Source organism: Panthera onca, chromosome F2 (assembly GCF_046562875.1).
Source record: "Panthera onca isolate mPanOnc1 chromosome F2, mPanOnc1 haplotype 2, whole genome shotgun sequence".
NCBI classification, from domain to species: Eukaryota; Metazoa; Chordata; class Mammalia; order Carnivora; family Felidae; genus Panthera; species Panthera onca.
In genome coordinates, this window is record NC_138356.1 from 48,231,807 (window position 1) to 48,300,649 (window position 68,843).

Consider the following 68,843-nt stretch of genomic DNA (forward strand, 5'->3'; position numbering starts at 1 on the left):
CAGGGGTGGGGGGATCGTCTAAACTGGTAAGGGGCATTAAGGAATCTACTCCTGAAAATATAGTTGCACCATCTGCTAACTAACTTGGATGTAAATTAAACAATAAATAAATTTAAAAATTAAAAAAAAAGAAAAACAATGCTCTGTCCCAAAGATACTTTTTTCTGCCAAAGATGATAGGATCAGTGTGTTAAGAATGTAGAAGTAAAGAATAAACAGCTTGGTCATGTGTGTTTGGGTTTTATTTTAACCACTATACAAAGGGAGACCAAGAACTGGTGTTTTACATACCAGAAATTAGAACATAGTTTTAAGAGTGTTAGAACAAAAAACTTAGCTTTTGGCAGGAACAGAATTTAAACTCTTGAAGGTTTATTTTAAGTTTAGTTATATCTGAATTGACTAACATACATAGTTTATGAACCATTATTATTCTAGTCATGTTTTGTGACTTCTCATAATTATCTAGAACGTACTTTATGGTTCTTGAGGGGCACAAGCACATGGCAAATTTATATAGTAGGTAAGTAAAAATAGGTTCTTGTAATAAAATAATTTGACATCAAGCTAGTCCTCATCTTGCCACTCTACACTGAATAGCAAAGAACTTCACCACCTAGAACAGTAAAGTTTGAGATGTTTTCATTAATTATTCATTCTATAATTAATTCATATTCACTGAATAAATATTTAGCTCCTGAAGGTGAAAAATATACTGAATCCTCTGACTTTTCTTATTAGCAAATAGAAAAGAAAGAAATTCACAAGCAGTTTTAGAATAAAAGTTTCAAATATTTCCTTCAGAGTTTCACTATTAAAATGAATTTCCTTCTTAAAGGATGCCTCATATTTCTGATTCCTATTTTTCTTTCTCAAAGAGAGAACTCGTGTTACTCTGTTTTCAGAGAAGATAAACATACCAACAGACTGATGGGGGAAAGTAACCAGAATAAGCTGTAGGAATATGACCAAGTGGGTGGGAATAAGAATGCAGATTTCTAGGCAGTAGATCTGTGTGTGACCTGAGATTCTGCATGTCTAACAAGCTCCTGGGTGACATGTACAGTGTGGGCATGAGAACCACACTCAGAGCAAGAAAGGTATAAGTAGTTTGAGGTCAGGATGAGCTGGGTGGGACAGCACATCCCATAGTGATCAGGGGGGTAAGCACGATAAGAAAAAACTAGGAGAACAGTGCAAATGTTAACCTCATAGCCAAGTGAACAATCTCTACTAGAGCAGAGTATCCCTACAAGTGTACCCCAAGACACCGACTCCTCAATCTTCCAGTGACTGGAACCCTGACCTGGTCACCCTCATACCCTTAAGCCCCCGGATCTCGCCAGTTTGCAACAGTACATAACAAAAATATCATTTTTTCAGTGTGCTATGATGGGTGAAAGATTGGGAAACACTGCTTTAGAAGCCTGAAATCTGGTGTGGCTTTCATGAACAGATACCTAAGAAAAAGTCTTCAGAGGCCATGCAGAGGGCAAACTGTGGAAGAAAATGTGAGCTAAAGCTAGCTCAACATGGGAAAGTCCACAGACCAAGAGAAGGCAAGGCCAGATAGCTGCATAAGAATGCAGTGTATCCTTGTGGTAAACCCCTGTGATTCCTTGAGAGGTACTGAGGATATTTAGGAGTTTGAGAAGTAAAGACCAGTATGAAATTCTAGCAAAGAACACAGCCTGGGACCAGAAGTACAGAGTTCAGGAAAAGTGGGCTAGGACCAGATTTGAGATTAGCTGTTCATGGCTAGAAGATTTTACCAAAATCTTGAGAAGGTATTGGAATTTAAGCAAAAACACCTGCAATGTATAGTATATGTACTGTTGACATGCATGTGAATGATCTTTTTTTAAAGCAAACTTTGTATCATTCATCTATAGTCATGTTTTTGTTCTCAGCTCATTCCTTTTGTTTTTTCCAAAGACTGGAGCATTCAAGAATGCCTTCAGATACTGTAAACCAATCCTCAGTCTCGAAGCCTGGGCAAACCCAGCTGAGCACCTTGATCCTGATGTCTTTTGCAAGGTCTCCCCTTAACTAGGTAACCATGTACCCAGTGATCTGTGTCTGGTTGCCAGCAGCAAAGGAACTATGCACTTAAGTTCTCCTTTTAAACTTTTCCCTAAAGTCCTATACAAAACAAGTTATCAGTCCACCAGTTCCCACACTGAAGACGGTAATTTCGTTCCCTAGCAAAACTCAACTTCACTTTCCCAGCAATATCAATCAGTCTCTTCCCAGGGGTTCAACTTTATCTTCCTTCCTTGCCCTCTCTGGAATCCTCCTTGATCACATGTAACTCTTCAATTTAAAGAAGTCCCAGTACATAAAATTAAACCTTTTTTGCTATTTTTTCCAATACAGGCAATTGTTTAGACCTGTAAGGTAAGTCCAGTCAATTCAAAGCACTTGACATTTCAGGATCTCTCTGTTCTTCCTCTTTCATATGCTAAATTGAGTAGTAAACAAAACGAAACTTTATTTTTGTTCCCCAATGACCTTTTAAAATATGTTCAATGAGCATACTATTTCCCTGACCCTGGGTGAAAACTTAGTAAATGCTATGGTTTTTTCAGTTCCTTCTTGGATTATAGACTCTCCTAGGGTCCATAAATTGCAAATACAGATCAGATGAGTAATTTGAATATCCAGTAAAAGATATTAATCAAAATTTCTAACTTGATTATTAAATATACCAAATACATCCCCCTCCTTCAGTTCAAACAGATTTTCTTGCAGTGGAAAAAAGCTCTGTGTTTGGTTTTGTCTCAGGATCATCACAATTATGCAAGTTGGGTGAAGGGAAGAGTGCCACCACTCATATCCACAGACTTTTCTCTGATTTTCACAAAGAAGCTCTTTGGTGAGGGCCCTTTGGTTTTCCTCTCTACCTCTCCCCCTCTCCAGCTTGCCTGTGTCAGAAGAGGAGGAAGGAAGTATGGAAAGGAACAGAAAATTGCCTCCGGCAATTGGTACATCCTGCAGCTAGATTTGCACTTTCTGGTCTGGCAGACGTGTAAAGCTAGCTCTTTCTTTTGTGGGCTCTTCTGAAGATTTGGGGAGGAGTCTCCCATAAGCCACTCCAGTTGCAATCTCATGACGTGGGTGATCCCAACTTTCCTCTCTCTGGCAGCTTTCCATCACCTTTAGCTTCCAGTCTCTTGGAGGACAACCCAAACATACCCTCACTGATATGTACTCTTCCTTCACTCTTGGTTAGGATTGAGACAGATCCAGGCCAACTCTTTCTCTCTGGTCCATGGGAATTCCTGCAAGGCCAGCCTTGCACAACCACCTCAATTCTGCTGCCACAGCACCAGAGTTCTCTCAGCTGTGAGCACAGCACCCCCCACACCTGCCGTGTTTCTCTGCTGCAGGGAACACACATTAAGCTCTCCAAGGGATCCCTCACTAAACCTGAAATGGAAGTAGCCCTCATCCTTTCCTGGAGAGCAGTGAGGCAACTTTGCCAGCCTCTCAGACTACCTGGGTCTAGGAGATTTCATGGAAACAGGTGAGGGAAGGACTGGGATCTGGGAGACTGGACACAGTGGTCTTTATTTGCACCCATGAATGATTCACACAAAGACAGCATTTCTCTCCAAAGAAATCCACCCACATCCTCTCTTTGTTCCACTCCAACCCCTACTTATATCTGGCTAAAGGGCCCAAGCACTGTGGAATTGTTCTGCACCATTTCGTGTGTACATTCTGCATCTGGGGGATTGGTCTTGCATGCATTTTCATATCTAATGGCCATTGTCTTGTGGTCTTTTGAAATTAAGCCCCAGTTACATCCAGTTTAGTCACTCTTCCCCTCCTACTAGTAACAAAAGCATTAAGACTAAGCTTCAGGGAAAATCATAATTCTCTTTTTAGATTTAATACAAAAGACAACAGCAAAGTTCACTGAGTAACAAACATTGCCCAGATCCCTGCAGGACCTGTTAGGCAACCAAGTTGAAGGTCAGATCAGGACTCTCTCAGACACCGGCTCCATGAGAGGCAGGCCACCTTCTGGTCCAGTCTGTGATGATGTGGTTCTTTCCATCAAGTTGGTAATTGCCCCAGGGCTAATGAACCAAGTGTTAATACATCAATTTAAAAAACACCCTGTGAGTGACAGAGAGAAACCCCAAGGCATTTGGCTGTGAGATGAAAGTGAATTTCTTATAATTACATTTTTTACAACTTTATTTAACATTTTGAGAAATCCCACCCAGATTCTCCCTTGCTAACCACAGAACAATCTCCAAAAAGTATCTCTTCTCTGAACATCCAAATTTCAGCATGCAAAGGTCTCCAAAGACGCCCTCTGTGCTCCAAACCCTATGACCAACTGTCTGGGATGAAACTGAGTTTGCAAAGCAAAATTACCCACTGTCCTTAGTTGCAAGAAAGATGTATAGTAAGGAAAGACATCTCTCTAGCTACTGGAATCTTGGCTATAACACTGGACAATGGACTGGAAAACCCAAAGTCAAAGTCTTCGTGCTCCTGCCCCGAAGGACTCTAATAAACTTGGTGTCCTAGCATGTGCTGAACTACCAGAATGTCCTAGTTCAGTCCACACTGGAATCTGAAATCTGGTTCCCTGAAGAACTCATGGGTTGTTCAAGGAGTTTATTTTCATGAGCCGATGGATCTAAAAGACATCTGTATACATACATACGTGTGTGTGTGTGTGTGTGTGTGTGTGTGTGTACAGACCTACCCAATCCCCTGTACTATTCTTTAATCCCTCTGAAGAAAATTTTGAGGCAGACCTTGGAGGAACTGTTTTCACAAGGGAATTGGAGACACTGGGCACACACAGTATTACTCTCACAGGGCACCACTGAAAGTCTTTTGCTGAATGGAAGACATGGCAGAGGGAGTGAGAGGCAGACAGGAGATGTGGAAGACCCCTGTGGTGGTTGTGCCTGAGAGACTGAAATGGGAGCCATATGAGGCAACTTTGCCAGCCTCTCAGACTACCTGGGTCTAGGAGATTTCATGGAAACAGGTGAAGGAAGGACTGGGATCTGGGAGACTGATCACAGTGGTCTGTATTTGCACCCATGAGTAATCTCGTGACACTGAACCAAGAAGGAGCCATTTACAAAATATACCTGGATATAACATGATTCACGTTGCATGGATTAAGGCTTATTCTGGGGAAAATCCTGTACTGAAAACAAGTTCACTACCCATTCAAACCTTGGAGTGCACAAGAAACACTTTCAGATTCTCTTTAGGCATGAAGAAGTCTGGGGCACCTGGGTGGCTCAGTTGGTTAAGCACCTGACATTTAATCTCAGCTCAAGTCTTGATCTTAAGGTCGTGAGTTCAAGCCCTGTGATGGGCTTCACACCGGACATGAAGCCTACTTAAAAAATAAAATAAAACATGCAGAAAGTCAGGCTGAGTGGATCTGGGGCCCAAGAATCTGCTAGCAAGGACCCTCAGGTGCTTCTGAAGCTAGTGAACTGAGGCACATGCTTTGACAAACACTGACTTATAGTAATGTACCACTAGGCTTGTACATAAAGCCACAAGTTGGGGACATTTTAACTTCCATGATGAAATTAAAGGTTGAAAACAAATCAGCACACTATTACTGCCAGGGTTCACTGTCCATGTGCCTCTCCTTACATGAATCACAGGAATAACCTTTGAAGATGGTCATGATGCTTCTAGGCTCAAAGGTGACACAAGTGCCACCTTGCTGCCAGGTGGAGAGCTGGCCTTTTAAAGCAGGAACTTTTCATCCAAAGGCATCTGCCACTCTTCATATAATTGCATTTTGATTAGAATGAGATCAGGAGTGAAAGGGTCCTTGAACAAATGAATTAGGCAGATAAGTGAGGTGCCGTTGTTTTGCTCTGAAAGTTGCGATGAAGAACATGTGTTAAGTTGCCCAATAACAGGGAAGGCACCAGGAACCATCTCCAGTGATGGAGACTTCTGTGCAATTCTTTTCATGAGCTTGTGAGAGATAACTAAATGTTCAAGAAGCTCAGCCTCCAAGATTTCAGAGCCCCAGGACCAAATGTGGGGTGGTATGGAAGGTGATAGATGGAAGGGGGCTATCTAGAAAACAATGTTACCACATTGAGGGGGTTGGTATCTGCTTTGGCTTGGGAAAGAGCCATAGTGCATGAAGAGGTGGGAAGAGAAAGAAGAAGACAGGCTGATGAGAGAGCCAGGCAGAGCCCAGGGAATACTCTGGGGCTGAGCAGGAGACAGGCCAATAGCCTAGCAGGCAGAAATACCAAGCTTAACCAGGGTTGGCATTCTGTGTGAAACATGTCTGATTGTATTGCCTTTAACATTTCCTGCTGTTATTTGGCTAATATTCCAACATCCTCTGACAGGAATAAATTACCAGTTTTACTTCATTCCCCAGTCCAGTGGTCTTCAAACATTTATCTGCATCGTAAATGCAAATAAATGGAGGGCCTATGAAGACACCCATCTATGGACCTCAACCCAGGTCTTCTTACTCCATAAACTTGGGACAGGGCCAGAGAATCTGCATTCTTACAGGTTCCCAGGTGATGCGACTGCTGATGTGGGTATCACTTTAAGAAACTGGTATAATTCATCCTTCCCTCAAACAGGTGAAAAGAGGAGCATAAGAGGAAGTTGGAGAAAGGAGAAAGAAGAGGTCTGACAAGAGGCAATATGTGACATTGCAGGTGGGCCAAGTAATTCTGTGGACAATGTGATTTCAGTGGCCATTGAAAAGTTCAGATTTTTTAAAAAAAAATGTTTATTTATTTTTGAGAGAGAGAATGCAAGTGGGGGAGGCACAGAAAGAGAGGGAGACAGAGGATCCAAAGCAGGCTCTGCACTGACAGCAGTGAGTCCAGTGTGGGGCTCAGATTCACAAATGGTGAGATCATGAGCTGAGCTTAAATCAAGAGTCACATGCTGGGGGGAGGAGCCAAGATGGTGGAACAGCATGGATTTTTTTGTGTGTGTCTCGTGTCCATGAAATATAGCCAGATCAACACTAAACCATCCTGCACACCTAGAAAACTGATTTGAGGATCAACACAACAATCTGTACAACCTGAACCACAGAACTCAGCAGGTGCGCAGTGCAGAGAGGTGAACTAGGGGAGAGATAAGCCGCAAAGGGCAGGGAACTGTTTTTGCTTTCAGAGAGAGGACAGAGACAGTGGGGGGAGATGGAAAAAGCACCCCCCCCCCCCCCGCCAAAGCAGCTGGAGAGAAAGTGGAAAAGTGGAAACAGCCTCAGGGACTGAACTGAAAAGGGAGAAAGGAGAAAGGAGAGGGTTTAAATTCCATTAAGACTCTATAAACAGGGGGAGTGCAGAGTCTGAAACACTGCAGCTAGATACCTGGCGGTGCTCTGGTGGGAACGGTGAATCCACAGGAGCAGAGTGGGGTCTGGGAGGTTCTCAGACCACACAGGGAGAAGCGGTTCCACTGCTGGGAGGAAATCTGGTAGAGGCTGAATGGCCCCCCCACAGGAAAGACCCCAGTGGACCCAGGAGAACAACCACATTTGCTGGTGCCGGAACAAGGTCATTGGGGGAAGCCTGGTGCCAGATGTGTGTTGTGATTTTCCAGAATCTCTGAAACGCTGCTGCTACACAATCATGTAAACTTTTTCTGGGGCAGGCTGGCATCTGGCCTCATTCTCTGGGCATCGGCAGCAGCACGGTCTCACAAGCTTTCCTGGGTGTGGCCGGCACCCAGTTGTCACTCGGTAAGACCCTCCTGCAGAGGGGCAGAACAGGTCAAAGCTGCAGTCCCTCAGAAATAAGGGGTCGGGAAACACAGCTGCATTGGAGATAAAACTCAGAAGGGAGGTGCTCAGAAGGGCTTGGTTACCAACAGTGTAAAAGTGGGGAGTGGACGGATGTTGAAGACAAAGGACAGGTGTGCGATTGCTGATCAGGGAGAACAGAGTTCCGATACTAGAGACGGGTTAGCGGGGTGATGCCATTTTCACCGCTACGGCGCATGTGCATACACACTTACAGGCACCACAACATTCCAGCCCAGTAAGCTAAGCAGCGCCATCTAGTGGAGAATGAAGCCATTACACTAAGCCCCGCCCCACTGGGCCAAACTCGCTCGTAAGGAACATAAATCTCTCTGCTTGCTTAGTCTATGGACTATAAGTGCTTCATATTTGACTTCTAGGGGAAACAAAGTAATTTCAATCATACTTCACTCTGTTCGTTGGTCCATATATTCAATTTTCTTTTTTTTTTCTCTGTTTCGTTTCTTTTCATTTTCTTAAATACAGAAAGAGAAAAAATTTACTTTTATTTTCCATTTATATTAAAAATATTATTCTTTAATTTTTTTCTACTATATTTTTTACTTTTGTGTAAATTTTTTCAAATTCTATTTTACTTCCATCATTTCATTTTATTCTATTTCAGAATAATCATTTCTATTTATTCTATTCTTTAAAATTTTTCAAACTATTTCCTTTTCTTTTCTTTCCCCTTTTTTCTCTAATGCATCAAACACCTTTCAACACCCAAACCAAAACACACCTAGGATATACCATCATTTATTTTATTTGTGTGTGTGTTTGTGTTGTTTTTAATTTTAATTTTTTTTTACCTCATTAATTCCTTTTCTCCCTTCAAAATTACAAAAAAAAAGAATTCACCCCAAAAGAAAGAGCAGGAAGAAACGACAGCCAGGGATTTAACCAACACAGATACAAGCAAGATGTCTCAATGAGAATTTAGAATCACGATAATAAGAATTCTAGCTGGGGGTGAAAATAGATTACAGTCCTTTTCTGTGGAGATAAAAGAAGTAAAAGCTAGTCAGGATGAAATAAAAAATGCTATAACTGAGATGCAATCTCAAATGGATGCCGTGGTGGCAAGGATGGATGAGGTAGAGCAGAGAATCCAGGGTATAGAGGACAAACTTATGGAGAATAATGAAGCAGGAAAACGAGGGAGGGGGGAGACTAAGACAAAAGAGTACAATTTAAGAATTAGAGAACTCGGGGCGCCTGGGTGGCGCAGTCGGTTAAGCGTCCGACTTCAGCCAGGTCACGATCTCGCGGTCCGTGAGTTCGAGCCCCGCGTCAGGCTCTGGGCTGATGGCTCGGAGCCTGGAGCCTGTTTCCGATTCTGTGTCTCCCTCTCTCTCTGCCCCTCCCCCGTTCATGCTCTGTCTCTCTCTGTCCCAAAAAAAAAAAAAAAAAAAAAAAAAAAAACGTTGAAAAAAAAAGAATTAGAGAACTCAGTGACTCATTAAAAAGGAACAACATCAAAATTATAGGGGTCCTAGATGATGAAGAGAGAGAAAAAGGGGTAGGAAATTTAGTCAGCAAAGCATAGCAGAAAACTTTCCTAACCTGGAGAAAGACATAGACATCAAATCCAGGAAGCACAGAGGACTCCCATTAGATTCAGCAAAAACTGACCATCAACAAGGCATATCATAGTCAAATTCACAAAATACTCAGGCAAGGAAAGAATCATGAAAGCATCAAGGGAAAAAAGTCCTTAACCTATAAGGGAAGACAGATCAGGTTCACAAGAGACCTATGCACAGTAACTTAGGCCAGAAAGGAATGGCAGGATATATTCAATGTGCTGAATCAGAAAAATAAGCAGCCAAGAATTCTTTATCCAGCAAGGCTGTCATTCAAAATAGATGGAGAAATTAAAAGTTTCCCATACAAACAAAAATTAAAGGAGTTTGTGACCACTAAACCAGCCCTGCAAGAAATTTTAAGGAGGACTTGCTGAGGGGAGAAAAGATAAAAACAACAACAACAAATGACCAAAAGCAACAAAGATTAGAAATGACCAGAGAACACCACCAGAAACCCCAACTCTACAAGTAACATAATGGCAATAAATTCATATCTTTCTGTACTCACTCTAAACATCAATGGACTAAATGCTCCAATCAAAAGACATAGGGTAACAGAATGGATAAGACACCAAGATCCATCTATATGCTGTGTACAAGAGACCCACTTTAGACCTAAAGACACCTTCAGATTGAAAATAAGGGGATGGAGAACCATCTATCATGCTAATGGTCAACAAAAGAAAGCAGGAGTAGCCATACTTCTATCAGACAATCTAGACTGTAAAATAATGCCTGTAACAAGAGATGAAGAAAGGCATTATTATCATAATTATACTAATTAAGGGGTCTATCCACCAAGAAGACCTAACAATTGTAAACATTTATGCTCCAAACGTGAGAGGACCCAAATATATAAATCAATTAATCACAAACATAAAGAAACTCCTCATTGATAATAATACCATAATAATAGGGGACTTCAACACCCCACTTACAGCAATGGACAGACCATCTAAACAGAAAATCAACAAGGAAACAATGGCTTTGAATGACACACTGGACCCGATGGACTTACAGATATATTCAGAACATTTCATCCTAAAGCAGCAGGATACACATTCTTCTCGAGTACACATGGAACATTCTCCAGAACAGATCACATACTGGGACACAAATAAGCTCTCAACAAGTACAAAAAGATCGAGATCATACGCTGCAGATTTTCAGACCAAAACTGAAAACTATGAAACTCAAAATCAACCACAAGAAAGAAAATTGGAACAATAACAAATACTTGGAGACTAAAGAACATCCTACTAAAGAATGAACAGGCCAACCAAGAAGTTAAAGAGGAAATTAAAAAGTACGTGGAAGCCAATGAAAATGATAACACCACAACCCAAAACCTCTGGGACACAGCAAAGGCAGTCATAAGAGGAAAGTATATAGCAATCCAGGCCTTCCTAAAGAAGGAAGAAAGTTCTCAGATACACACCCTAAACTTACACCTCAAAGACCTGGAAAAAGAACAGAAAATAAAACCCAACACAAGCAGAAGACAGGAAATAATAAAGATTAGAGCAGAAATCAATGTTATCAAAATGAAAAAAACAGTAGAACAGATCAATGAAACCAGAGCTGGTTTTTGAAAGAATTAACAAAACTGATAAACCCCTAGCCAGTTGGATCAAAAAGAAAAAGGAAAGGACCCAAATAAATAAAATCAAGAATGAAAGAGGAGAGATCACAACAACACTGCAGAAATACAAACTATACTAAGAGAATATTATGTGGAATTATACACCAATAAAATGGGCAACCTGGAAGAAATGAACAAATTCCTAGAAACATATAAACTGCCAAAACTGAAACAGGAAGAAATAGAAAATTTGAACAGACTCATGAACAATAAGGAAATCGAATTAGTAATCAAAAATCTCCCAAGAAACAAGAGTCCAGGGCCAGATGTCTTTCTAGGGGACTTCTACCAAACATTTAAGGAAGAGTTAACACCTATTCTCTTGAAGCTGTTCCAAGAAATAGAAATGGAAGGAAAACTTCCAAACTCTTTCTATGAAGCCAGCATTACCTTGATTCCAAAACCAGACAAAGACCCCACTAAAAAGAAGGACTATAGACCAATTTCCCTGATGAACATGGATGCAAAAATCCTCAACAACATAATGGCTAACTGGATCTGACAGTATGTTAAAAAAATTATTCACCATGACCAAGTTGGATTTATTCCTGGGATGCAGGGCTGGTTCAATATCTGCAAAACAATCAGTGTGATTCATCACATCAATAAAAGAAAGGACAAGCACCACATGATCCTCTTACTAGATGCAGAGAAAGCAATTGACAAAGTACAGCATCCTTTCTTGATAAAAACCCTCAAGAAAGTGGGATAGAAGGATCACACCTCAAGATCATAAAAGCCATATATCAAAGACTCACTGCTAATAGCATCCTCAATGGGGAAAAACTGAGAGCTGTCCCCCTAAGGTCAGGAACAAGACACGGAGGTCCACTCTTGCCACTATTATTCAACACAGTATTGGAAGTCTTAGCCTCAGCAATCAGACAACACAAAGAAATAAAAGGCATCCAAATCAGCCAGGAGGAGGTCAAACATTCACTCTCCGCAGATGACATGATACTCTATATGGAACACCCAAAATATTCCACCAAAAAACTTCTAGAACTGATCCATGAATTCAGCAAATTCACAGAATTTAAAATCAATGCACTGAAATTGGTTGCATTCCTATACACCAACAATGAAGCGACAGAAAGAGAAATCACGGAATAGATTCCATTTACAATTACACCAAAACCCATAAAATACCTAGGAATAAACGTAGCCAAAGAGGTGAAAAATCTATACACTGAAAACCATAGAAAGCTTATGAAAGAAATTGAAGAAGACACAAAAAAAATGGAAAAAATATTCCATGTTCCTGGATTGGAAGAACAAACATTGTTAAAATGTCGATACTACCCAAAGTAATCTACATATTCAATGCAATCCCTATCAAAATGACACCAGCATCCTGCACAGAGCTAGAACAAACAATCCTAAAATTTGTATGGAACCAGGAAAGACCCTGAATAGCCAAAGCAATCTTGAAAAAGAAAACCAAAGCAGGAAACATCACAATCCCAGACTTCAAGCTGCGCTACAAAGCTGTAATCATCAAGACAGTATGGTACTGGCACAAGAACAAACACTCAGATCAATGGAACAGAATAGAGAACCCAGAAATGGACCCACAAACATATGGCCAACTAATCTTTGACAAAGCATGAAAGAATATCCAGTGGAATCAAGACAGTCTCTTCAGCAAGTGGTGCTGGGAAAACTGGACAGCGACATGCAGAAGAATGAACCTGGACCACTTTCTTATACCATACACAAAAATAAACTCAAAATGGATGAAAGACCTAAATGTAAGACAGGAAGCTATCAGAATGCTTGAGGAGAAAGCAGGCAAAAACCTCTTTGATCTCAGCCGCAGCAACTTTTTACTCAACATGTCTCTGGAGGCAAGGAAAACAAAAGCACAAATGAACTACTGGGACCTCATCAAAATAAAGAGCTTCTGCAAAGCAAAGGAAATAATCAGCAAAACTAAAAGGCAACCAACAGAATGGGAGAAGATATTTGTAAACGACATAACAGATAAAGGGTTAGTATCCAAAGCCTATAAAGACCTTCTCAAACTCAACACCCAAAAAACAAATAATCCAGTGAAGAAATGGGCAAAACACATGAATAGACATTTCTCCAAAGAAGACATCTAGATGGCCAACTGGCACATGAAAAAATTGCTCAGCATCACTCATCATCAGGGATAGACAAATCAAAACCACAATGAGATACCATCTTACACCTGTCAGAATGGCTAACATTAACAACTCAGGCAACAACAGATGTTGGCAAGGATGTGGAGAAAGTAGATCTCTGTTGCACTGCTAGTGGAAATGCAAACTGGTGCAGCCACTCTGGAAAACAGTATGGAGGTTCCTCAAAAAAATTAAAATTAGAACTACCCTAGGACCCAGCAATTGCACTACTAGGTATTTATCCAAGGGATACAGGTGTGCTGTTTCGAAGAAGCACATGCACCCCCATGTTTATAGCAGCACTAACAACAATAGCCAAAGGATGGAAAGAGTCCAAATGCCCATCAGTGGATGAATGGATAAAGAAGAGGTGGTATATATATACAATGGAGTATTACTCGGCAATCAAAAAGAATGAAATCTTGCCACTTGCAACTACATGGATGGAACTAGAGGGTATTATGCTAAGTGAAATTAGAGAAAGACAAAAATCATACGACTTCACTCATATGAGGACTTTAAGATACAGAACAGATGAACACAAGGGAAGGGAAACAAAAATAATATAAAAACAGGGAGGAGGACAAAATAGAAGAGACTCACAAATATGGAGAACAAACAGAGGGTTACTGGAGGGGTTGTGAGAGGAGGGGATGGGCTCAAAGGGTAAGGGTAAGGGTATCTACTCCTGAAATCATTGTTGTACTATATGCTAACTTGGTTGTAAATTCAAAAAAAAAAAAAAAAAAGAGTCCGGTATGGGGTTCCTGGGTGGCTCAGTCAGTTAAGCGTCCGACTTCAGCTCAGGTCATGAGCTCATGTTCCATGAGTTCGAGCCCCGTGTCAGGCTCTGTACTGATAGCTCAGAGCTCGGAGCCTGCTTCGGATTCTGTGCCTCCCTCTCTCTCTGCCCGTCCCCTGCTAATGCTCTGTCTTACTCTTGAAATAAACAAACATTAAAAATAATAATAAAGCCAGATACTTAACTGACTGAGCCACCCAGGTACCCTGACGTGAAAGGTTTTAAAAGCCAAGTTACCAAGCAAAATTGAATGTGAAAACTAAAGACCTAGGTCTAGTTGCAGTGACTGCTCTACCTTGCAATAGCTATGGGACCTTATGCAAGCTTCTTGACTTTTCTGGACCTTAGTTCCCTTGTCTACAGAAGAAGCCTGCACTAAATTATCAGGTGGCATTCTGAGAGTCACAGAGCTCTAAGGAGGGCCTGGCCTGACCACATGAGAGTCAGTGATCACTCGATCACTGTATTTAACTGTATTTGACAGTTAAAACCAAACAGGACCAGCTCAGCCACAACTGGGACTTGGCTCCCACCCCTCTCTCCCAGCACGCTCCTCTTTCCATTCTCAGCTCACATCTGTGTGTCTCTTAATTCACTGCAGTGAAGTGCACACCCTATACTACAACTCCTTTAAATCTTGAATCAATAGGCATCCCCATTTTACAGATAGAAAAACTGAGGTTCAGAGGAGTTTAAGTCACTCACCCGAAGTCATAGGGCTAATAAATAGTAGAACTGAGACTTCCTATCCCATTTTCCCATCTGACTAAAGCATTTCATCTTTCCAGTTTACAGCTCTTCGGGACTCCCAACCCAGCACTGTTTTCACTGCACCACACATTGAGAACTTGGTCTCTGCCCCACTGGATCTTCTGCCCCTCCTCCCACTCTCTCCTCAGTATCTAACCCTGAACCAGGCAGCAGGCTTTTCCTTACAGCCTATCCCTTCCACCCCAGCTGCTCAGCGTGAGCACACATTTCTGCACCACTCCCTCCCTCCCCCTCTGCTGGCTGTTTGTGAAAGTTTGGGCTGTAGGGTGGAATAAGCCCTGTAATTTATTTCTGTTGCAGGAAATTTGAATATTAGCTAAATCACAACAGGAAACCAGCCATTCAGGAGTAATGCAATCAAACACTTCACTCAGTCCAAACATACCTGCAGAAGGGAAACCGATCCCAGCCGTCTCTGAGTCTAAAGGAATCCCTAAGCTCATTGTCTTCCAGCACAGGCACCTCATGCACTATTTTCAGGACAAAGGTTCTTGTTTGAACATTAAGCCTTTCTAACTTGGTCTCAGCTAAAAGGCACTAACACAGAGATCCCACTCACTGAGACTCCTCCTCAGGAAGGGGGCACAGGCCTAACATGAGGAGCAGGCAGGGCATGACAACTCAGGAGGGCTTCAGACACCTTCTCTGACCTCGCTGCCATGGAGGGGGAGGGGTGCGGCCCAAGGGAGGGGCCACAAGGAAGGCGGCTGACTGTTCAGGGCTCCCTTGTGCCCTCTGCCAAGGCATGGAAAAGCCAGGCTGAACCAGGGCTGGGTGGGCAGGAATGTTTGTGAAGGACGCCAGAATTGCTGAGAAATGGATCCCGGTGTCTTACATTCTTAAACTTTCTGTAAAGAATGTAATCGGGCCGGGAGTATTTAAACCACCCTATAGCGTCTGGTGACTCAGTCGGTTAAGGGTCTGACTCTTGATTTAGCTCAGGTCATGATCTCATTGTCATGAGATGGAGCCCCGTGTTGGGCTCTGCACTGAGGGTAGAGCCTGCTTAAGATGCTCTCTCCCCACCCCTCTGCCCCTCCCCCACCCCCTCTCTAAGTAAAGAAATACATACATACATACATACATACATACATACATACATACATAAAATAAACCACCCCATGGGTGAGGAATGCAGGATGAAAGGGAAGGGATGATGAATTCATTTTGAATTGTTTTAAAAAGGGGAGGTTGTTTCAAATCAGATGTATTTGTTATAATAGAAGCCATGGGTAAGAATGGCTTAGGTAATCTTGGTACTTCTTGTCTCACAGAACAGAGAATGGGAAGTAGGAGTTATCATGGCTGGTCCATGTAGCAGTATCTTCAAAACCCAGGCATCTTTTGCCTTTTACCTTTTCCATCTTTAGTGTCTTAGCTTTTTTTGTTCTTCCTCATGCATGTTGCCTCACTCATTATAAGGTGGCTGCCGCTGTAGCAAGATTACATCCTCACACAACTTATTGAAGGCAGGGCACAAAGGAGTAGTCCTGGCAGAGATTTTCTTCTCATAAGCCTTACTCTGAGCAGTGAGGAAAAAACATTTCCCCGTAAGACCCAACAGGCTTTGCTTTATGTATTTTTTTAGCCAAACTGGGCCACTTAGCCGCTTCTAGCTACAAGGGAGTCTGAGAAAGCAAGTATGTGGCATTGAAGTGGGCAAGGGTTGCGAATGGCTTTGGAGTAGACAACTAAGAGTATCTGCCATAGGGATAAATAGAAGTGTGGCCAGAAATAAAAATAAAAACAAATTTTTTTCACCTAAGTCCAAAGATGAAAGTTTTAGGGGTGCCTGGGTGGCTCAGTCGGTTGAGCGTCCAACTTCGGGTCAGGTCTTGATCTCACAGTTCGTCAGTTTGAGCCCCACGTTGGGCTCTGTGCTAACAGCTCAGAGCCTGGAGCCTGCTTCGAATTCTGTGTCTCCCTCTCTCTCTCTGCCCTCCCCCACTTGTGCTCTGTCTCTCTCTCTTAAAAATAAACATTTAAAACATTTTAAAAAGAGATAAAAGTTTTAAAATATATCAACAGTTTTAGTAAAAAAAGAAAGATAAAGCAAGAAAGCAAGAAATGAAGAAAGCAAGAAAGCAAGAAAGAAAGCAAGAAAGAAAGAAAGAAAGAAAGAAAGAAAGAAAGAAAGAAAGAAAGAAAGAAAAAAGTTTTGTATGTAAACATCTGCATTATCTAAAAGAAAAAAAGACAGGCCTGGCTGCATATTTTACTTCCATACACAGTTTAAAAAAAAAAAAGTGAAGCAACTTCAGAATTCTACATTCCTCTGACCCAATTTATCCCAGAGAAAATCACGGATCTGTATAAAGTTGTATATGTACATGTATATGTATAAATATATACGGATGTTCACCACCTATTGTTTGCAATAGCAACAAGCTGGAACAACTAGGCACTCCTACTTCACAATGTTCTGCCAGGCACCAAAGTCAAGTACAAAATTGGTCTGGAAAGGAGAACCGACCCCTCCCTTTGTGTTCCCCTCTGTGTGGTTTGCATCCCAACATGGGCAAGGGTGTGTGAAACCACTCAAGGTCTACCTTCCCCTCTGCTCCGCCTGGTAGGGTTTGTGTAGTGGCTTCCGTGCTACATTCAAAATCTCTGCCCAAACCTATCACTTGGGTCAGACCTATCAGATCTGTCTCCTCCTTGCCTCAGGGCTGATTCTCTCCCAGGAGACCCCAGGCTAAGAAATTTCAGTTGAGTCACCATATGAATAGTGAGTCATGACCCAGCCAATCCTAAAGGCCAGTGGTAGGGCCTAAGCTCAAACTGAGCTCCCTGTTGCAAATGATAACCAGTCTGAATCCCACCTGGTGCAAGAAGGGACTTTTAAGGCAGAGGACCAGCGAGTCTGCACCCTCAAACTCTCAACGGTTTTTTTTTTTTTTTTTTGGGACAGAGAGAGACAGAGCATGAACGGGGAAGGGGCAGAGAGAGAGGGAGACACAGAATCTGAAACAGGCTCCAGGCTCCGAGCCATCAGCCCAGAGCCTGACGCGGGGCTCGAACTCACAGACCGCGAGATCGTGACCTGGCTGAAGTCAGACGCTTAACCGACTGCGCCACCCAGGCGCCCCTCAAACTCTCACTCTAGTTGCGGGAACAACAGGACCAGATCTACTGGGACCCAGGGTTCTCCTTAGAGCAGTGATACGCTGTGGCGCTAAAGCTACTTGACTTTGCTACTTATAGAACCAAATAGGAATTATTCATTATTAGGGATTGGGATTTGTTCATTAGCCTTAAAAGGCTAATGATAATGACAACGGATGTTAAACCTGTAAGTATAATTAAGGTGAACTGACTTTAACTTACTCCTAATGTTGTAGGAAGAGTAAAACTATCTTACTTGTTAAGGAAGCACAAAAATCTATTTCCCAGCCAATGAACATGCCAGATACTAAGACTGTTTATAAATCTATACTAAAAATTTGGATGACCAGCCTGTAAGAGGGAAATGAAACCTATATAATGATGAAATTGTTAAAGGTGACATGGGAAGAAGCCCATAGCTCAGCCTTGGAGGAGCTATTGACTCTGAGGTCACTCTAGCTAATGGAAATGTTGAAATTTTAATGCTAAGCAGAAGCTTTGAGATAATAGCTTCAATTCCTGAGTGCTTTCTATGTGCTGGGTCTATTTTAAGTGTTCTGCGTATTTCTACAATGACACAAGAAGTCCACACTGTTGTTCCTCCCAGTTGCATATTTAACCTGCCAAAGTCATCCAGCCAGTAAATGCTAGAGCCAGGATTTGAACCCAGGTGGCTTGGTTCTAAAGCCTATGTTCTTCCACACCTCACCATAGCAGAGTCCCATACCTGGAGGTACTTCCTATGAGTTGCAAGGGAGTTAACTGAGGCAAGATGGACTTAGTGGTCATAGGATGGAGTATCATTTAATGACCCCTAGCTCTCAAGAAACCTGCTCCCCACACTTGAATTGTTAAAATATCCTGCCCTGACCATAGATATCACCTTCCCCAGACAGAGGTGGATGGGAGCCTCAGGTATCCAGGGCCAAAGGAATGGCGTGATCCATTCTGGTACAACAGACAAGAGCTAGTACCTTCCCCTCCACTCTCAGATCCTCTCAGAATGGGCCAGAGGGTAAGTGCTGTCTTTCTGCCATTTCTGACCCTCCCCTCTCCACCACCCCTCCCCCAAAGTGATGGATGAGCAAATAACAAAATCACAGGTAACTCTGTGACTAGTCCAGGGCTCCTGATACTTCATAAAAATGTGTGGCTTTGTCAGTTGCTTCATAAGTGCTCAGCATCCCTCTATGGAAAGAGGCTTTTCCTCTTTCAGTTGGTACCAAAGTGCGGGGCTTTCCCTTACGGTACTGTCACCTAGACTTTCATTTCTGTACAACCAGCCAGGGGTGAAATTGCCCAAGGGAGTTTGCCTTTCTAAAGGGTCGGTGCTGAGCAGGAATTTCTTCTGTGTGTCCAGAGGCCTCCCTCCCGCCCAGTAGCCCAAGCTCATCTGGAAACAGCATCGTTCTTCTTTAAGATCTACCTCCTTTAAAAAAAATGAAGTTAGAGTGGGAGAGAGCCAAAGCATAAGAGACTCTTAAAAACTGAGAACAAACTGAGGGTTGATGGGGGGGTGGGAGGGAGGGAAGGGTAGGTGATGGGCATTGAAGAGGGCATCTTTTGGGATGAACACTGGGTGTTGTATGGAAACCAATTTGACAATAAATTTCATATATTAAAAAAAAAAAAAAAAAAAAGAAAAAAAATCTACCTCCTTAATTCCCACAGTGAAGGAGCAACCTCTGAGCAGAGAAACCAGTGGCTCAAGGGCTCCACCATGAGGAAATCAGGAAATGAGACCTCTGGCAAAACATCGTGATCTTGCACCTGCAGGCAGTCAAAGGTGCAGATGGGGAACAGAAGGCCAGTGGGGCAGCCAGGTCACAGTTGTCCAGCAAGAAAGGGGACTTGGTACCGTGTGCCCCCCCCACCACCTTCTGCCACAGTCACTTCTGCTTCACCCGACCTCAGGGAAGGCGGGGGGGCCACGACAGCCTCCTTTGTCTTTTTCCAGCTCCGTGCAGGACACATGGGGGCTAGCAACTCTGAGCTTTACGCTGGTAGCAGCTAGCAAGATGCTGAAGCTGTTCTTCCCTTGTGGAGAATTAGATGGAATTAGCTTTGCTAAATTCCCATCAGCCCTGCCCACCAAATGCCCCACTGACTGCAACAGAGCCGCCCGGCAGCTGAGGGTAGGATGCGGCAGTGTCTGACCCTCACCTCCATGGGCTTCTCCCCTGCAGCCTGAGCAGCACCTGCAGCTGCTGACCCTCATCTCAGGCTGCACAGCCCTTTGAGGTGGTTTGGGACCCACCTCCCATGGGACCTGGGACTCTGCTCATCAGAGCTGCAGAGATGTCTTTATCAGGGGAGTCTAGGAAAATCATGAACTATATCAAACCAAACTGGGGCAGAATCCTGGCTTTATCTGTACCACTTTAAGCAAGGAGTAGATAAGGAGTAAACCCTCTCTGAAAGTCACCTTGAAAATAGAGGAAATAACTCTTTCTTTATTATGTGTCTACCCCACTATGCTCCATGAGGCAGACGTCAGGTCTGTTTTTTTATGGTTTGATCTCCGGCACCTGGCACAGTGTCTGACATTTAGGATACACTCAATAAATATTTTTGAAGGGATGAAGGAAAAATAAGTTCCCAATAGGATTAAGAGCATAAAATGATGTGATATATGTAAAGCATACAGGGCACATGTGCTCTGTAAATGACAGTTTCTAGCGACCAGCTTATTCTGATTACATGAAGCCAGGCTTCATGATTCAACTAATAATGACTGTCATTCATTCATTCAGTGAGGAAATACTGATAAACTGCTACGTCCACACAGAAAACACAAATGTGAAAAAAAAAACAACCCAACTTCTCATCTGAAAGTGGCTCAGTTAAATGTTAGCCAGATATAGAGAGCTATGAGCACACAGAGGAAGGACTTTCCCAGAGGATGAGTAGAAGCCAGCCAGTAAAGAAGGTAGGAGCAGAGAAAAAATCTGAAAGGGAAAAAACTCTCTGTCAAACTCTATGGCCCATCGATGAAGCTGAGTTCCTAGAGATAAGTATAATTGTATCACACACAGGAGAGATGCTTGGAACAGATTTTTACTCAACTGTTTTCTCAGAGACGTAAAGGTTGATTGTATCTGGATGCTGCCTTCAGTGGGTTTGACTCCCTCTTAGCCACATGAAGGACGGTGTACATCCTCTGGAATTTGGGACTCTAAACCTAGAGACCCAAACCAACAGATGACAAGAATTAGAGGCATGTGCTCCCCTATCATCTGAAATTTAAACAAATTGAAGCAAGTATGTCTTTGTTTGCTACCACTTTATAACCTGAGTTCCGAGAAGGACTTCTGGGGGAGCTCTGATCTGGACATCTCAACATTTTAGACATGAGAGATTTGGTTTCAGGTTTCCAAAATTGTCATATGCAACCACTGCCAGGATATGCCATTCTGAGTTCCACCTGTACTATTACTTTATCTAATTCTTTAAAATTTACTTTTTACTTAAAGCAATATTTTTGAAGATATATGTCCCAAATATGATTAGAAAATAAGTATCAATTGCCCTTGCAGCTCTGATGTCTTCAAACATTATTGCCAATCCAACCAGGCCTCAGCAGGTAAGCCCTCTCTGCCCCCTCCATTAAGTGATGTTTAAACACAATTCCCAGCAGGCTTTGGGGGAGAACAAGTGAAGCTCTAAATTGACACCTGCCAACAGAGTGTGTTAGGAAAGCGTGGAGGTCAAGGAGATCTATCCCATGAAAAATATCACCAACAGTAGGAATAGAAACCTGGGTGCACTCAGCGAAAAGATGATGGGATTTAAAGCCATAACACCTGCCTCTTTTACTAGTTGTGCGGTCTCAGGCAAGTAACTTAACCTGAGCCTCAGGTCCCTTTTTAATATTATTGGGACATGGCAATTTCTTATAAAATGAGTGAACCAACGAAGTGGTTAGAATAATAGGATTGCAAAATCACCTCACAAGCACTAAAGTATGTACAAATACTTATCTCACTGGGAATTAATTTTTCGCACAGAATTTGGACACTATCATGAACAATGAGAGAATATCAAGAACATACCCCTTGGCCTTTACTCAGACAAACTGGAGGATGCTCTTGTTTCCCGTGATGTGGAAACATGCTAACCTGGAGAAATGAGCAGAGCAGATGTGGTTTGAGTGCTGGCACAGTGTGCAGAAAGCCCAGGTGCTCAAGGCTCCTAGAAAGGTCCCATAAAACGAGGACAGCTGTTTTTCTTATTACAGGATGACCATGCAGATCGTGGACACCACATTCATTGGTAACAACCCTGCTCTTCTAAAACTCACAACTCCACTGTGCCTCCCTCTCCTCTTCACCTCACCCTCTCCACATACTTCAGTTTCACTGAACACTTCACCTGGCTCTCAGGGGCCTCTCCAGGGCTCTCAGCTTCTTGACTGATACATACCCGGACGCCCTGGTTCTTCCCAATTCCTTTTTTGTTTCCAGGGGCTAATTTTTGTTCTACCTAGGGTCCTTTGGGTTTCAAATCAGGAGACTTACACTATCTTAGGCAAAAAGTAGTCATTTATTAATGTTTATAGAAGATAATGAAAAATTGCAAAGAATGGGGATATCGTTAGGCCGTGGGGGCAGCTGGAACTAGGACTTTTTCTCTAGCTTTGTCATTCGAATAAAAGTGCTTCTGTGCCTTTAGTTTCATTTAGACATGACTTAAGTAAGGATGTGGCTCCCTCCTGGATCGCCTGCCTGACCCCAGGCAGAGACAGATGGGAGTATGCACTTGGCTTGGCAGCCCTGGGAACCCCACGCAGTGGGAAAGGGAACAGCAGCTCCCACAAATAAGTGGTTCTTATTCCCAGAAGGGAGGGGAATGTGGGTGTTGGGCATTGAGGAGGGCACCTGTTGGGATGAGGACTGGATGTTGTATGGAAACCAGTTTGACAATAAAGTATATTTAATATTTTAAAAAAAGAACAGCTAATGCCCTCAATCACTCTCTGATTGCAAGGACTCCACAGGACAGAAATCATGCACAGACATTTGTATATTGAGTTATACTGTGGCTTCTTAGGTTCTAGATTTAGGACTCCTCTAATTGTCAAATTTTTCAGCCCAGAATATCGCTCGTGGGCCCACAATTCACAAAGAAAAAGCAGATGACAAAGGCACCTTCTTGGGGAGTGAGGGTAGTAGCAGAAGGTGGGCACAGTGTGGAAAAGCAATTGTGGAGAATGGAGAACAAGTTTACCAGGAAATTGTACTAGAGTTATCAGATAGTGCTGAGGTAGGTGCTATAAACTGAATGCTGTGTCCCACCAAAATTCATGTTGAAACCTAATCCCCAGTGTGCTGATGTTTGGAGGTGGGGCCTGGGTGACTTGATCATGAACAGGGTTAGGGCCCTTATGAAAGAGACCTCAGAGAACTCCCTCACCCTTCTTCCATGTGAGTACATAGTGAGTAGACAACTGTTTATGAACCAGGAAGCGAGACTCACGGGACACCGAATCTGTCAGCACCTTGATTTCTCAGCCTCCACAACTGTGAGAAGTAAATGCCTAATTTCAGCCCCCCAGTTTATAGTAGTTTTCAATAGCAGCCCCAATGGACTAAGACAGGAGGTAAATGTTTACATGGATTTATAGTAAGGAGATCCAATTTGTCTTACATGCCCTTTTCTCTGGCAGCATTTGGCTGCTTATTGAGGGAAATATGGAAAAACTGATTGTCATGTTTGCAACAGGGTGGGGAAATCTCCTTGACTTTTCTATGTATGGTACAAATGCAGAAGAGGAACAGAGTTCAGGGTATTGGTAAAGTACACATATTACCCCTAGTAATATTATGTATTGTGGAATCTCAGCTGGATATAAAGAGACATGGATTGGGTGAAGGCAGATGAGAGGGAGAACTGGGGGAATCCCACTTATGTCAAAAGAACAGTGTGTGTGTGTGTGTGTGTGTGTGTGTGTGTGTGTGTGTGAGAGAGAGAGAGAGAGAGAGAGAGAGAGAGAGAAGGAGGGAGGGAGTTGAACAAAGTAATACCAATATGTATTTATCTGTATGCACAAAGAGAAAACATATACATTTCTTGATTAGGGTAGCCCCTTCACTTATAAAGAAACACTCTTACTCAAAAAGGACACACACACAATGATGTAGCTATGATACAGTTTATTTCAACACACTAACCCCCAAAAATAACAAAACAACCTATTTCTTTGGGGAAAAAACCCCCAACATTCTACATATTCAGGGTTGGCTTGATTGACCACAATGCATTTTAGCAAAAAGACTTAGGTACACCACACCTAATAAAGCTCTCTATATACACAGTAAATACCAAATAACTTTGCTAAATTACCAGACATTTGGAAAAAAACAAAACATTATTATAAAAGAATCAAATGCACTAAGTTAACAATCTTGTGAACTTAGAAAAAGACTTGAATTGTTGTATTTTTATCTGTACAAAAAAATCAATCTCTATCCTTCCATTTTTACCTATATTTTCCTTAGACCCCAAATTTGAAAGCTTAAATCCTTTCTTTCTAAGGCCCTGGGAATATCAAGTTTTCCTTCAAATTTACAGTCATCTAAAAAGGAGATTATCTAAAGGCTGGGAAAAACAAAGGAAAACTAGATTTCACTTCTGTACCACTCATGCAGATTCCACTGAGAAGAGCTCCTGAGTTGGCTACCAATTCATGCAATTTAGTTCAAAAACATAATACCTGATTATAGGACTAAACTGGCTTTTATGCAGCTCGGGAACAGATTTCTTTATCACTGAAAATCAGTTATCGACATTAAGCCCTTAGCCTAATCCATGCAAATGCAATTTGGGAATTCTATGACATGGAAGTTAGCATATTTAAATGTAAAATACAAAGTTATGAATATTAAATAATATGTGTTTTAAATATGCAAACTGCTATGTTTTCTCAATACAGTTGACCCTTGAAGAACATGGGTTTGACCTGCACAGGCCCACGTATATGTGGATTTTTTTCAATAAATAGAGTATAGTACTGTAAGTGTATTTCTCTTCCTTATGATTTTCTTAAAAACATCTTTTCTCTAACTCACTTTATTGTAAGAATACAGTACACAATACATATAACACACATAATATGTGCTAATCAACTTGTTTGTGTTATTGGTAAGGCTTCCAGTCAACAGTAGGCTATTAATAGTTAAGTTGTGGGGGAGTCAAAGGTTACATGTGGATTTTCAACCGTGCGGGGGTTTGGTGCCCCTAAGTCCCATGTTGTTCAAGGGCCAACGGTAATCACTTTTTATGAATAAAAAATAAAATGTCAAAAGAAGAAGAAAATTTTGATATTCCAAAATGAGACACTAAGACATGACTCGAGTAAGCTTATAGGTAAAAACAATTGTTTATTATTGTGTGTAACTGAACAACAAAATAGCCTTGTCTGAAAGCACTGAATCAAACTGTCTTCCCAAGTCCTTCCAAGTCATGATTCTACATACTACAATGAAGTTATTTTTAATAAGTGCTGTCATGAACTACAACTTTTTACATTCCTAAATAACAAACTTAACTTTACTATAGCAATGACTTAAGTACATGTGCTATTAAAAAAAAGTTGTAAACATACTCTGAATTTCTTTACCTGTGAGATAGTATTAAAAGGCAATTCCACAATTTCTTCATTCCTTAAGAACTAGGAACCAAAATACTAAACATAATAAATAAATATGCAACCTGAAGGCCTGGAAAAGGATATAGAACACTGAATATAATAAACCAGTGTATTAAAAATCCAGTATTTCAGTATTAAAACTTCTTCATCTCAACACAGTTAGGTTTATTGCTACTATAAATAAGCTTCATATTAAGGCACCTGTCATTACCTATGAGAAAGATCTGGATTCAAAACAAAGGGAATATGCACTGAAAACTTTTTTCTTTCATTCCAATATTATTGCAGATATTCTCAATTTATAATGTTAAGTGTTTCTACAGTAGTATACACATCTTTGAGCATACTACCTGAATATAGGTAAATAATTTACATAACACCTTAATAAAGTACATGATACCTGAATGAGAAAATAGGCAAAATCACATCAAGATGGATGTAAAGGACTAAATACAAGAAAGATGATAATCTCTAGGGAAAAAGAATTCTACTGCAAGGACAGTGATAAGAGCCCACCTTGGCCAAGTCATTTAACTTCTCTGAGCCTCACTCTCTCCTAGCAGTAAAATGTCAATATTAGCTGTCAAGCTTATAAGGCTGTTGTGTGATCACGTGATATGATGTAAAACCAGCTGGCCAACCATGAAGCATTGAACAAACTGAACAAATGGCACTGTCATAGGCCGAAATATCACAGGCTTCTGACAGTTTCCCTAACAAGGTTATGGCCTGGTCCTCTTGCATCCACTTGAGAACTCCCATTTTTAGTCATTAGAACGTTGCTGAATGAATGGAGCAAAAATTTATGCAAAGTGAAAAACCTCTAAATTCTAGGTTGCAGAATGTTATAAAGCAGTTTGCTGTTAAGTGGGGAACCACACTGTTTTGGGGACTCAGGCTACCTGTTGGCTCTTCCTAACGATAAAGAGGGGTCCATGGCCTTTCCTCACTGTCTCCTTTGCAGAAACCTTTGTCTCCCTTGCCATCTGCTATTGTGCAGGATGCATAGTTCCATTATTAGGACTCTACCTTTTAACAGCATAAAAGAGTTTGAAGAGTATTAAAGAAGCACAGCTGAGGTCAGTCTCAGGTACATTACTCAGCTCGGCACAAATATGAATGGTTTAGTAAATCCCTCCAGGTCTCCTTTGCCTAGTCCACAAGTCCTTCCTCTGTGTACAAAATGGTTCTAGGGCAGCCTTTTCCAAACTATATTCAGAGGAATACTAGTTAGGTGAGATGTTAACAGGTAAACTACAGATCTTCGTTAAGTAAGTCTGGGATATGCAGGGAGAAATAAGTTTTACGTCCTGAAGAATTTCTCTCTTTGAGGTACTGACTATATACTTCAGAGAGGAAGAAGGGAGGATAGCATTTCCCAGGTTCATCTGACCACAGAATCCCATTTTTCCCCACAAAATATCTAGAGGGGCTCACAGCTTTTAGAACATTCTTGGGGAAATGCTATTCTAGCTAATTCACCCGGGGTTTAAACATTTCAGGGCTAGCTATGTCTGGCAATTGTTACCTTTTTGATTTCTAAAGGAGCAAAATCATTTTACTTACAAGGTCAACTGCCAGGCTGATCTCCCAAATTTCACTTCATAAGTGTCCTGCCCAAAGCAACTGAGAACTAAATTTCCTTTACTACATGCTGAGGAATTTGAAGAAGCAATTCTCAAGTTAATGAGAATTATAATTTTTAAATGAAATCTTTATATTCTCCCTCAAACATTAAAATATAAACATCTAATTCTAGATCTTAGAACCTAGAATCAAAATTACTTTGAGGACAGGGGAGCATTTTATCACAACATCGCCATACTTAAGACTGTTAATAAGTAGTAATGGTGTTGGTGGGGCTAAGCACCTATTTTGTGGCTTAACCCTCATATCCACATGATAAATTTAGGAGCTACTATTACACCCACTTTAAGGATACATACATTGAAATTTAGAGAGATTAACTGACTTGCCAAGGATCACACAAAGCAGTAAGGGCAGAATCTCAAATCTGACCCCTCACCTCATGCTCTTAATCACTACATATCACCATCTTATATTTTCGTGACAAAACAATAGAACTGAAGTCACATCCTGAATGTCAAATGGGAAAATTAGAGTGTATTTCTATAAATCCAACTTATTGAAATTTGGTTTTGGGTTTCCTTTTAAGCAAACTTGTGTTGCCTAAGGGAGCTACTTTGTTTTTTTGTTTTGTTTTGTTTTTTTGTTTTTTAAAGCAGAGAAAAACAGACTGCTATTTACCAGTGATAGGTTTATCTATGGGGAGAGTTCTAAAAATCTGCATCCAGGGTGAAGACATTATCTGTAGTTTCTGCCATAACTGCAAAACGTTGATACTCTGCAACTCGTTTCTCAAAGAAATTTGTTTTCCCTTCCAAAGAAATGTTTTCCATAAAATCAAAGGGATTTTCTGCCTGAAAAACCTAAAAAGAAAAGAAGTGTTATTAGACATTCTGAAGAAGCCAAATTACACCCATAAGAACAACAACACATAACTAACAAGGCTTCTCATTAAATACAACTTAAGCTTACATTTCCATGCTAAGAAGTTAAAACCTATAATTTCTAATTACCATATACAGTACATTGTAAAGTTCCATGAATATCCAATTATGGTGAATACAACATGACCACTTAGTATGTATTTACTGTATGTCTGATAGTGTTTTAAGTGCTTTATGTATCCCAACTCATCAACAATCCTTTCTGGTAAGTATTATTATTATCTCCCTTTCGTAGATGAGGAAATGAAGGTAGAGGTTAAACAACATGCTTAAGGTCACAGAGCTAGAAAGTGGCAGAGCCAGGATTCAAACCCAGGTAGACTGGCTGCAGCCTCCATCTGTTACGTCATGTGAGAAGCACACAACTTTATGAAATTCAGGTATATTATCTCTGATAAAAAAAAAAAATGAAAAATAACTTAAAAGGCAACTGAGTTCAAAGGACCAAATTATGACAGTTAATGTCTTCCTAATAACCATTTGTATTTAAAAGTATAAACGTTTGGATGCACCAATCTCACTAAATAAGTAAAAGGTAAACACGTTTCTTTTTTATTTTTATAAGCTTATTTTATTTATTTTGAGAGAGAGAGAGCACACATGGGAGGGACAGAGAGAAAGGGGAAGAGAGAGAGAGAGAGAGAGAGAGAGAGAGAGAGAGAGAGAGAGAGAACCCTAAGCAGGCACTGCACTATCAGCAGGGAGTCCAATGAGGGTCTCAAACTCATGAACCATGAGATCATGACCGGAGCCAAAATCAAGAGTCAGACACTTAACCTACTGAGCCACTCAGGTGTCCCATAAGTTAAACAGTCTTTAAAAAAAGTATTAATGCAAAAATTACAACACAGACCCATGAGGATTTATGAGGGTAACATATATATATATATACATATTAAATCCAATTAAAGATAATCCTATTAAATACCTGCAATTATTACAAGTAATTTATTGAACTTATTAATTCTAAGATTTATCAGCTTCTTCCTTCTGTTATGAATTTCAAGTTTCAAAGGATTTTGCAAAACAAATTTGTTCATGCAAAACAAGGCTGTCACAGTAATTTTAAAAAGTAGACTGATGTGATACAAATGCTTTCAATGAAATATAGTATTTTAGTGGTCTTACTAACATTTTAGCTAGTAGTAATAAATTTTTAAACATCTTACCTTTGAGAATCCAAGTTCCACAAGTAATCTGTCAGCTACAAACTCAATATATTGTTTCATCAAAACACAATTCATTCCAATGAGGCCAACTGGCAAGGCTTCTGTTAGAAACTCCTGAGATACGAACAAAAACAGAATCAAGTACAAAGACAGAACAATAAATAAGTATTTTCCAAATAAAAACAGGGTATTAGTTTTAATCTTCTAAGTCCCTGAGGAAAGTTCACTAGGGTAAATTCTTTCAACATGGCAATATCCATTTGTTTAAAAATGTTTGGGGTTTTACTATTCACAGTATTTCACATTCTCAAATAGCCAAAGTAAACTGAAACTGTCAAATTACTTATATTTTACAAAGTAGTATATATAGGACCTAAATTCACAGACTTTCCAGAGAGAAAAGAAGGCATACTTTGTCCTGAAATATCCGGAAAAAGATTCACCAGAGATGATCACTGTGGGGAACATGGTTATGGAAGGGGATTAGGAAAGAGAGAAACACATTTAACAAAGAAAATGAGAAAGAGAAATGGATCTGGGGGTTAAACTGAACTCCAACTATATTGAAAGACAGTGGCAAAGTGTTAATCGAGAAAAAAATAAAAATACTAACCATTTGGATTTAGTTCTCAAAATGATTAAAAATACTAAAATGAATTTCATTCCTTTTCACCCCTCCCAATATGAAAACTATGGCTATTGAACTGTATGGTATTTTTTTTAAAGAGTCAAAAGTTTTTATTTTATTTTCAAATGATAAAAACATTAAGTGGAACATCCAGGTCTTTGTAGTCAGAAATTTTTACATTCTATAAATTTTTACTATTTGTGAACTCATTGACTTGTTAATTCTATAAACATTTGGTGCATGCTTCAAGCTAGATACACTGCTTGGTTTTGAAAATACAAAACAAATAAGAAACTATCACTTCCCTCCAGTAGCTGAAAATCTGAAAAATATAAAGCTGAAATGATTAAAATAGTTTGCTATGGCACAGAATGTGACAGATCAAAGGGACAGAAAAAAAAAAACCTGAAATAGGTTTTAATATACATAAACTTTAATATATCACATTTACTTAGTAACCAAATTATAAACTGACATAATTGAAATGCATCATCTTTTCATAACATACATACATAAACCTTAATGTATAACATTTACTTATGAACCAAATTATAAATTGACATATATACATAAACCTTAATGTATAACATTTACTTATGAACCAAATTATAAACTGACATAATAATTGAAATGCATCATCTTTTCGTACTGTCAGGTTGACTATATAAAATTACTGATATTTGCTTTGGCTTTAAGTGGCAATTTCAAATGAGTCAACCTAACACAATAATTACAAACATCAGAGAAAAAGAGATGTGCTAATCATATAAGCTACCCTGCTTACCTGCTCAATTTCAACAGCATTAACAATGATGTCCCTGACCCTTTCTTCTGATGGCTTATTTACTAAGTATTGAAACATCAGGCAAGCAAAGTCACAGTGAAGTCCCTAAAATAGAAGAAAATTACCACTGTCAAAGAACGTCTAATTTTCACACAGTCATGTGTCAGGCATCATATAAGTAGGTTCTAGGGATGCAACACAGAACTTATGGAAGATAAAAGAATTCACAGTACCAGGAACTACTTTCCTTCAAATCTCATTAAAATGCCAATTATAATAGCCTATCATGAAAATTTTTCAGTGCCAGCCAATCTTAATTCATAAACATGACAGATGAATTAATCAACAACAACAATAAAAATCTGCAACCAAAATCGTTTCAGAAAGGAAAACAAAGCAAGGGCTAGAATGAAAATTCATTAATTTCTAATGTATAAAAAAAATTAAAAATCATTGAAAATAGTAAGTATTTAAAGAAAAAGGTGAGGGGTACCTGGGTGGCTCAGTTGGTTAAGTATCCAACTTTGGCTCAGGCCATGACCTCATGGCTCATGGGTTTGAGTCCCCTTTCTGGCTCTCTGCTATCAGTGTAGAGCCTGCTTTAGATCCTCTGCCCCCCCCCCCCACTTGTGTTCTCTCTCTCTCTCTCTCTCTCAAAAATAAACAAACATTAAAAATAATAACTAAAAAAATAAAGAAAAGATGAAGCTCATGAGATTTCAGAAAGACATTTATCTTAAATAAGAACAGCTCAAGATAAAAATAAATTTAGTGCAATGAAAATGGAGACTGAAGAATTAAGAAAACCATTTGAAGCTATACAAAGCAGAAATGACACTGCAGATAACCAAAGAAAATAAACTTGTGAGATACCTTGAGAACAGAATGGTTATGCAAATACAAGAAATCGTAGAGAGCTTTAAATAGAGAACAGAGCAAGGAGATCCAACCTACAGTGATCAGGATTCCAAAACACAGAACAGATGGTAAAAAGCTGAAAACAACAGGAGTAATTGCAAAAAGTCAAAAGAAAAAGAGAGGCCAGAGACAGAGAAAGATGATGCAATGCCAAACAAAATTAAGCTAGAGACTGACCTCAAGGCAGAGTCAATGAACATTTCTAAACTGCAAAGAAAAAGAAATAATTTTGTAGGAGGAGGAGGGGCAGAAGGCGGAGGAAGGAATGTGCACTTTAAATCAGAGTTTACTTGGGTTTTTCTAAATAAATCAGCAAAAACCAAAGACAAATTAAAGATAAGACTCAAATCAAAGGTTGTATTCCAAGGATTATTTACCTAGTTATCATTCCCAGAAGAAACCATCAGAAAAAAGCCCCTTTGAACAGCTAATCTTAGAAGCTTTGCTAGTCAAACATTTTTCCCAGACTGGACTCAAGAGGATACTTCAAATTACCAAAGGCTGAATTTCAAATAAACTGTGAAAGCTGTTACAGAAAGTGTTGATTAGAACTGAGAGCTAGCTACCTATTACAGAGATGAGGAAATCAAAGGTAGGCACTCATTCTGCTAAATCAATAAGTAGAGAAAATTAATTTTGAGGTTTAAAGTAATTCCAATCAAAATTTCAATGGGATTGTTTCCAGTTAAAAAATTATGGAGCTCCTGGGTGGCTCAAATGGTCAAACATCTGACTCTTGGTTTCAGCTCAGGTCATGATCTCACAGTTCGTGAATTAGAGCCCCACATCAGGCTCTGCACTGACAGTGTGGAGCCTGCTTGAGATTCTCTGTCTCCTTCTCTCTCTCTGCTCCTCCCCTGCTCTGCCTCTAATTCTCTCTCTCTGTCTCTCAAAAAAAAAAACCAAAAAACAAAAAACAAAAACCCCACATTAAAAAAAAATCTAATCTGAGGGGCACCTGAGTGGCTCAAACAGTTAAGCGTCTGACTCTTGGTTTCAGATCAAGTCAAGATTTCAAGGTTTGTGGGTTCAAGCCCCATGTTGAGATCTGCACTGACAGCATGGAGACTGGTTTGGATTCTCTCTCTCTCGCTTGCTCGCTCTCTCTGCCCCTCCCCCGCTCACACACATATGGATACTCTCTCTCAAAAAGTAAATAAACATTAAAAAAATTAATCTGAGACGAGAACTTAATTATTTGAGCTACCAAAAAGATATAATTATGTAATGTGATAGAGGTCCAAATTATTGTTACAATGGCAATCGTATCACAACAGAAAAATGTATAAAATTAATATGTTACATATCTTAAGTTTGCACAATATTGTATGTCAAATACATTTCAATTAAAAAACTAATCTGGGGTGCCTGGGTGGCTCAGTCGGTTAAGCATCTAACTTCAGCTCAGGTCATGATCTCATGGTTCATGAGTTCAAGCCCCACTTCGGGCTCTGTGCTGACATTTCAGAGCCTGGAGCCTGCTTTGGATTCTGTGTCTCCCTCTCTCTCTAGCCCTCCCTCACTTGCACTCCATCTCTCCCTCAAAAATAAATTAAGGAAACATCACAAACTTAAAAAAAAAATTAATCCTTAAGAATATATGGGCAGAATCTTATAAGAACAATTTTAATAGGATTTAAATTTTCAATAGGATTTAATGTTATGGGATTTATCCTAGTAGTTATCAAAACATAAAAAACAACAATAATCAAAATTGTTTGGCATGGAATTTGATAGGTTAATGAAAAGAAAAAATAGCCCCCAAACAGATTTTAGTACACTTAAAAACTTTAATATATAATAAAAAAGCCATCACAAGTCAATGGAGAAAGATGGATTACTTAACAAAAAGAACTAGAAAAAATTCCTAAGAGTGTGTGAAATAAAGTTAAGTTAAATTCTAACTTATCCTATATTTGTACCAAATTCTATACTTATACTAGACAAATTCCAATTGTATTAAAGTTAAATGTTCAAAAGTCAAGAGGAAAATATGTGTGATTATTTAATTATCTCTGGAAGTGGATCACATCAATTTCAGGGTTTTGTATGTTAAAAGAACAAATAAAATTGAAAAGCAAAGGACATGGCACAAAAACAGACACTCAGATCAATGAAACTGAACAGAGAACCCAGAAACGGACCCACAAACGTATGGCCAACTAATCTTTGACAAAGCAGGAAAGAATATCCAATATAATCAAGGCAGTCTTTTCAGCAAGTGGTGCTGGGAAAATTGGACAACGACATGCAGAAAAATGAACCTGGACCACTTTCTTACACCATACACAAAAATAAACTCAAAATGGATGAAAGACCTAAATGTAAGACAGGAAGCCATCAAAATCCTCAAGGAGACAAAACAAGAACTATTGGGACCTAATCAAAATAAAAATTTTTTTAATGTTTATTTATTTTTGAGACAGAGGGAGACAGAGTGTGAGTGGGGGAGGGGCAGAGAGAGAGGGAGACACAGAATCTAAAACAGGCTCCAGGCTCTGAGCTGTCAGCACAGAGCCTGATGTGGGGCTTGAACCCACGAACCGTGAGATCATGACCTGAGCCAAAGTTGGACGCTTAACTGACTGAGCCACCCAGGCGCCCCTGGCCCCTGGACATAATCAAAATAAAAAGCTTCTGCACAGCAAAGGAAACAATCAGCAAAACTAAAAGGCAACCGACAGAATGGGAGAAGATATTTATAAATGACATGTCAGATAAAGGGTTAGTATCCAAAGCCTATAAAGAACTTATCAAACTCAACACCCAAAAAACAAATAATGCAGTGAAGAAATGGGCAAAAGACATGCATAGACACTTCTCCAAAGAAGGCATCCAGATGGCCAACCGACACATGAAAAAATGCTCAACATCACTCATCATAAGGGAAATACAAATCAAAACCACAAAACCACAAAACCACCTCACACCTGTCAGAATGGCTAACATTAACAACTCAGGCAACAACAGATGTTGGTGAGGATGTGGAGAAAGAGGATCTCTTTTGCACTGCTGGTGGGACTGCAAACTGGTACAGCCACTCTGGAAAATAGTATAGAGGTTCCTCAAAAAATTAAAAATAGAGCTACTCTATGAGCCAGCCATTGCACTACTAGGTATTTATCCAAGGGATACAGGTGTGCTGTTTCGAAGGGACACATGCACCCCCATGTTTATAGCAGCACTATCAACAATAGCCAAAGTATGGAAAGAGCCCAAATGTCCATCGATGGATGAATGGATAAAGAAGAGGTAGTATATATATACAATGGAGTATTACTCGGCAATCAAAAAGAATGAAATCTTGCCATTTGCAACTACGTGGATGGAACTAGAGGGTATTATGCTAAGCGAAATTCGCCAGTCAGAGAAAAACAAATATCATATGACCTCACTAATACAAAACAGATGAACATAAGGGAAAGGAAGCAAAAATAATATAAAAATAGGGAGGAGGACAAAACATAAGAGACTCTTAAATATGGAGAACAGAGGGTTACTGGAGGAGTTGTGGGGGCAGGGTGGGCTAAATGGGTAAGGGGCATTAAGGAATCTACTCCTGAAATCATTGTTGCATTATATGCTGACTTGGGTGTAAATTTAAAAAATAATAATTATTATAATAAAGATAAATTTAAAAAAATTTAAAAAGCAAAGGACAAACTGGGAATGTATTTACAATAAATATGACACAATTAATATTTTATATAATATTTATGCATAAATATAACAAATTCAAAAAACAAACACTTATTGAAAGAGCCCCATCAGTCACTGTGCATTGGGAATGTATATCAACAGAAATAGAGGTAAAAGACAAGAATAGATAAAAGGGAAAAAAAATAACAAATAACTAATATCATTATGAAAAAAAGTTCAATCTAAGTAGTAATCAAACAAATGCAAATAAAACCAAAAATAAGAAACCATTACCCCTATCAAATTTGTCAAATATTTAAAACAGGAATCCAAATTTTGGTGAGGTTATGGTAAGAAAAGACACATTCATACATTGCTGGGTAGGGCTTGCTATAAAATTTCTGGGAAGAAATCTGCAAATAAATATGGATAATCTTTAAATGTTTAAGCCTTATAATCTAGTAACTTTATGTATAGGCAATCTAGCGTAGGAAAATCATATGAAATTGGGACAAAGCTCATATACAAAGACATTCACTTTGCATTATAGCAAAAGAACTAAACAAAAAAACCCAGAAATAACCTGAATTCCCAATTATAGAATAGTGAAATAATTGATACATTCCTTCATTAGAATATTATGTATCTAACATAACTACTCTTTCTAAAATTCCTTAATTTCATAGAAAAATGCTCACAATATTCTAATAAATCTCAGCTCATAAAAATATGCAAAAAGCAGAGTATTTTAAATCATAAAATTATGATGTTCATATATATCTATATAGATTTAAATGTAGAAAATTGTCTAAAAAGAAATACAATGAAATACTAAACGTGGTTATCTCTGTGTTAAGATTGAGTGATTTTATTCTCTGACGTCTCTATAATCACCACATAAGACATTTATGATAAAAATTATTAGAAATTTAAAGACATGAAATAACAAAAATTATACAAAGCATTTTATGGCACTTAAAGAGTATTTTCACACATACTCGTTCATTTTATTTTAACAAAATCCTATCAAGGTTTATAGTGGAAGAAACTGAGGCTCAGAGAAGTTAACAACTTGACAGTGTCACTTAGAAATAAGCTGTCCTTAGATTCTCTGCCACTCTTATGTGGATCCTGAGAAACTTAACAGAAACCCATGGGAGAGGGGAAGGAAAAAAAAAAAAAAAAAGAGGTTTGAGTGGGAGAGAGCCAAAGCATAAGAGACTCTTAAAAACTGAGAACAAACTGAAGGTTGATGGGGGGTGGGAGGGAGGGGGAGGGTGGGTGATGGGTATTGAGGAGGGCACCTTTTGGGATGAGCACTGGGTGTTGTATGGAAACCAATCTGACAATAAATTTCATATACTGAAAAAAAAGAAAAGAAATAAGCTGAGGGGGCAGGGTTAGTGCAGTCAATAAATATGAACTGAAGGCTGTGATGGGCTAAATCTTGAGAACAGAAAGACAAATAAGACAAGGTGTTGCACACAGGGAGCCTAGAGTCCAACAGAGGAGAGAGGAATAAAGTACAGAATATGTACGGACTCTAATATAGGGACAGGTACCAGTTTCAAAGGGATACATAAAGGAAAGAGTGGTCCATTCTACCTAATTGAGTCAGGAAAGTTTTGAGTTGTCACCTGTGAGAAGGTAATCAACAGATGGAAAAGTTGGTAGGAAGATGGAAAGGGCAGTGCAGGCAGATGGAGACAAGATTTACTTACTGGTTGGATGTGGCTAAGAAAGAAAGAATGCAATCTAAAATGACTCCCAGAATTCAAATTTGGATGACTGGATAGAAGGTAGTATCATTCAATGATACAGGGAAAACCGAAGAATGAATCTGGGAGAAAAGGGATGCATTTTATTTCTGAAATATTAGGTTTGAGATATCTGTGGAGCCTTTCAGGACAAACTATCTAACACGCACTTGAACATATGGGTTTCGAGCTCAAAAAAGAATGTCTGCGCTAAAGTTGGGGTTGTTATGAGCATCTAAATGGTAGCTGATTCCATGGAAACAGAGAAGATCAGCCAGGAGGTCATGTACAGTGAAGGAGAGAGGCCAAGGTGGGAACCTAGGATTTAATGATATTTAAGGATGAGCAGGGAAGACTGAGGAGGAACAAGAGGCAGAAGAAAAACACAATGTCTTAAAAACCAAGTAAGAAATTACTTCCTATTTTCTTTTAATTACCAGGATATGTGTCATTATAAGCATTTTCCAGGGGAAAGAAAAATAAACACCAAAAATGAATACAAATATAACTAGAAGAATACTTCCTTCCTTACTTCATCTCTGCTGATGAGTTCATTGGAAAAAGTGAGTCCAGGCATAAGACCTCTTTTCTTCAGCCAGAATATAGCAGCAAAAGATCCCGAGAAGAAAATCCCTTCTACAGCTGCAAAAGCCACCACTCTTTCCCCTGGAGACAGAAAATAGTTTTCTTTTCTGAAATATCATATACTGCAGACATTTTCAAGCTTACATATATAAAACACACATATTTTTACATATATATTTATACCAATATCACAACTATTTTGCCAAGAAACAAAAGCAACAAATTAGTGACATATCCAAGCATGTTCAGAGGAGGAGACCCACCACCTCTACCTACTACTGCAGAAAAACACGTAGGTGTGTCGACTTCAAATCGTATGTCAGACACTGCACTCCTGTGGGTCTTGGTATCTGGACAGAGGAGATCTTTCCCTACTCAAAAAAAGAGGCAATTTATCTGTGCGCCACAAGTGCCTATGAGTGTAGCATGTACATATAAATGTGTGCATGTATTGGAAATACAGAGTAGAAGAGAAGATCTTATGACAAATGTCTCCCTCTTGACGATTGAGGGAGGGGATGTTGCTGAGGTTTTTATTTTTAGAAACCTAAGATACGTTATAGATTAGCAGTGAACATTCCAAAAAACATTGCCATGCATCTACAATTAAAAAAAAAAAAAAACAGATACATCCAGCTAAAGATAACAAATATGTCTATTGGATAAAATACCCCATCATATAAGCAAAAATACTATCTTCTGCTAAATAATAAGGCCCAATTTTCAAAGGTTACTCAATATTATGCAAGGACTTTACAGAAGCCCATCTCCTAAAAGGTCTATAATGGAACCATCTCTCTACACTATCCCTAGGGACGGATTATAAGTCTGACCCCGGCAAATGTCACCACACTTCATATGCTCAGGAGAAATATTTATAGACATGTCTGTCTAGGGAGAAAGGTTTGGTCTATAGGACTGTGAGATAAAGGCAGGGCAGCTGAGTGCTTGAACCAACCACAGACCTGTTTCAACAATGACATCATAGCTTGTATCCCAGTACTGTCACAGGACCAAACACAGAGAGTGCGCTTAATAAACGTGTTCTGAACTGAATCAATGGAAGCTATATAAGCACTAGGTGATAAAAGACATTACCATGCATTCTATGAAAACTGCTAAAATCTGATCCAGAATATTTATAACTGCCAGAGCAAATGTAATTGTAATATTTAATTTCCAAAAAGAAAGAGAACTTTTAATATTTCTGGCAGTCTCTAAATAGTGCTCTGGTTTGTCCTTGTTCTTTTCCCTGATTATCTTAAATAAATCAAATCAGATCAATTTTATCAAATAATTGTCTATTAGTAGCCCCAAACATCAGAAAAACTTTTAGAGTATTTTACTTATACAGACACAATTTTAAAAGTCACTTTGAAAAAAAACACAAAAGAAATGTAAATTAAATAAGTACTTATTGAGTATATACTGTTTAGAAGGAATTATCAAGAGAAGAATCTTTAGTGTACTATATACTAAATATTAAATGTAATAATAATCACTGTGGTCTGCTGACTCTTGAAAACAAAAATGGCTCTTTAGACCAGCTACATTTTTTAAGATGAAGATCTGTCCTTAGTTTAACATACAGATTTCTATATTTTCATCTTGCTATTAGTAAGATAATGGATAGTTACAGCTGATGCATGTTTCATTGTCATTAAGGCAATGTCATATGGACATTTAACTGTAAGAGAACTAGACTATAACACAAACATTATGAATAAGAGGAAATCTTTATTTTAACTATTCTGTGTATTCACGTGAATACTAAAGAATGAAAATCATGACAGAAATAGTTACAGAAGGCTACTTCTCTTAAAGGATTAAGAGAAGTAAACTTGACAAATTTAGACAGATGTAAATTAAAAGAAGATTTCCAAAATATTTATTCTAAAAGCTATAACGAATATGAAGGCTTCATGATTTGTTTTAAAGATGGGAAAGTAGGATATATTTTTTTTTTCTTTAGGAGGTAACTTTATTTCTGCCGTATTCCCTTTAACTTTGTCTTTCAACAATTTCACTCAGAGTGTATAGTTCTTTATTATGTATGTCCTATATAATGAATGACATACAAATTTCTCTCTTCCTTCATTTCAGGAAATTCAGTTTTTTATTATACCTTTTTTTCTCTGAGTTGGCGCAAAGCTTATTCTTTAAAATGATACTCTCAATCTTTTGTTCTCAGGATTTTCTCTAAAATATGTGGAATTATAGATTTTGTTTTGAAAATCCATGTATAATTTTTGACTCCCCAAAACTTAGCTACTAATAGCTCATTGTTGAATGGAAACCTTACAGATAATAATCAATCAACACATATTTTGTGTTATCTGTATTATACACTGTATTCTCACAATAAAGCTGAAGAAAATTTTATTAAGAAAATAAGGAAGAAAAAATACATTTACATATACTGTATTTATTGAAAAAAATCTGTGTATAGTGGACCCACCTAAGTCAAACCCATGTTGTTCAAGGGTCAACTGAAATGTTGTTCATGGGAAATGATTCTTTTTTTTCCAAAAGTTTATACATTAGCTTATTTGCTTTTCTGATTATAGACATTTGCCCAATAGACCCTCTTTTCTTTTAAACTTTGACTCCTTTTACCCATTTCTCCTGCCCTCTAGCCCCTACTTCTTAAAACCACCAATCTGTTGTATCTATGAGCTTGGATTTTAGTTTTTAGTTTTTTTGTTCTTAGTTTCCACATATAAGAGAGATCATGTAGTATTTGTTTTTCTCTGTCTGACTTGTTTCACTTACAATGCCTTCAAGGTCCATCCATGTTGTTGCAAATGGTGAGATTTCATTGTTTTTTTTTATGGCTAAATTCTGTGCCATTATTATTCATATATGTGTGTGTGTGTGTGTGTGTGTGTGTGTGTGTGTGTGTGTGTATATATATATGTGTGTGTATATATATATATATATATATATATATATATATATATAAAATAACATATATATTATTCACACCACATTTTCTTTATCCATTTATACATTGATGGGCACTTAGGTTGTTTCCACATCTTGGCTATTATAAATAATGCTGCAATGAACATGGGGGTGCAGTTTTTTTTTGAGTTAGTGTTTTAACTTTTTTCAGATAAATACCCAGAAGAGGAATTGAATCACTGGATCATATGGTAGTTCTATTTTTCAGTTTTTGAGGAACCTCCATACCGATTTCCCCAGTGGCTGAACAAATATACATTCTCAGCAATAGTGTACAAGGGCTCCCTTTTGTCCACATCCTCACCAACACTTCTTATCTCTTATCTTTTGATAATAAGCATTCTAACAGGTGTGAGGTGATACCATTGTGGTTTTGATTTACATATCTCTGATGATTAATGATGTTCAGCATCTTTTCATGTGTCTGTTGACCATCTGTATTTTTGGGGAAAATGTCTATTCAGATCTTCTCCTTATTTTTAATTTTTTTTTTTTTTGCTATTGAGTTATCTAAGTTCTTTATATAGTTTGGATATTGGCCCCTTATCAGATATATGATTTGCAAATATTTTCTCTCATTCAGTATGTTGCTTTTTCATTTTGTTGATGGTTACTTTTGTTGTGCAGAAGCTTTTTAGTTTGATGCAATCCCACTTGTTTATTTTTGCTTTTGTTGCCCTTGCTTTTGGCGTCAGATTCAAAATATCATCACCAAAACCTATGTCAAGGAGTTTACCACCTATGTTTTCTTTTGGGAGTTTTATGGCTTGGGGGCATACATTCACATCTTTAATCTATTTAATTTTTGTATATGGTGTAAAATAGTGATTCAGTTTATTCTTTTGCTTATAGTTGTCCACTTTTCTCAATACCATCTTTTGAGGAGATTATCTTTTCCCAATTGTATATTCTTGGCTCCTTTGTCATCAATTAGTTGGCCATATATGCATGGGTTTATTTCTGGGCTCTCTCTTCTGTTCCATTGATCTATGTGTCTGTTTTTTTATACTGTTTTGATTACTATAGCTTTGTAAAATAGTTTAAAATCAGGGTGCATGATGCCTCCAGCTTTGTTCTTTCTCAAGATTGCTTGGCTATTTGGGATTTTCTTTGTGGTTCCACATAAATTTCAGAATTGTTTATTCTGTTTCTTTGAAAATGCCATTGGAATTTTGATAGGGATTGCACAGAATCTATAGATTGCTTTGGGTATTATGAACATTTTAGCAATATTGATTCTTCCAATCTCTGAGCATGGAATATTTTTCCATTTATTTGTGTCTTCATTTTCTTTCATCAATAGCTTATAGTTTCCAATATCCAAGTCTTCATCTCCTTTGTTAAATTTATTCCTAGGTATTCTATTCTTGTTGATGCAATTATAAATGGGATTGTTTAATTTCTTTTTCTGATAGTTCATTATTATTGTATAGAAACACAACAGACTTCTGTATATGAATTTTATATCCTGCAACTTCACTGAATCTTTTTATTAGTTCTAATAGTTTTTTGTTTGTTTGTTTGATGGAGCTTTGGGGGTTTTCTATGTATAATATCATGTCATCTGCAAACAGTGAGTTTTACTTCTTCCTTTCCAATTTGGATGCCTTTTTTTTTTCTTGCGTAATTGCTCCAACTAGGACTTCCAACACTTTGTGGAATAAAAGTGGTGAGAGTAGGTATCCTTTTCTTGTTCCTGATCTTGAGGAAAGGCTTTCAGCTTTTCGCCCTTGAGTATAATGTTAGCTGTGAGTCTGTCATGTATGGCTTTTACCATGTTGAAGTATGTTTCCTCTATACCTGCTTTTTTGAAAGTTTTTATCATAAATGGATATTGAATTTTGTCAGGTGCTTTTTCTGCATCTGCACTATAGGTTTGCCTTGGGGACAAGCAATATGGAGAATTTCACTGGAGCCCTCATGTTGCTACATGGTGGCTGCCACCCTCCTCTATTTTCTCTCTTTCTAGGTTAGTTTCTTTGGTAATCATGAAATATATGCTATCTGAGAGCCTGTTCATCATTTGCCATTGGTACCTATCCATACTAATATTTTTGATGCATATTGAACACCTTGACGTTTTCCTCCTTTTTCAAAAATGTGTATTTATTTTGAGAGAGAGCAAGAAAGTGAACGGTGGAGAGAGAGAACCCCAAGCAGGCCCTGTGGTGTCAGCGCAGAGCCAGATGCAGGGCTGGATCTCACAACCACGTTATCATGACATGAGCCGAAATCAAGAGTAGGACGCTTAACTGACTGAGCCATCCAGGGGCCCCTCCTCCTTTTTTTCTTTAAAGCTGGTATTTCTTAAACCACTCATGAGAGAATCAGCTTGATATAAAATGCAGATTCCCCAGTCCTACCTGGGCCTCCTAAATCACTCTCTGGTGAGGACCAGGATTCTGCAGGGTTTTTCTACAAACTCTTGGGTGATTTTTTATGCCCATTGAGAACCATCACTTTTCTCATTCTTGAAATGAACTGAAGGCAATGCAGACATCTGTTTCTTCCCTGATCTGAAACAGGCTTGCCCCATACCCTTCTCTACATTGCTGGTTCTCAACATGTGGTCCAGAGGGTCCCTGGAAATCCACACACTGAGGAGGTCTGGGGTCAAAACTATTTTCATAACATGCTAAGGCACTATTTATTTATTTTTTACTACCATTCTCTCATGAGCATACATTGGTGTTCATCCACAATAATCTAAGAAGCCTGGTAAAGTAGTGCTCCCTTTTCTAACTACCCATCTGAATAAGATTAGATTTTCTTCATAACTATACAATAAACTACAAAAATATTCTACAACAAATTGAATGTAGCAGCAGATATAATCCAGTTGTCTTCTATTAAATCAGACATTTAAAAGGTTGCAAAAATTTGGGGGGTATGAAATAGTGTTTTTTCATAAATATGTGCTATTTATAATAAAATATAATGAGGTATTACTGTTATTTTATTTATAATAAAATATAATGGGTTATTACTGCTATTTTAAAATGATTTAATAACCCAAATTTCAATGATATAAGTTTGTTTTAATTTCTAATATGGAAATATCAACAAACCACACAAATAGATGAGTCCTCAATATTTTTTAAAAGCATAGGGGCGCCTGGGTGGCTCAGTCCGTTAAGCGTCCGACTTCGGCTCAGGTCATGATCTCGCGGTCCGGGAGTTCGAGCCCCGCGTCGGGCTCTGTGCTGACTGCTCAGAGCCTGGAGCCTGTTTCAGATTCTGTGTCTCCCTCTCTCTCTGACCCTGCCCCGTTCATGCTCTGTCTCTCCCTATCTCAAAAATAAATAAACGTTAAAAAAAAATTTAAAAAAATATTTTTTTAAAAGCATAAAGAAATCCTGAGACCAAAAATTTTGAGACTTGCTTCCCTATATAATGACTACAACCAGAAAGTAAAGACCACCAATTATTAAATAGATGAGAATGAGAAAGGTACTTAGAGATATTCAAATAAAGTATCTGAATATTTTAATTAAATTTAATAAATATTTATTGAGCAAATACTAGGTATAGTTTTTCAGAAACTACACACTTGTTCCCTGAAAAAAATGTGAGTTTGACTTGCTTTAAATTTCTAAAATCAACATTCATGAAAGCAGAGACAACCTGTGCTTGCTATAATATTCTTATTAGATTCTATGTGACTTTTATTTACCTGTAATTATGTACTAGTATCTTAACCTTTCAACTTACAACTTATTAAACAAAATAGATAACAGCTTTAGATTATTTTATCACTGGTTCCTAAGAATTAGGAATGATTCCACGAAAGGTGCTTATGGTGACATTTGTATTCCTTTTCCATTCTGTGACTTTGATTAGTACCTGATAGTCATACCACATAGAAAGTGTTATATCAACTGAGCCAAATTTGATGATTTTTAAATTAAAGCTACTTACCAAAAGTCGATTTTCTATCTGCTATCCATCGTAGGGCCCAATCTGCTTTTTTCTTAACATATGGCATTGTTTCAATTGCATTAAATAAAAATTCCCTGTAAAAACAAAATAATTAAGAAATTTGTTTTTCTTAATCAGAATAATTTTCATAGTTTAATCATCAATAATAATTGCAACTCGGGGCACCTGGGTGGTTCAGTCAGTTGAGCAACCAACTCTTGACTTCAGCTCAGGTCATGATCCCAGGGTCGAGGGATTAAGCCTTAAAACAAAACTAAAATTCAAATTAGTGGTTTGGATCTGTGCTGATACAAAATTGGCTAAAGTCAATATTCAATTTGTAAAAAGATTATGCTAATAAACAATTTTTTAAATATAATACTCAAAGATGAACTGGTTTTCTACCGGCTTTTTTTTTTTTTAATGTCTACTTATTTTTGAGATAGAGAGTGTCAGCAGGGGAGGGGCAGAGAGAGAGGGGGACAGAGGATCCAAAGCAGGCTCTGCACTGACAACAGCAAGCCTGACATGGGGCTCAAACTCATGAATTGTGAGATCAACTGACTATGCCACCCAGGCGTCCCTATACAAGTTTTTTTTTTTAACTCAACACATTATTAAACGATAGAAAACATTTGAATAATCTTTCCCTAACATTTAGTTTTGGAGTAAATTCTGCCTTTTTTTTTTTTTTTTTTTTTTGAGAGAGGGAGAGAGAGCAAGAGTGCTCATGCAAACAGGAGATGGGCAGAAGGAGAGACAGACAGACAGACAGAGAATCCCAAGCAGGCCCTATGCTCAGTGCAGAGCCTGACAGGGGGCTTGATCCCAGGACTCTGAGATCATGACCTGAGCCAAAATCAAGAGTCAGAAGCTCAACCGACTGAGCCACCTGGATGCCCCAATTCTGCTCTTAACATAAGCAATAGCATAAACCTTTGTAAATAAAATCCCAGTGGTAATACCTTTTCTTGGGATCTCTGATGTACGTGTCTATTAGCAAACTGTACATCTCTGAGTGAACATTCTCGATGAGAATTTGAAAGCCATAGAAACAGCGAGCCTCTGGAACCTGAACCTCCTGACTAAAGCGCTCCACCTATGAAAATAAGGGAAACATATATATCCAATTCTGTGGGCTCTCATTAAACATTGCAAATCAGAATCTGGACATCATAATTATCACTTAAAAATTATGTCATGCCATGAACAGGTTAGACAGAACTCATAGATTATTTTAAGCAGTACTGTTTATCTATCAACCGTCCACAGTAAAGTAGTTGCATAATGTATTTTTTCAAATTATTTTATGCATATATACAAATGATTCAGACCTATATCTTTTATTATCTGTTTTGCTCACTTAATACTATGCACAATTTGCCAAAGCATTAAATATTCTAAAATATTTTTAATATGAAATTTATTGTCAAATTGGTTTCCATACAACACCCAGTGCTCATCCCAACAGGTGCCCTCCTCAATGCCCATCACCCACTTTCCCCTCCCTCCCACCCCCCATCAACCCTCAGTTTATTCCCAGTTTTTAAGAGTCTCTTATGGTTTGCCTCCCTCCCTCTCTTTTTATTTTCCTTCCCCTCCCCCATGGTCTTCTGTTAAGTTTCTCAGGATCCAGTTGCATCATGTATTCTTAAGCAATTAAATGAATTGATCTATTAAGTAGAGATACTCCCTATAGCCAAGTACATTGTAGAACATCAAAAGTAAATACTTTGCTTTGTAAAACTGACCTTAAGTCTTTTTGTTTTCACCAACAGCAGATAGATTGAACAAAACCCCTTCTAATTCATGATGAAAGTTTGTATCTTTCTAATTCTCTTTAACAAGAAAGCATGCCTCCTGGCCAACCAGAATACAAGTTTAAACAAGGGGAACCAGAATGTAGAGCTCAATTACACAGTTCTAGAAAGGTTATTAAGGTGCAGGCTCTCTATTAAGGTTACTATCTAAGGGTAAAAATCAAACTCATGTCTATGCATTGTAAGTAGTTTTGATTGGCACAATATGCTTGATTTCATGATATTTTGCTGGTCAAATGGGAGAAATGTATCCTTTTCTCTGACACTTCATCAGAAAAACATTTCTGAGAGTTAAGCTACATCTACTTAATTTCCTAGACATTATTTTTCAGGCTCAGACTGTTTTACCACCATTATCATGATTTAGCTTCTGAATGGAAGCAGAAATAAAACAAAAACCTTACCAAATTTTCATTCACAATGCCATCACTGGCTGCAAAAAAGGCTAATATGTGAGAGATAAAATACTTCTCATCAGATTTAAGCTTGTTCCAGTGAGGGAGATCCTTTGATAAGTCAACCTGGAAATAAAAAAGATTTTCAAGAATTTTAACTTGGTGTTTAATTCTTCTCAAAGTGTTTAGAAAACTAACTTTCATCTCAAAGTTCGGGAGAGACATCTCAGTAGCAATAAAATTTGAAAAAGGAAAAAAATGTTAACATAACTGCTATAGACTGAATGTTTGCGTTCCCCCACCAAATTCATATATTTGAAACTAATGCCCAGTGTGATGGTATTTGGAGGTGAAGTCTTGGGCGGTGGTTAGGTCATGAGTGGGGAGCTCTCATGAATGGAATTAGTGCCCTTATAAAAAAACTCTCCAGAGAGCTTCCGCACCTCCTCTGCTATGTGAAAAACAGAAAGTAAACAGTTATCTCTGAACCAGGGACTGAGACCTCACCAGGTACCAAATCTTCCAGAGACTTGATCTTGGAATTCCCAGCCTCCAGAACTGTGAGAAACAAAATTCTGTTGTTTGTAAGCCATCCAGTCTAATGTATTATTATAGCAACCCAAACCAACGAGACTATTACAAAGGAACACAATAAAAGCATTATGAAGGACTCTATATTCTGACTTAGAAACTGGCCAGGATATTCTTTCAAAGTATTAAAATTAGCATAACTATCGTCACCACAAAAAAGAAACGGTAATTATTGCACAGGATGCAGGTGTTAGCTAACATATTTTGCAATATATGTGTATATCAAATCAGTATGTTGTACACCTTAAACTTACACAATATTTTAGGTAAATTATATCTCAATAAATATAGGGACAAAAACAATCTAGTGGCTCTAGAAAAAATGAAGGAAGGGCCAAAGGGGGGAAAGAGATTAAAAACTGATCAAGAAGGAACTGAGGCAGGGACATCTGGGTGGCTCAGTTGGCTAAGCGTCCAACTTCAGCTCAGGTCATGATCTCGCGGTTCATGAGTTTGAGCCCCAGGATGGGCTCTGTGCTGGCAGCTCAGAGCCTGGAGCCTGCTTCGGATTCTGTCTCCTTTTCTCTTTCCCCTTCCCCTGCTTGCTCTCTGTCTCTCTCTCGAAAATAAACAAACATTTAAAAATTAAAAAAAAAAAAAAAAAAGGAACTGAGGCAGAATAAACTAATGACTTTCAGCTGCCATTGCTTTAACATGGTATATAATACTTACTGTAGTGTTAGATTAACTACCTCGTAAGCAATAGTAGCTGCTACTTTACTGGCAGCTAATCTACTTTTATACCCAGAAAGTAATGCCAGGCATGTAACGACTCAGGTTTTAAAGTTATTTACAGGTATGGCTTCCTCTGGGAATAGAAATATTTCTGAAAATGCTTATTGGAACTAGTCCTTGCAGTTAATAGAGGAAGGTACTCTAGAGTTTGATGGACTCTATAATTTAAAATAGGATTTAAATGTACCTTGTAGATATTATTTTGTCTTAGGAAGATCTCTGAAGTATTTTTCACAATAACTTCATAAACATTTGAAATATATAACTGTCCTTTGTCCTCCTTTTATTTATTCTTACAAAGCCCTAATCTCTTTCACCATTCCAAAAAGGATTAATGCTTCATTATTTGTGTTCTTTTTTGAAATCCTTTTTCCTGTTACTTTATTCTTTAAATGTTTACTTAGCACCTACAACATGCCAGACACTGTAAAAAGTGTTAGAGATACAATGCTTTTGTGTGTGTGTATGTGTGTGTGTGGGGGGGGGGGGGGGATATGTTGTATATATCTTTTAAAACATGCAAGCTAATAACCAGATCCTATTCTCTTAAGAGTTCAACTCAGGGGGCGCCTGGGTGGCTCAGTTGGTTGAGCGTCCGACTTTGGCTCAGGTCACGATCTCGCGGTCCGTGAGTTCGAGCCCCGCGTCAGGCTCTGTGCTGAGTGCTCAGAGCCTGGAGCCTGTTTCGGGTTCTGTGTCTCCCTCTCTCTCTGACCCTCCCCCGTTCATGCTCTGTCTCTCTCTGTCTCAAAAATAAATAAACGTTAAAAAAATTTAAAAAAAAAAAAAAAAAAAAAAAAGAGTTCAACTCAGGATTAACTTAAGGGTACCTTCTTAGTTTTCGTGTATTCTACTCCTGATATTAAATTTTAATACTATAATATGCTCACTCTTAAACATTAAACTTACCCCTTCAAACACTCAACTTCAAATAGTCTTATAAATTTCACTTATTCTCAATTTCACTATCTAAATACTGATCCTAAACTACTCGTTATTAGAACTGCCTGGTAGCTTTAAAAGAAAAATCCAAAACCCTAGACCTTTTACTTCTGAATCAAGATTTCTGATGATCAGACATATTTAGGAATAATCCTAAACTACAGATAACACAATGACTAAATTGGAACTAACATAATATGTTTGAAGGAAAAATATGTGGAACTAAATGTGTCTTACTTCCTTTTAAAAAGGGTATTTAGGGGCACCTGGGTGGCTCAGTCAGTTAAGTGTCTGACTTCAACCCAGGTCATGATCTTACAATTCATGAGTTCGAGCCCCACGTCAAGCTCTGTGCTGACAGCTCAGAGCCTGGAGCCTGTTTCAGATTCTGTGTCTCCTTCTGTCTCTGCCCCTGCCCCACTCATGCTCTCTCTCTCTCTCTCTCAAAAATGAAAATAAACTTAAAAAAATTTTTTTAATGGGTATTTAAATCTTCCTATAAACTTCCTATAAAATATGTACCAACCTATGTATTTTAATTTTTTAAATTAGTATTTCTTAGTCATAATACAACATGTATTATATTTGCTAAAAGATGCAAGTAATTTTCAAATGAATTCTGAGAAACCCAAGTATCACAAGTAGCTTTTTAACATGACGAGTGAAAAAGCCACCTGTGTACTCCATTTGTTCAGTTAACCATATCTAACAAAACACCTCCTAAAAACGACAGTTAGAAACAATCAGACGTGCCAAGCAGTATGACCCAATTTGAAAATACTGGGGTTTTATTTTGTTTCAGATTTTTGCTCTGTATGTTAATTATAATATAACAAAGATATTAACAATATAACACAGATGGATAAGTGGGTAAAATTAGTGTAATAGAAGCTTCAACAATTCATGCCTTCTGATTTTCCAATGAGGACTGTGAGAAGTTAACCAATGTTCCCGGTTCCACAGCTAATAAGTGGTAGAGTCAGGATTGGTACCTAAGCAGTTTGGCTCCAGAGCCTGCATTCTTTCTTTTCTTTTCTTTCTTTCTTTCTTTCTTTCTTTCTTTCTTTCTTTCTTTCTTTCTTTCCTTCTTTTTTTAGAGAGAGAGAGAGAGCGAGCAAGTGAGTGAAGGGCAAAGAGAGAATCCATGGGGGCCAGAGAGAGAGAGAGAGGGAAAGAGTGACCCACCCAAAGCAGGGCTCAAGCTCACCGGATGCGTGACTCAAACCCACAAACCATGAGATCATGACCTGAGCTGAAGTCAGACGTTTAACCAACTGAGCCATCTGGGCGCCCCCAGGGCCTCGATTCTTAACAGTGCATGTTTACATGTGTGAAATCAATCTTCTGAAAAATAGACAAATGGATATATTTAGATAGATTTGGATCTATTTATATAGATAAATACACACGTACACACAGAGCAAGTATGCAAGTATCATCCATTATATTCAGAGAGGAACATAATGACTATTTGTGTGTTCAAACTATGGAGCAACCACTTACATGACCACGTGTCCTTACCAAACCAGCAAGGATTCTAATTTATTGTTTTCAACTCTTTTTCAAGACGGAAAATGCCCCTAACATACAGCATTCTACAGCCACCCTGTCTGTTGGAGCAGCAGCGCCAGGTTTGATGTGGCTGAAGGCGGGGCCAGACTGGGAGGAGCTCCAGCTGACAGCTCAGAAGGGAGAGCACTGCCTTAGTGGTCAGATTCCCTGGCACAGCTCTTTCTGCACAATCAGGTAAGTCTCTCAATGGAAAGTAGGGTCTCTAAGGCTTTCACTGCCATTTTTTGGCTGTGGTGAATTTTTTTTATTCTGCTGGCCAGAAATAAAGACTAGTTTTATTTGGTCATAGCAAATCAAAAGTCTCTTTAAAAATAGAAAATGTTTAGGGCACCTGGGTGGCTTAGTCCATTAAGCGTCTGCCTCTTGATTTTGGCTCCTGTCATGATCCCAGGGTCGTGGGATAGAGCCTCAGGTTGGGCTCTGTGCTGGGCGTGGAGCCTGCTTAAAATTCTCTCTCTCTCTCTCTCTCTCTCTCTCTCTCTCTCTCTCTCTCTCTCTCTGTGTGTGTGTGTGTGTGTGTGTGTGTCTTTCTCCTCTCCCACCCCCTCCCCCCCGATGTTCTCTCTCAAATAAAAATAAAATAATTAATTAAAAAAATAGAAAATGTTCTAAAATATATTGAAAGTAAAAGCCTGGGACACTGAGGCCACTTTTGCAGCAGGAAACATGTTTACAGGCATGGACGGCAGTCTAAACATAAAACATTGGAGAACACTGTTATTTAGTTTCAGCAATTTCAAACATTATCTTAAACAACTGATCTTATCCAACATATCTTACAATATAAGTTAACATTTTTCAACGTCCTATGACAGAAGATATGAACACTGCACTAGAATATGACTGCTGTCAAAGGTAATGCCACTTACCTCTTCTGCTGTCCAGAAGGATGCCTGTGCCTTTTTATACATTTTCCAAATGTCAGGGTACTGGATTGGAAAGATGACAAATCGGCGAGAACTCTTTCGTAGGAGTGGCTCTTCATTTGACTTCACTTCATTTTCATTGGAATCTGAAGACAACCTCTTTGGAAAATAAAATACACACACACATTCTGTGTAGACATTACCTCTTTATACATATCTAAACACCAATTTGGGGGAATTAAACAGACAGCACAGGTTGAGGAGTCCGTCTGCCTGGGCTGAATCCTTGCTGTTATCTGGTACCCGGTTAATAGTGTTTGGTTAGTTCTGTGACCATCGAAAGTTGCTTAACTTCTCTGAGCCCTGGTTTTTTCCTTATCATAAAATAACACTTAACTCGCAGGTTAATCTTAATGGTTAAAAGTGCTTTAAACCAACCCTGGTGCATAAGGAGCACTCAGCAAAATTGTCATTATTGCTACTTTAAGGATAAGCACAAAACTAGATCCCTAAGTGTCATGGTGGGCAAATCTCTAAGTCTGTGCACAAAATGTCCCTTCAGTGCCTTTCTCAGAGATAGGATGCTGGCATGAATAGGCTACTATCATAAGCTACTTTCTTATTTTAATGGTTTTTTTTTTTTCCTAATTTGAACTGAAATATTAGAATACTTAACTGAAAACTCCTTACCAACAATTTATCAACCTTTGTTCATCTGAACCTTCCCATTTACCAATTGGTTATTACTATTTGCTTGTTAACGTTACCACAGATGGTCTTACTGTGGGCTGGCTCAAAGCGTTGTAGAATTGAGTGAGAAGCACACACCTATATACATACAACTTGGGAATGATGGCATTCCGAGGGGACAGTGCCAGGTTTTTGTTTTTGTTTGTTTTTGTTTTTTTAACAGTCAGCAAGAGTATCAGAAGAGTTGTGCCTTGCATGAGAATGAATATATACAAAGTACATACAAATGGGCTAAAAAATAGATAAATCAAGATTATTGGGATACATTTCTATTCCAGACTCCTAATTCAAACTGTCTCTTTTTCTCCAGTGCCAGGCCCATCATGTTCCTTCATCCTTTTCATTGCTTCCACCAACCACAACTCTCCGAAGCAAGTGTACTCTCACAGATGAAACTAAAGCAAAGCAAGATGAGAAAAAGGCTCAAAATTGAAGCCTGAGGCTATCCCAATACAGGTAGGGCTTATACACTGCACACATACTGCCACTATAGTGTATATAGACTCATATTTTGTTTTTTTTTTTGTTGTTTTTTATGCTCTTATTTTTTAGACTGTCTTATTTCATAACTACTTATTTGAAGGTGTAGGCTTCCCCAGATAAAGCACTTGAGCCCTGGGGAGTAGAAAGCAGTTTTTATTTATTGTGGTGTTCCCAGAGTACTGTGTCAAGCATAACATCAATACACATTAGCTAAGTAAGTGGAGGGGCTGCTAATTTCTCTTTATCCTGTACTCAAATCACTGGATACCTTTAGAATTTAATTTAACATAAGACCACAAGACATCAGTGAGATACCCTAACAACCACTCAAACCAAGCCTTTTCTGAGTACTCCCACATTTCCTTCCCCCCAGGCCCCTAAAGGGGGGATTTGGTCCCCCCACACGGCACATAGTTCACTGTAATTTAATTCCTTATTATTCGTCTGTAGTCTCCTCTAGACTAGGCTTCTCGAGAGTAAAAACTAACTTTACTCTTGTGGAATCCCTAGAACCTAGCACAGTACCTGGGGTTTAGTTGATATTCATTCCCCAAATATTCAAGCAAATTTTTAAAATGGAAGTCGTTTTTTGTTTGTGTCGCTTTTATATATTTTGTCACTGGGGTACAGGTATATATTTGGAGCTGGAATTCTTTACCTTCAGTGTATTTGCTATGTGAACCATCATAAGCAGTAACCATTTAGCAGCTAAGCACTCTGGCCCTGAAAGTTTTTAAATGCTGATTAATTGATCAATGTCAGAATCTTTGAAAACGGCATAAGACTAGCACCTTTAAATTGGAATGAAAGTCACTTTTGAACATATATTCTTCCTGTTCCGTTCTGATAATTTGTGAATTGTTAAGAGAAGTAGTTGGATTAGGAAGGCATTATGAAAGAGTTTGCAGTATGAAGAGAGGAGGGTTTAATCAACATAAACCTCTGAATTGGACTAGAAATGACACATTACTTATTTCCATGATCCTTAAAAAAACCCACACACACTTTAATACAATGTCAGGAGGGGCATACATCCCAGAGGTCTAGGTTTTCTAGAATATCCTCTATGGACCTAAGAATTTTACAAGAGAAAGCAATGTGAAAAAAAGTCATGATGGCATGTACTTTCTAAATCTAGACCTTACCGTATGTGTGGGACAATAGAAGGAGAAGAAACCAGAAAAAAAATAAAAAGCAGAAAACACTTCCCGATGACTTTCTAAATACGTTCTAAAGAACTCTGGGTCCCTCTAATGTCACAAATGCTAGATTAAAATTTCATTATGAAATATTTTTTACTACAATTTTAACAGGTTAAAACACAACAGATGTTCTGTATATACAGAAAGAATGCCACGAATGCATGCACTTTTGTTTCCAGGTTGTCATTTTTCTTTCCTTTTTTGGGCGGGGAGGGGGAGAGACCTCAGATAAAAGTTTCTCTAGCCATCTCTGCTTAACTAAAGAACACACGAGATTAAGAGACGGGCAGTTTAAAAAAACAACAAAAACAAACAAACAGAATCTGTAATCATTTGTATTTTGTTTTACAAAAATCATTTGTATTTGTGATTTAGAGTGAATCTAGATTTTTTTCAAAACCAAACAAAAAGGATAAAACAATAGTACAATAATAAAACAGTAGAAGCCCTTTTATGCAAAGTGATCCAAACTGGCAGTTAGAACTTGGCTAAAGGAAGGAACCATAAGAAAATGATATATGCCTTAAAGTATTTAACTTAAAACATGTAATTTACATTTACTTACTCATTTTCTGCTATAAAGTCAAAGCTTTTTGTTGTTGTCAATTTGGCTCACTGATTGGACTCCCAAGTCTTTCTGACATAAACATGATATAACACATCATTTACACTTTCTAGTTTTAACATACTTAAGGTGGAACACTGAGTGCAGAGTCCTTATCTCTTGTAGGATTCCCTCCCAATCTTTTTATACTTGTCTTGCTTACATCTCTTCTACAGAATTTGTTTTTAATGAGTCATCTTCACTGAGTTCTCCATAGCTTCCAATTTAAGTTTTCACAGAAACAACTTCCTTCTCATTCTCATAGTTTACACATTTAATTAAATTATAATAATTACAATGCAAATACAGTAGGTATTATAAATGAGATTGGAAACAAGACAACTGATTTAGTAAGGTATAACTCAACCAGTGGGAACAGAAGTATGTGGGTGCATCAGAGAAGAATCTACTACTCTTACATTTTAAAGCCAGTGGCTATCCACTTATTTTATAGGGTTGGTAAATCCACAAGACTGACTAGTAGTAAATTGATTAAGAAAACTTTGATAAGGGGCCCCTGGGTGGCTCAGTTGGTTGAGCATCCGACTTCGGCTCGGGTCATGATCTCACGTGTGGTTTGTGAGTTTGAGCCCTGCTTTGGGCTTTCTGCTGTCAACACAGAGCCTGCTTCAGATCCTCTGTCTCCCTCTCTCTCTGCCCCTCTCCTGCTCGCCTGTGACCTCTCTCTAAAATAAATAAAAACTTAAAAAAAAAACCACACAACTTGTGATAAATATGCAAAGAAATTGTTTGCTAAGTTTGATATAAATCTTCACTTACCATCTGTACCCCAATTCAAAATGATGGGTTCATCAAAACAGCCTCACTATTCTATTAATTGATTTTATAAGTAATGTTCTATACATTAACTTAAGTAAAATTATACTAATAAAACAAAGGTGAATTTTATCTATTAGTGTTGGGCTTACAATTTTGTTTGGAAAATACGGTCAGGTATTAAAGCCATGGGAAGAGGGCTGTCAGTGTAAATATATATGAATTTTGCCACAGTGGTTTTTCTATAGTCATTTTGATACAACTGTTTTGACACTTTCTTTTTTACCTCAAAGTCATCATTCTGCTGAAATGAAACAAGCAAAAAGTTTTAACTTTTCACTTTTAAAATATATACTTTGTCTCTAAGCTTTATCTGAAGTTAAGGTAGGTATGTATTTTGCATGTTAAATGGCTACTAAGATGCTGGTTTTCAAAAAATGTTGAAAGTGTTCTGTTTTGATATATAACACTTTAGCATCTGGCCTCTATCACATAGACTATTAGGAGACTTAGAAAGTTTCTAAATCCTTTTTTTTTTTTTTTTAATGTTTACTTATTGTTGGGGTGGGGAGGGGCAGAGAAAGAGGAAGACACAGAATCTGAAGCAGGCTCCAGGCTCTGAGCTGTTAGCACAGAGCCTGACGTGGGGCTTGAACTCAAGAACCGTGAGATCATGACCTGAGCCAAAGGCAGACGCTCAACTGACTAAGCCACCCAGGTGCCCCAAGACTTAGAAAGTTTTTAATTAGACAAGAGACATAATCAGATCCGTCTTTTAAGATCACTTTTCCAGAAATGTGATCATATTAGAAGAGAAATTGCAGGTGGAGAGAACAATTTAAAGATTATTACCCTACCCATATCCTGCCTGAACTAGGGTACCAGCAGTAGAAACACAAAAGAAGACTGCTTTAAGAGACAGTCAGTGGGAATGCAAGCTGGTGTAGCCACTCTGGAAAACAGTATGGAGGTTCCTCAAAAAACTAAAAACAGAACTACCCTAGGACCTAGCCATTGCACTACCAGGCATTTATCCAAGGGATACAGGTGTGCTGCTTCGAAGGGACACATGCACCCCCATGTTTATAGCAGCACTATCAACAATAGCCAAAGGATGGAAAGAGCCCAAATGTCCATCAATGGATGAATGGATAAAGAAGGTGTGGTATATACATACAATGGAGTATTACTCGGCAATCAAAAAGAATGAAATCTTGCCATTTGCAACTACGTGGATGGAACTGGAGGGTATTATGCTAAGTGAAATTAGTCAGTCAGAGAAAGACAAAAATCCTAAGACTTCACTCATATGAAGACTTTAAGAGAAAAAACAGATGAACATAAGGGAAGGGAAACAAAAATAATATAAAAACAGGGAGGGGGGACAAAACAGAAGAGACTCACAAATATGGAGAACAAACTGAGGGTTACTGGAGGGGTTGTGGGAGGGGGGATGGGCTAAATGGGTAAGGGGCCCTAAGGAATCTACTCCTGAAATCATTGTTGCACTATATGCTAATTTGGATGTAATTTTAAAAAATAAAAAATAAAATTAAAAAACAAACAAACAAAAGAGACAGTCAGAAGTAGAATTAATCATTCTTGTTAAAATTTTGGATTTTAGGTAACAGGATAAGGAAGAGTTGAAGATGCCCTTGATGGGTCCAGCAACTGGATGATCATAACAAGAAATGAGAGAGAAAGTGTTCAGCATCTGGAGAATAACTGAATAAACCAGACAAAAACACTTGCTTCTCACATTAGATTTTTTTTTTTTTAATTTTTTTAACGTTTTATTTATTTTTGAGACAGGGAGAGACAGAGCATGAACAGGGGAGGGTCAGAGAGAGGGAGACACAGAATCCGAAACAGGCTCCAGGCTCCGAGCTGTCAGCACAGAGCCCGACGCGGGGCTCGAACTCACGGACCGCGAGATCATGACCTGAGCCGAAGTCGGCCACTTAACCGACTGAGCCACCCAGGCGCCCCATCACATTAGATGTTTAACAAAAGCTTAATTTGAATGAACTCCTCCACAGACCCGAGCCATAACAACAATAAAGAGTTACAAACACAGTAGTTTTTAAAAGGTCAACTTGGTCAATAAAAAACATAATTTGTTCAATTTGAAGATATCCAGAAGGCAACTAAAAATATAACACTGCGGCAGAGGAGTGGTGGTGACCTATCCCATTAGTAGTCACCAAAGGGATTATCCTGGGAGAACATCTAGAGAAGCAGCATGGCTGAGGATACTGCCTAGAAAACGCAAACATTGAAAGGACAGATGGAAGAGGAGCCAGCTGGGATTAAAAGTGGCTGAGACGAATGTAGGACAATCAAAAGCAAAGACAGAAGTGATCTGATTTGGCTAAAGCCATGCTCTGTCCACAGATGAAACAGAGAACTGTAAAGGATCCACACTCTGGATATCAATCAGGTTAAGAGGTTAGGAATTAATTGTGTGGGCCAAAGATTTTCGAACATCTGGGGGACTGAGAGGTTCATATTCCAACTCTCACCACTTGCTCTCTAGCCCCCAGGGACTGGCATTCATTGTGGGGCAGTTTGAAAATCATTCCTGTGGGTGGTCATGGAGAGTTTCTGAATATAAATTAACATGAATAGGAGTGGCATGAGGAGGATTCATTGGATACCTATGTGCAGAATGAGCTGGAAAAGAAAAAAAAAAAAAAAACCCTAGATGTTGGTAGCAACTATGGTATTGATCTCAAAGGTGCAAATGGCAGCCTGAGTTAAGATGTGGTGGTTAGCATGAAAAAGCTGCTTATAAGGGCTTTGCCAGCCTAAGGGATTGGGCATTTTTGATGCGAATCGGGACCCTCTCAAGAATTTTTACTTGGGAGGAGTGACATAGAGGCACTGGTTTAGTGAAGGATTAATTTAGTAATGGTTAAAAAAAAAAAAAAAAAAAGATTAAACAGTGGGTAAGACTGAAGGTAGACAATTTGTTGTAGCTGCACAGGTATGAAGTGATAAAACCCTGAAATAAAGTTCCACACGGGCATTCCTTGGCAACATTCTATGGTCTCATCCAGAATGGTGACCCTAGTTCCTGCCTGCCTTAGTTTCTGCTCACTTCATCACAACAGGACATGCCAGGGCAGATTCCCCAGCTAGTCCTCACCATTCACTGGTCTAGGCTGGCATGCTATCAGGCCCCTCCCTCCCAAACAGCCCCAATCCCACCACTTTCACTTGTTTGCCTTGGCCTGGAGAAGATTGAGTGAAGACAATTATTTGGATGCTGATATAGTCATATACTATTTGTATTTGCCCAGGTGTCACTTTCATTTTCATTTTTCTATTCCCACCAGATCTGACAAAACAGAATACTGGCCCACAAGCAAGAACTTGGTTTTAAGCCCCGCTCCGCTATTCAGTCATACGGTCCTGGGTATGTCGTTTACCTTTTCTGGCCTAAACTTTCTTACCTTGAAAACAGTACTATCAATTGGATTAATGATAGTTCACTTTGAGAAATTGATGAAAGCCAAGGACCTCTTTCTCAGGAGATTCATATATGCACATATAAAATCTATAAACTCCAGGAGATTGATTCATAAACCCCCTGCAAGCCCATCTATGAATGCTTTAAGGCAGTGTTTCTTAAAATATGTGAACCAGAATCACCTGAAGTACTTGTTAAAAATGCAGGCCCAAATCCATCCTAAGAGATTTTGATTTACTGTGTCTGGAATGCAGGCCCTGTAGTTTATACTTTTTACAACTCCAGTTGATTCTAATGCAGGTGGCCCATGCTACACCATCATATCTAGAGAAACAAAGTGCTTAAGGCATCCCGGCATCTCAAGTTAAAAACTTTGGACCAGATGCTCACTAGAATTCATTCCAGAGCTAAAGTTCTGCTTCTGTCTTTGTGGGCCTGTGTCATTGAGAAAGGGATAATAAACAAAAGTTAACGTCTAGGTCTTAAGTCTGAATCATTGCTGGTGCCATTAACACAAAAAGAAAACTCTGAATTGTCCTTTTGGAGTGGGGCTATTGGTACTCAATGTATTTGTTTCAAAGGGACAAGAAAGAGTTTAAGGAATATTTACAAGTTGTGAATTAGTTACTAAGTGTTTACAAAATCAAAATCAAATAAAATAAAACCCCAAATCTGGACTCTACAACTTTCTAAAGAAATGTAGGGCAAAGTATGAGTCTCTGTAAGCTGAAACTTGAAGATACCACACACAGCAACAGGTTCAAGATAAATGCAAACAGTATTTCTCTTGGACACAAATGGTTTACAAGTATTTGTAAAGTAACAGGGTACAAAAATTATAAAATTATAACAATTTTAACTACCCTACAACAGTCTAATAAATTGATTTACTATTATTATGCACTTTTATTATAGAAGCAGAAGATAAACATGTTAACTTAGGTTTTGTGAGGCACCCACAATTTCCCTGGCACTTTGCATAAAGCCTTTTACTTAATCCTCTGTGAGAGAAGTATCACTTCCACTGTATAAATGGAAAGTGACACCTCATAGAGTCACAGCTAGTTAAGTGGCCCAGTCTGAGCAAATCTGGCCTCCTAACCTGAGGTTTTTCATTGTGAGGATTTCGCGTCGCCCTTCTACCTATCATCACCACCCCATCCACCTGTGTCAATTTCTGCATGCGTCCTCCCACTCCTTTTAACCATCCCAGAGATGGGATGCATTTCTCCAGTAGATCTACCTGTCTTCGTTCCTTGCCTGGGTTTCCTTAGCCAGGGCTCCAGGCATGCAAGGATTGGGGGGAGGGGCTCCTCGGCCCGGCCTGAAACCTCAGAGCGTTGCCCTTGGCTGGCTCCGGAGCAGAGCAGCGGAGCAGAAACCCGGCTCCCTCGTCACTCCTCCCCTGGGACGGCCTCCCGGGAACTCACAACCACGAAACCAGGCTGCGGCGAGGGCTCGCGGCCGGGCCTGCACCGGATTGCCGACCACAATGGGTAAAATTTCCTACAGCTGTCCTGCACCTTGCAGGTCCCCGCTGCAATTTGCAACCTAAAGGCCAGGCGTGACTGTGGGGCGGGACAGGGAACGGCAGCAACATTTACCTCACCCAGCTCGGGCCTGGCCGCTTCCGGCCTTTCCGGGTCACCCATCGCGCAGATTCCGCCAGAGCTACGGGAGCTGAAGGAACCAAGAGCAGCGGACCACTTCCAACTCTGACAGGACCCAGGTGGCCCACTGGCCCACTGAGCCCGCCCCGCCTCCTGCTGCACAGACCCCTCCCACTCCCGTCGGCTCCGCTTTCTCGCCGGCCGATTGAACAACTCCCCCCTGCACCCGCCTGGCCCGGCCTCCCGGCCTCAGGGACCCGCCTACTCCGGCCGGCCCCGCCTCTCGCTTGCGGCCTGCGGACATCTCTCGGCCTCGACCAACCCCGCACCAACCGTTGCGCGGACCCCGCCTCCCGCCTGCCCAGTGAGGGACTCCCAGCGCCTGCCGTCCCCGCCTCCCCCGTCTCGAGGCCCCGCCCGCTCCAGGAGGCCCCGCCCACCGACCTCCCGGCTCCGCCTCCCGCCGGCCCCCAGCAGAACCAGCCCGGAACCCTCGGGCCTCGCCTACTCGCTCGCGGCGTGAGGGATTCGGCCTGCGGCTTTCGGCCCCGCCCGCCTGGCGGGGTCCGGGCTCTACTCCCTGGTCCCGGAGGTGCCCGGACGCGCCTGGTTTACCTCTCCCGGTCCGGATTCTCCAGCTAGCTCTCGCCATGCCTCAGAAACACGGTATGTCGCGCTAAGTCGGTCTGTCCTGAGAGACTGCCGGGGGGGGGGGGGGGGGGGGGGGTAAGACCACTCGCTGGAGGAGATGAGGAGCAAACGCTATTCGTGTGTGAAGCGGTGTTGGGCAAAGCCACACTATTGGCTTAAAAAGAAAACCGCACCGTTAAAAAATTAATGAGGAGGAAGGGCTGTCTTGTTTCGTATTTCGGCAACCGAAAAGAAGCGGTTGAGGGAAAAGTGTGTTTGTGGATGGGGTAGGTGGGGCTTGAGAGCGAGGAGGAGGAGGAGGAGGAAAAGGACTCAATTCGGGGAGACGTTGTGGAAGCCCCGTGAAATTGTTTCAACAAACTAAGCGTTTGGAAGCGGCTGTTGGGCTCTCACCAAGGGGGCGTTATGCTGAGCGCGCTGGTGAGGCAGTCCCTTGATCTTCGGGACCTCGGCGTGAGGCGGGTACAGCCGTGCCCCTCCTCCTGCAGATGCAGCCGCGCGGCCTCCGGAGACCTCACTAGGGGTGATTAACTAGAGAGCGGCGGGCTGCCCCGCCTCCCTGAGTGATCTGTTCAAGGCTGAAAAGTTGAAGTAGTGGAGAGACGAGGTTCTCCCTCCCCGGGGCGTGGGCGGCAGGCGCTGTGCTGACAGCCACGACAGTGTGATTGGAGGACTCCTGCCCATCTCTCGGGGGGGGGGGGGGGGGACGAATCTGAGAACTACGACCGAAAGAAAGCATGGTTTGGTCTAGCAAATAAAGGCGAGGTGAAAAGAGATGAAGTAGCTTCAAGCTGACATGTGGAGGGAGCCTTGAACCACAAACAACATGCGCCTGTTCTGTGGATAGCCATGTGGAGTATGGTAGATGGGATAGAAGATGAAGCTTGGAAAATGCCTCACAGCTCGCCCTTTCTTTCGTTTTCTTTCTTTCTTTCTTTCTTTCATGTTCACTATTTGTTTTTGAAAGAGCATGAGCTGGGAAGGGGCAGAGAGAGGGAGACTCAGAATCTAAGGCAGGCTCCAGGCTCTGAGCTGTCAGCACAGAGCCTGATGTGTGGCTTGAACCCACAAACCGTGAGATCATGCCCTGAGCCAGAGTCAGAAGCTTAACGGACTGAGCCACCCCGGACAGCTCTTTCTAAAACCTGCCCTAGAGTCGGGGATGAGGGGTATCCTTTTTCAGGCAATTACTAGGGGTCAGGTGCTAAGGAAAATTTTTTACATATATTGACTTTAACGTTTATTTATTTTTGGGACAGAGAGAGACAGAGCATGAACAGGGGAGGGGCAGAGACAGAGGGAGACACAGAATCAGAAGCAGGCTCCAGGCTCTGAGCCATGAGCCCAGCGTCGGGCTCGAACTCATGGACCGCGAGGTCGTGACCTGAGCTGAAGTCGGATGCTTAACCCACTGAGCCACCCAGGCGCCCCACATATATTGACTTTAAATAATAGCTAAATTTTGTGAGGCACCCCCGAGTCTTAAGGAGCTCAGATAATTTATCATTGGCCATATGGCAAATAAATTAAGAGCAAAGATTCTGTCATTTAATTAAGGTTATCAAACAATATGTCTACTATAGGTCAGTCATAGTATTTGCTATTGAAGATACAAAAATGAATGAGCTTAGTGAAAAAGAAAGTGGATCCTGGAGCTATATCATCGTGGGCATGAGTTCTAGCTCCCCCACTTATTAGCTGTGCTACCTTGGACAAGTTACTTAGCCTCTGTGAGACTCAGTGTCCTCACCTGTAGGATAAGAGTAATAATTCCTTCCTAATAAGATTGTTGTGTGAATTTAATAACACTTCACTTGTAAAGCTCTTCATGGGGTGGGAAATTACAGTGGTAGCTTCCAAGCACACTTATGCTACTAATCAGGCCATCCTAGAGGTCATGGAACAGAAAGGTTGAGGTCAAACTGAATTGCTTGGATTACACAGTTTATTAATTTAAAACCTACATCAAGGGGAAAGAGATGAGGTAGCTAACCTATCTAAAACAGGGTATGGGGAAGGGAAGGAGTGGAAGGAAAGACCTTACCATCCAAATCTGAATGTTCCTCAATGTTCATATATCCTGGCCTTGCTGCATCAGCTTTCCTGACGGGTGGTGAAGTTATTAAGAACAGAGTTAAGGATTAGGAAGGGATCTCAACAGACAGAAGATGAAGTCAACACATGCTCTTTTGGAAAGGTGCAGGAGCAGGTAGGCCTGCTCACAGGTGTAACTTGCCATAAATTAACCTGCTGATCAGCTGAGTTTTATCTGTGTTTCTTGGGAAGAGCCCTTGTGGGGCCAAAATGGATGTCACCAATTGGCGGCTGATTTAGGGATAAGATAGTTGTCAATCTAGAAGTGACATGATCTTTACCTTATGAATATTTAAGATGTACTTACTCCTTCCAGCCATTTCTTTAAAAAAATTTGTTTTAACATTTGTATTTATTTTTGAGAGAGAGACAGACAACACATGAGCAGGGGAGGGGCAGAGAGAGAGGGAGACACAGAAGCAGGCTCCAGGCTCTGAGCTGTCAGCACAGAGCCTGATGCGGGGCTGGAACCCATGAACTGTGAGATCATGACCTGAGCTGAAATCGGATACTTAACCGACTGAGCCACTCAGGCGCCCTTCCTTCCAGCCATTTCTGTCTGTGACATTCATTTCTTCCATTATTTTTATCTATGTTCAACATATTTTGTCTGTAACATGCCTCATAGGTTAAAAACATATTTACTATTTATCCTTTTAAAAAATCTTTTTAATTTATTTTGAAAGAGAGAGCGAATGAACAGGGTAGGGGCAGAGAGGGGGAGAGAGAGAATCACAAGCAGTCTCAACACTGTCAGTGTAGAGCCTGGGCTCAATCTCAGGAACCGTGAGATCATGACAAGAGCCAAAATGAAGAGTCAGACACAACCAACTGAGCCACCCAGGCACCCCTCTACTGTTTATACTTAACATATCTTATGAATCTTCTTGTGTTTTACAAGCCAGTTGCTCCCACACTTAGTTTCTTTCAATTTTTACAGCAGAATTGAATAATCTTAATATAGTAAAAACACATTATAGTGCCTTTAACAGTGCCTGGTGCATAATAGGCAGTATGTATTAGTTTCTCTAAAGATGTTTAGAATTAACAGGGCAGTTATAAAATGTATAACTGAAAGATGTCTGGGAATAAGGATTCTTCATCTTCATGTAGCCTCTGCGGCATATTTTCGAGGAATACCCACAGCAATGTTTTTTTATCCCACATGCTGTTGCAGAACTTTGATACCCCTCCCATTAAAAGGTGGAGTCTAATTCCTCTTCTGTGGTCTACATGTTTGTGTCCCCCAAAATCCATATGTTGAAAACCTAATGTCCAAGTTAATGTTTTTAGGAGGTAGGATCTTTGGGAGCTGATTAATTAGATCATGAGAGTGGAGTTTTCATGATTGGAATTAGTGCCCTTAGATTGTTTTGGTTTTTTGTTTGTGTCTGTGGGTTTTTTTGTTTGTTTGGTTTTGGTTTTTGTTTTTGCTATTGAGTTATAGGACTTCTTTGTATATTTTGGATATTAATCCCTTAAAAAGGATATGATTGCAAATATTTTCTCTCATCCAGTAGGTTGCCTTTTCATTTTGTTGTTGGATTCCTTTGCTCTGCAGAAGCTTTTTAGCTTATTTGAGAGTTTGTTGCTTTTGCTTTTGGTGTCAGATCCAAAAAAAATCACCACTAAGACTGGTGTTAAGGAGCTTACCACTTATGTTTTCTTCTAGAGTTATATGGTTTCAGGTCTTATGTTCAAGTCTTTAATCCATTTTAAGTTAATTTTTTGTGTATGCTGTAAGATAGTGGACCAGTGTCATTCACTTGCATGTGGCTGTCCAGGTGTGCTAACACCATTTATTGGAGTGACTGTCCTTTCCCCGTTGTATATTCTTGGATCTTTTGTTATAAATTTATTGACCATATATGCATAGGTTTATTTCTGGGCTTTCTAGTCTTTCCATTGATCTATGTATCTGTTTTTATGTGAATAACATACTGTTTTGATTATTTACAGCTTTGTAATTTAGTTTGAAATCAGGGAATGTGATGCCTCCAGTTTTGTTCTTTCTCAAGATTTCTTTGGCTATTTAAGGCCCTTTGTAGCTCCATACAAATTTTAGGTTTGTTTGTTCTATTTCTGTGAAATGTGCCATTGGAATTTTGATATAGATTGCGTTGAGTCTATAGTTTGCTTTGAGTAGTATAGACATTTTAACATTATTCTTCCAATCCTTGAGGTCAAAATATCTTTCCATTTATTTGTGTCTTCCATTTCCTTTCATTAATGTCTTATAGTTTTCAGCATACAAGTCTCTCATTTCCTTGGTTAAATTTATTCCTAGGTTTTTATTCTTTTTGATGCAGTTGTAAATGAGACTGTTTTCTAATTTCTCGTTCTGGTAGTTCATTATTGTATAGAAACACAACAGATTTCTGTATATTAACTTTATATCCTGCAACTTGACTGAATTCGTTTATTCCAATGCTTTTTTTGGTGGGGTCTTCAGTGTTTTCTATATATAATATCATGTCTTGATAGTGACGGTTTTATTTCTTCCTTTCCAACTTGGCTTTCTTTTTCTTAACTAATTGTTCCAGCTTGGACTTCCAATATTATGTTTAATAAAAGTGGCAAGAGTAATAAGCATCCTTGTTTTGTTCCTGATCTTAGAAGGAAAGCTTTCAACTTTTCAGTGTTGAGTATGATATTAGCTGTGGGCCTGTCATATATGGCCTTTATTATGTTGACATGTGTTTCCTCTCTACTCACTTTGAGAATTTTTATCATAAGTGGGTGTTGAATTTTTGTCAAATGCTTTTTCTCCATCTGCATTATCTAGATGATCATATGATTTTTCTATTTCATTTTGTTAATTTGTTGTATCACATTGATTTTGCAGATGTTGAACCATGCTTGCATTGCTGGAATAGGTCTCACTTGATCTGGGTGTATGCTTTTTTTAATGTATTTTTGAATTTGATTTGCTAATATTTTGTAGAGAATTTTTCCATTTATGTTCAGCAGAGATATTGGCCTGTAATTTTCTTGTGGTGTCCTTGTCTGGTTTCAGTTTCAGGGTAATGCTAGTCTCATAAAATGAGTTTGGAAGAGCTCCCTCCTCTTTTTTGGTAGTTTGAGAAAAATTGGTATTAATTCTTATTTGAATGTTGGTAGAATTCCCCAGTGAAACTGTCCAGGATTTTTGTTTCTTGGAAGGCTTTTGATTACAGAGTCAACCTCCTTACTAGTGATTGGTCTGTTGAGATTTTCTATTTTTTTGTGATTCAGTCTTGGTAGGGTATATGTTTCTAGGAATTTATCCATTTCTTCTAGATTGTCAAATTTGTTGGCGTATAATCATTCAGATATTGTAGTCTCTTATGATCCTTTGTATTTCTGTGATATCATTTGTAACATCTCTTTCTGATTTTATTTTATTTACGTCCTCTTCCTTTTTTGCTTGGTGAGTCTAGCTAAAGGTTTGTCAATTTTTATTTTATTTTATTTTTATTTTTGAGACAGAGAGAGACAGAGCATGAATGGGGGAGGGTCAGAGAGAGAAGAAGGCACAGAATCTGAAACATGCTCCAGGCTCTGAGCTGTTAGCACAGAGCCCGACGCGGGGCTCGAACTCACTGACCGCGAGATCATGACCTGAGCTGAAGTCGGACGCTCAACCGACTGAGCCACCCAGGTGCCTCAAGGTTTGTCAATTTCATTTATCTTTTCAAAGAACCAGTTCTTAGTTTCATTGATCTTCTGTATTGTCTTTTTACTCTATATTTCATTTATTTCTGTTGTGGTTTTTCTTATTTCCTTCCTTCTGCTAACTTTGGGCTTCGTTTGTTCTTTTTCTAGTTCCTTGAGGTATAAACTTAGATTGTTTATTTGAGATTTGTCTTTTTTTTTTTTTTTGAGAGAGAGAACAAGAGATTGTGAGAGGGGAAGAGGGATGGGGGAGGGGGGAGAGAGGGGGAGAGAGAGAAGGGGGGAGAGAATCTCAAGCAGACCCCATGCTCAGTGCAGAGCCCGACACCTGGGCTTGATCCCATGACCCTGGGATCATGACCTGAGTCTAACTCAAGAGTCAGATGCTCAACTAACTGAGCCACTCAGGGGCCTCTCATTTCTTGAGGTAGGCAATTATCACTGTGAACTTCCCTCTTAGAAGCACTTTATGCTGCATCCCATAAATTTTGATGTTGTATTTTCATTTGTCTCAAGATATTATTTAAATTAATTTACTTTTAATTGAAATATAGTTGACATACAATACTAATTTCAGGCATATAACATAATGATTCAACATTTATATACATTATGAAAATGCTCAAAACAACGAATATAGTTACCATGTCACCATAAAAAATTATTACATTATTGACTATATTCTCTATGCTATATTTTACATCCCTGTGACTGACTTATTTTATAACTGGAAGTTTGTACTTCTTAATCCCCTTTGCCTATTTTGCCCATCTCTTTACCCGCAACAACCACCAGTTTGTTCTCTGTATTTGAGTCTGTTTTTGTTTTGATTGTTTTTTTATATTCCACATATAAGTGAAATCATATAGCATTTGGTTTTGTCTGACTTATTTCACTTATCAGAATACCCTGTAGGTCTAACCATTTGGCATAAATGCAAGATTTCATTCATTCTTATGGCTGAGTAATACTCCATTGTATATATAATACCACACTTTCTTTTTTTTTTTTTTTTTTTTTTAATTTATTTTTGGGACAGAGAGAGACAGAGCATGAACGGGGGAGGGGCAGAGAGAGAGGGAGACACAGAATCGGAAACAGGCTCCAGGCTCCGAGCCATCAGCCCAGAGCCTGACGCGGGGCTCGAACTCACGGACCGCGAGATCGTGACCTGGCTGAAGTTGGACGCTTAACCGACTGCGCCACCCAGGCGCCCCAATACCACACTTTCTTTATCCATTTATCCATTGATGGACACTTGGGGAGCTTCCATATCTTGACTGTTGTAAATAATGATGCATTGAACATAGGGGTGCATATATATTTTCAAATTAGTATTTTTGTTTTCTTTGGGTAAATACCCAGAAGTGAAACTGCTGTATTGTGTGGTATTTTTTAAAATTTTTTTGAGGAACTTCCATATTATTTTCCATAATAGCTATACCAATTTACATTCCACCAATAGTACACAAGGGTTCCCTTTTCTTCCACACCCTTACCAACACTTGTTATTGTCTTTTGACACTAGCCATTCTGACAGATGTGAGGGGCTAGCTCATTATGGTTTTGATTTTCATTTCCCTGATGATTAGTGATGTTGAACATCTTTCTATTTATTTATGTTTTGATGTTTATTATTTACTTTTGAGAGACAGAGACAGAGTGCAAGCAGGGGAGAGGAAGAGAGAGAGGGAGACACAGAATCTGAAGCAGGCTCCAGGCTCGGAGCTGTTAGCACAGCACCCTGAGGCACCCAGGCACCCTGAGCATCTTTTTATATCAACCATCTATATGTCTTCTTTGGAAAAATGTCTATGTCCTCTACCCATTTTTTAATGATATTGTTTGTTTGTTTGTTTGTTTTTGGTTTTGGATGTCGGAGTTCTTTATATATGTTGAATTAATCCTTTATTGGATATATCACTTATTGATCTCTTCTCCCATTCAGTAGGTTCCTTTTTAATTTTGTTGATGGTTTCCTTCAGTGTACAATCAATATGTTTTTTATTTCTCTTTTATTTTCTTTAATACATTGATTATTCAGTGGCATATTGTTTAATTTCTGTATATTTGTGAATTTTTTCATTTTGTGCTTGTAAAAATTTCTAGTTTTATACCATTGTCATCAGAAAAGATGCTTGATATGATTTCAATCTTTTTAAATTTAAGATGTGTTGGGGTGCCTGGGTGGCTCAGTTGGTTAAGTATCCGACTCTTGATCTCAGCCCAGGTCTTG

The 68,843-nt window shown here is 39.3% G+C and overlaps 1 protein-coding gene across 1 annotated transcript; it reads right to left on the reverse strand.

The window, feature by feature from the left end:
• Positions 1-23,983: 23,983 nt before the first annotated feature.
• RRM2B (ribonucleotide reductase regulatory TP53 inducible subunit M2B) lies at positions 23,984-60,427 on the reverse strand. Its single transcript, XM_078441883.2, has 9 exons — positions 60,203-60,427; positions 51,314-51,469; positions 46,614-46,730; positions 45,355-45,488; positions 44,390-44,484; positions 37,455-37,588; positions 30,609-30,713; positions 29,197-29,310; positions 23,984-27,946 (listed from the first exon to the last, which is right to left on the reverse strand). Exons 1-9 carry the CDS (start codon positions 60,248-60,250, stop codon positions 27,794-27,796), a joined length of 1,056 nt encoding a protein of 351 aa, XP_078298009.2. The 5' UTR covers positions 60,251-60,427; the 3' UTR covers positions 23,984-27,793.
• Positions 60,428-68,843: the final 8,416 nt, after the last annotated feature.

Coding starts and splice junctions, on each gene's coding strand:
- RRM2B (XM_078441883.2), bottom strand. CDS start 60,250: ATGGGTGACCCGGAAAGGCCGGAAGCGGCCAGGCCCGAGCTGGGTGAG. Junction 51,470..60,202: donor CCAGGCCCGAGCTGGGTGAG/GTAAATGTTGCT, acceptor TATTTTCCAAAG/AGGTTGTCTTCAGATTCCAA. Junction 37,589..44,389: donor AGATAGAAAATCGACTTTTG/GTAAGTAGCTTT, acceptor TTCTGTCTCCAG/GGGAAAGAGTGGTGGCTTTT.